Source organism: Vitis vinifera, chromosome 13, assembly GCF_030704535.1.
Source record: "Vitis vinifera cultivar Pinot Noir 40024 chromosome 13, ASM3070453v1".
Taxonomy (NCBI): domain Eukaryota; kingdom Viridiplantae; phylum Streptophyta; class Magnoliopsida; order Vitales; family Vitaceae; genus Vitis; species Vitis vinifera.
The window spans coordinates 14584140-14655529 of NC_081817.1; the positions used below are offsets into that span (position 1 = coordinate 14584140).

General features: G+C 35.5%; 4 protein-coding genes across 5 annotated transcripts; 1 reads left to right on the forward strand and 3 right to left on the reverse strand.

The window, feature by feature from the left end:
• Positions 1-14769: 14769 nt before the first annotated feature.
• On the forward strand, positions 14770-21022 carry LOC109123642 (disease resistance-like protein DSC1). 2 transcript variants are annotated; one of them, XR_009467437.1, is made up of 4 exons: positions 14770-15659; positions 15808-16137; positions 16228-18992; positions 19272-21022. XR_009467437.1 is itself a non-coding variant. In XM_059742146.1 (3 exons), exons 1-3 carry the CDS (start codon positions 15537-15539, stop codon positions 17236-17238), a joined length of 1464 nt encoding a protein of 487 aa, XP_059598129.1. In that variant the 5' UTR covers positions 14770-15536; the 3' UTR covers positions 17239-21022. The 2 variants fall into 2 exon arrangements, 1 of the variants encoding a protein (XP_059598129.1); XM_059742146.1 differs by having other exon boundaries at positions 16228-21022.
• Positions 21023-24347: 3325 nt separating this feature from the next.
• Positions 24348-25826, reverse strand: LOC132254893 (TMV resistance protein N-like). Its single transcript, XM_059741910.1, has one exon. The coding sequence runs from the start codon at positions 25824-25826 to the stop codon at positions 24348-24350; it is 1479 nt and encodes a 492-aa protein (XP_059597893.1).
• Positions 25827-26325: 499 nt separating this feature from the next.
• On the reverse strand, positions 26326-27978 carry LOC132254965 (disease resistance protein RPV1-like). Its single transcript, XM_059742147.1, has 2 exons — positions 26887-27978; positions 26326-26740 (listed from the first exon to the last, which is right to left on the reverse strand). The coding sequence occupies exons 1-2, from the start codon at positions 27946-27948 to the stop codon at positions 26423-26425; spliced, it is 1380 nt and encodes a 459-aa protein (XP_059598130.1). The 5' UTR covers positions 27949-27978; the 3' UTR covers positions 26326-26422.
• A 1762-nt stretch (positions 27979-29740) lies between these two features.
• On the reverse strand, positions 29741-31104 carry LOC100244619 (disease resistance protein RUN1). The gene is made up of 2 exons (XM_019224066.2): positions 30441-31104; positions 29741-30326 (listed from the first exon to the last, which is right to left on the reverse strand). The coding sequence occupies exons 1-2, from the start codon at positions 30959-30961 to the stop codon at positions 29741-29743; spliced, it is 1107 nt and encodes a 368-aa protein (XP_019079611.2). The 5' UTR covers positions 30962-31104.
• Between the last annotated feature and the right edge of the window lie 40286 nt (positions 31105-71390).

The window sequence follows — 71390 nt, forward strand, 5'->3', positions numbered from 1 at the left end:
AGGTGGCTTTTGAAACAATAATTGATATGGTGTTTGATTATTTAGAATGGATGATGGAGTACGATTTATTAGATGTGTGGCTGTTAATACACAATCTGTCCAATAGGATAAGGGTAATTTTGATTGAAACATGAGAGATCTAGCTACATTCAATAGGTGTTGATGTTTTCTTTCAACCCTTCCATTTTGTTCAGGTGTTTCAACACATGATAATTGATGAATAATGCCATGTTCTTGATAGAAAGTAGGCATATTAAATTCTTGACCATTATCCGATATAAGAGTTTGAATATTAGTGTTGAAATGAGTGTGAACATAAGTTAGAAAGTTGGTAAATATAGCTCGAGTTTCTGTTTTGGTTTTCATTAAGAATAACCAAGTGAATCTTGTGAAATCATCAACAACAGTTAGAAAGAATTTGTAACTAGAATATGAAGGAATGGAAAAAGGCCCCCAAATGTCAGTGTGAACCAATTGAAAGGCTTTATTTGATTTACTATTTGATATAGGAAATGGTAGCTTTTTCTGCTTAGCTAATGGATAGATCTTACAAACTTTGTTATGAATAGCTTTTACAGAAGAATCAGAACTATTTATGAGTTGTATTTTTGCATTTGGAATATGGCCTAAACGAAAATGCCATAGATTAGAATTAACAGTATAAGACTCAACTAAAGAACTAAAAGGTAAACCAATTGAACTAGAAAACATTTCTTTATTTGTTTGAGCAGATGATTACTACCAAAAAGTGCTATTTTGTAGACCTAATTATAATGGTTTTAAGCACCTTTGAGTAGTAATCATATTCATTTAACCCAATTAATTCATTAAGGTCCTTAGTAATTGGTTTTAACCTTTTTGTGGCAAAGTTGACATGTTTTTATCAGCTTATGAATCAATTCAAGCATGCCAATTGATGGAGGAGCTACTTGGGCGAGTTAAGCAAGGATTTTGTACGTTTATAGGCTTGAATTTCAAGTGGAAACACGAGCACAAGCAATGGAGAAGAGGAAAACAGAGTGAAGAAAACAGAGTGAAGAAAACAGCTGCAGTCTTCCTTTGAACTTTTGGAGCACTTCCCGAAGTCCATTTTTTTCATGCTATATACCATTTGAAAGCTTAGGAAGTCAAGAATCCAACGCTTCAAACCGTGTATGATTTGGATCTGAAATGAGGAAGATATGGCCTTTGGAAGGAAACTGCATCATGTCAAATGACCAATTTCGCAAGGAGATTTTCTTCATGGTGCGAAATTTTGCCACTTCGCACCATGAAGAAACACCTTGCGAAAATTTCGCAAGGAGGATTTAGGCACATTGCGAAATTCCTTTGAATCCCCTGTTTTGAGACGTTGTTGATGTTATTCCACTACCGGTTCTCCAAGATATTTTGCTTGATTTTTAGCTTTGTAAATACCTATTTTACCCTTGTAATCAACCAATGAATAGGTTGCTTTTGTAATAGCTCTTGTAATTTAGCTTGTTATTGTCTTTAAATAGAGGTGAAGAGCCTCAGACAATCATCATCTAATCTTGTAACCTGTAACTTTATAAGTTATAAGATCACTTTTGTTCATACGTTTCTTTTCTCTTTTCTTTCTCATTTTCTTAGTAGCCAAACATCCTTGGAGGATGAAATCCCCAAGGATGAGAGGCTAAAACCTTTTAGTTTCTTGAAGTAATGGATGTCATGTGAAGCTCCCGTGTCAGGATGGAGATTTCCAAGCCATGAATGTAAGTAGCTGAGCGTCATAAATGTTTTCATTCAAAGTAAAGCTTTTAATCCCTCCGACTTGCTTTGAATGACCAATACTTGATAACCTTTTGGTCTCAGTGGATTCTTATTGTTAGATCCACTGATGTTCATTAGTTATCCCCTACGAGCCATTGTATTGCAAGTCGAGGAGATGACCTATATCATTAAAAGAGCATTTATGAGGTTCAACTACCCTTTTTGTAAGTTTTCAAGGACTAAAACTCAGTTGTTAAACTCATACCGGTTCGGGAAGTAAGCATCATCTTAGTTGCTTCCCCAACTCGAGGTGAAAAGTCCCAAAATCTCCATTTTTACATAGTGAGTTAAGCATGGCTATCCAAAGCTTTGAGAAACTTCTTTTTCCATCTTTTAACCTATTTTCATGTTAGTTTAGTTTACACGCCTTCATCTTTATATGTTTTCATCTTAACTTAATTTTTATTAAGAAAAGTTCACTCCATCCTCCGAACTTCACCAGTTAAAGTAAAAACCCTTCCCAGTGTTCGATCCTAGAGCCACTATGCTATAGTAGCTTTGCTACTTTAGTGTAAGGACGTTAGGTATAAATTTTGTTGATACCCTTACATGCCAAGCTACCAAGAGTCGGGTTATCAAATGGCGCCGTTGCCGGGGAGGGTGCTACTTCACTGTGAATAAATCAGCCGGAGGTAACTTGTGAGACTTCTCATGAGTAAGGTGAATTCTATCTCCTTTTTCATTTACTAACTTTTTATTTTAGTTTTAGAACATTTTTAACTTAGTTTAGATAAGTTTCTTTTAGCTTTTAACTTTCATTTTTAGTTTATTTTTCATACTCTGTTTTTCCTTCCGCATGCTCTGTTTTTTCTTCTTTTTCTTTGTTTTGTTTATTTGTTTTGTTCCAGCTGAATCCGTGCATGCCCTATTGGATTAGAGACCAAGAGGGAAGGTTAGTGCGGATAGAGACTCCACGAGCTATTGAATTAGAGATTATTTTAGAAGTCATGGAGAATCAGCCAGAGGATCAACATTCACAACACGGGCAGGGGAATGATCCGAACTTGTATAGGTCCATGAGGGACAGGATGCACCCTCCAAGGATGAGTGCACCATCTTGCATCATTCCTCCTACAGAGCAATTGATTATCAGGCCACACATCGTGCCTCTGCTTCCTACTTTCCATGGGATGGAAAGTGAAAATCCATATGCGCACATAAAGGAATTCGAAGATGTGTGCAATACTTTTCAAGAAGGGGGAACAGCTATTGAGCTTATGAGGTTGAAGCTCTTTCCATTCACATTAAAGGACAAAGCCAAGATATGGCTCAATTCCTTGAGGCCGAGAAGCATAAGAACATGGACAGAACTTCAAGCTGATTTTTTGAAGAAGTTTTTCCCTACTCACAGAACAAATGGATTGAAGAGACAAATCTCCAACTTCTCAGCACGTGAAAATGAAAAATTTTATGAATGCTGGGAGAGGTATATGGAGGCCATCAATGCATGTCCTCACCACAACTTTGATACATGGCTTTTGGTGAGCTATTTTTATGATGGCATGTCATCTTCAATGAAGCAGATATTGGAGACAATGTGTGGGGGTGATTTCATGAGCAAGAACCCTGAGGAGGCTATGGACTTCCTAAGTTATGTCTCAGAGGTTTCCCGTGGATGGGATGAGCCCAATAGTAGAGAAATGGGGAAGAGGCCAGTTCAGCAAATGTCAAGAGGGGGGATGTATAGTTTGAGTGAAGACATGGAGATGAAAGCCAAGGTAGCTGCCATGGCTAGAAAAATAGAGGAAATGGAGTTGAGAAAAGTTCACGAAGTCCAAGCTATTTCAGAACCTCAACAACAAGCCAATCCTTGCTCCATATGTCAGTCATTTGAACATATGGTGGAAGAATGTCCCACCATTCCGGCAGCAAGAGAAATGTTCGGGGAACAAGCTAACCTGATTGGCCAATGGAAGCCAAATCCAAATGCTCCCTATGGCAACACGTACAACTCTAGCTGGAGGAACCACCCAAACTTTGCATGGAAGCCAAGGCCAAACCCATATCAGTCACCAGCCCAATCAAGCCAACAGAGTCAAGGTCAATCCTCAGTTGAGCAAGCACTCGTAAGCCTTAGCAAGGTTATGGGTGACTTTGTGAGTGAGCAAAAATCCATCAACTCTCAACTAAATCAGAAGATTGACAACGTAGAGAGTACATTGAACAAGAAGATAGATGGGATGCATAATGAGTTGTCTCAGAAAATTGACAACATCCAATATTCCATCTCAAGGCTCACAAATTTGAATACTGTCAATGAGAAAGGGAAGTTTCCCTCTCAGCCTCACCAAAATCCTAAGGGGATACATGAAGTGGAATCCAAAGATGAGGATTCTTCAAAGGTGAGGGACGTGCAAGCTATTATCACTTTGAGAAGTGGTAAGGAAGTGCATCAGCCGGAGCATGATCAGAGGAAAGCCAAAGAAGATAAGGCTGATAGAAAAGAAGAAATGAAGAATGAACAAAAGGGAAAGGAAGTTCAGATGAAAGAAAGCATCATTCCTAGCATGGATGAGGAACCTCAAATTCTTTTAAAGGAAGGCATGATGAAGAAGCACATGCCTCCTCCATTTCCTCAAGCCTTGCGTGGGAAGAAACCGATCAAGAATGCTTCTGAGATTCTTGATGTGCTAAGACAAGTGAAGGTGAATATTCCTTTACTTGATATGATCAAGCAAGTACCCACATATGCAAAGTTTTTGAAGGACTTGTGCACTGTGAAAAGAGGACTCAATGTTACAAAGCAAGCCTTCCTAACCGAGCAAGTGAGTGCTATAATCCAATGCAAGTCTCCAATCAAATACAAAGATCCGGGGTGTTCTACAATCTCAGTCAATATTGGAGGAACCCAAGTGGAGAAAGCATTGCTTGATTTGGGGGCAAGTGTTAACTTGCTTCCATACTCTGTATACAAGGAGCTGGGGTTGGGAGAACTCAAGCCAACATCAATCACCCTATCCTTAGCTGACCGATCAGTGAAAATCCCTAGGGGGGTAATAGAGGATGTATTGGTTCAAGTTGACAAATTCTACTATCCAGTAGATTTTGTGGTGCTTGATACGGATCCCATTGTCAAAGGGATCAACTATGTTCCAATCATCCTTGGAAGACCATTCCTTGCAACATCCAATGCAATCATCAATTGTAGGAATGGGGTCATGCAACTCACTTTTGGGAATATGACATTGGAACTCAACATCTTCCATCTATGTCAAAAGCACATCCATCCTGAAGAAGATGAGGGCCCGGAAGAAGTGTGTATGATAGATACCCTGGTGGAGGAGCATTGTAATCAGAGTATCCTTGATCAGTTTGAAGAGAATTCAGATGAAAGCCATGAAGATCTTGATGATGGGTTAGCTGAACCCATGGGAATGAATGTCGTTATGTCAAACTGGAGACAAAAGCCAGTGATCCTCCCTTTGTTCAAGGATGAGGAAGAGATGAAAGAAGCTAAGGATGCAATCCTTAAGCTTGAATTGAAGACCCTTCCTGCCGAGTTGAAGTATGCTTACTTGGAGGAAGGCAATAAAGCCCCGGTGGTAATTTCTTCTTCTTTAACCGTTTCACAAGAGGACAATCTTCTAAGAATCCTTAGAAAGCACAAGAAGGCCATCGGATGGCAAATTTCTGATTTGAAGGGGATAAGCCCATTGATTTGCACGCACCATATTTATATGGAGGAGGGAGCTAAGCCAACTCGTCAGCCACAGAGAAGATTGAATCCTCATATGCAAGAGGTAGTAAGGGCTGAAGTGTTGAAGCTTCTTCAAGCGGGCATCATTTACCCCATTTCGGATAGCACTTGGGTGAGTCCAACCCAAGTTGTTCCAAAGAAGTCCGGGATAACCGTAGTCAAGGGGGAAAATGGAGATGAAGTGTCCACACACCTCACAACTGGTTGGAGGGTGTGCATTGACTACAGGAAGCTGAACGCAGTAACGAGAAAGGATCACTTCCCTTTACCTTTCATGGATCAAGTCCTTGAAAGAGTATCTGGGCATCCTTTTTATTGCTTCTTGGATGGGTATTCCGGGTATTTTCAAATAGAGATTGCTGTGGAGGACCAGGAGAAGACTACCTTCACTTGTCCATTCGACACCTATGCTTATAGGCGGATGCCTTTTGGATTATGCAACGCTCCTGCTACCTTCCAAAGATGCATGCTTAGCATCTTCAGTGACATGGTTGAACGAATCATGGAAGTCTTCATGGATGACATAACTGTGTATGGGACTTCTTTTGAGGATTGTTTGTCACATCTTGAAGATGTTTTGAAAAGATGCATAGAGAAAGACCTCGTACTCAATTGGGAGAAGTGCCATTTTATGGTAAATCAAGGTATTGTTCTTGGGCACGTAATCTCAAAGAAGGGTATAGAGGTAGATAGAGCTAAGGTGGAACTAATTGTGAAGTTGCCACCTCCCACCAATGTAAAAGGAATAAGGCAATTCCTTGGGCATGCCGGGTTCTATAGGAGGTTTATAAAGGATTTTTCCAAGATTGCCAAACCTCTTTGTGAATTATTGGTGAAGGATGCCAAGTTTGAGTGGGATGATAAATGTCAAAGGAGTTTTGAGCTTCTTAAGCAATTCTTGACATCAGCGCCCATTGTGAGAGCACCAAATTGGGAGTTGCCATTTGAAGTGATGTGTGACTCAAGTGATTATGCTATTGGGGCTGTTTTGGGACAAAGAGAAGATGGAAAACCTTATGTGATCTACTATGCAAGCAAGTCTTTGAATGATGCTCAAAAGAATTACACCACCACTGAGAAGGAATTACTTGCTGTGGTGTATGCTTTGGATAAGTTCAGAGCTTATTTGATAGGGTCTTCCATTGTGGTATTCACGGATCATTCAGCTTTGAAATATTTGCTAACCAAGCAAGATGCCAAGGCTAGGTTGATTAGGTGGATACTTTTGCTTCAAGAGTTCAACCTCCAGATCAGAGATAAGAAAGGTGTTGAGAATGTGGTAGCTGACCACTTGTCAAGGCTCAACATTGCTCATGACACCCATGGACTTCCCATAAATGATGATTTCCCTGAGGAATCCTTGATGCTTGTGGAGGAAGTGCCATGGTTTGCACACATTGCCAATTACTTGGTCACGGGAGAAATACCAAGTGAATGGAGCTCTCAGGACAAGAAGAATTTCTTTGCCAAGGTCCATGCATATTATTGGGAGGAGCCTTTTCTCTTCAAGTATTGTGCGGATCAAATTATAAGGAAGTGTGTGCCTGAACAAGAGAAGCATGGGATCCTATCTCATTGCCATGAGAATGCATGTGGAGGCCACTTTGCCTCACAAAAGACAGCAATGAGAGTTCTTCAATCGGGCTTTTGGTGGCCCTCACTTTTTAAGGATGCCCATGAGGTAAGTAAAGGATGTGATAAGTGCCAAAGACTAGGCAAGCTTTCAAGGAGAAACATGATGCCTTTGAACCCCATCTTGATAGTGGATCTTTTTGATGTTTGGGGAATAGACTTCATGGGACCTTTCCCTATGTCTTTTGGTCACTCCTACATTTTGGTAGGAGTTGATTATGTTTCAAAGTGGGTTGAAGCTATACCCTATAGAACCAATGATCACAAAGTGGTTCTCAAATTCCTAAAAGAAAACATCTTCTCGAGGTTTGGAGTGCCTAAAGCAATCATCAGTGATGGAGGCACTCACTTTTGCAACAAGCCCTTTGAAGCTCTTTTGGCCAAGTACGGAGTTAAGCATAAGGTAGCTACACCTTATCATCCTCAGACGAGTGGCCAAGTAGAGCTAGCCAACCGGGAAATTAAGAACATCTTGATGAAGGTGGTGAACACCAATAGGAAAGATTGGTCTGTTAGGCTCCTTGATTCCCTATGGGCGTATAGGACGGCTTATAAGACTATCCTTGGGATGTCACCATACCGTCTTGTTTATGGCAAAGCTTGCCATTTTCCCGTTGAGATCGAGTTCAAGGCATGGTGGGCCATTAAAAAGCTCAACATGGATTTAACTAAGGTTGGGCTAAAGAGGAGTTTGGATTTAAATGAGCTTGAGGAATTGAGAAATGATGCCTATCTCAACTCAAAAATAGCTAGGGAAAAGCTAAAGAGATGGCATGATCAGTTGGTGACCAAGAAAGAATTTTTCAAGGGACAAAGAGTCTTGCTATATGACTCTAAGCTTCACCTATTTCCGGGAAAGCTCAAATCAAGGTGGGTAGGGCCTTTTGTCATCCACCAAGTACACTCACATGGAGTAATTGAGTTACTCAACTCAAATAGTGCAAAGACCTTCAAGGTAAATGGGCAAAGACTCAAGCCCTACATCGAGCCATTTTCCCGTGACAAGGAGGTACTCATCCTCCATGACCCATCACATCCTTGAGAAAGTGTGGTAAGTTGATGAGCTTAGCATGAAAAGCTAAGTGCTCATCTCTTTTTGTTTTAATTTTAGTATTACATTCTTGTTTACTTTGCATTTTTAATACTTTTGCACATATTTTGTTTAGGTTTCTTAGTTTTGATTTTGTTTTTTTATGTTTTTAATGGAGCTTTGATGTCCAATAGCAGGTACGAAAGCTCACAAGCTCACAAATGTGGAAAGAAAGGTGAAATAGGGGAGAAATATACCTAAGTCCAAGCTTAAAAGCCCATTTCGCAACTCTAAAAGTGAGTTGCGAAATGCACATTTTGGCAAGATGCAAAATGCAACCTCTCGGGATTGTGCACTTTCGCAAGGAGTAACCAGTGCGAAAATTTTCGCAAGTCATTTTTCACCTTGCGAAATTGTTTTCAAAGCAAATATCAAAGTGCAACCTCTCGGGATTGGTTTTTAAGGGGAGTAGCCAGTGCGAAAATTTGGCAAGGTGAATTTTCACCTTGCGAAATTTTTTCTTCATGCTTACCAAGGTTTTGATTCTTTTTAAATTCATTTTCACAGCTATCCTGGACCAGCACTCCGCCATGCTATCTCAGATCCACCATCACCTGGGCATATCACCTCCTCCACCTCAGGAGCCACATCCATGATTGGATATTTCTATCTCCATTTTGTATATGTTTTTTTTCTTTTTTGTATATGTACATGTTTTATATTCTGAGATTGTATGTACCTCATGCTTATATCTTGTACTCAACTCTCTCAGTTTATATAAGCATCATTTTTTGTATCTTATTTCCTCTCTCACGTTTCTTATGGTTTTTGAATCATGTGGATGCACTCACACGCTTTGAATACCACATCACCATAAGGTATATCATTCCTTCCTCGTATTTTTCGATAGAAACATTGGGGACAATGTTCATCTCGGTTGGGGGGAGAGTTGAGGAAGTAAGTATTTCCTATTCTAGTTAGTTATTTTGTTGATTTAGTAGTTTTTGCCCTTTTTCAAAATTTTTTGTTTCATTCTCTATGGTTGTTAAAGATAATTTCTCAAAATAAAATAGGATAAGTCGAGTTTTAACTTAATTACTTAAGTCTTAGAGTTTGTTTTATGCTTTCAAAGTTGATAATCTATTGAAGCCCTCTTTGATTTCGAACTTATTTCTTCCATTTCAAGCTTTACACACACCATGCACATTAGATCCCGGATTTATGATGTAAAACTTTCTCACCCTCTAAGCTTAGGAAAATTTTGACTTGGTTTATTACTTAACCTCTTTTTAATAGTGTTGGGACACCTCAAAAAGACCAATGAGTCTTAGAAAAAGAAAAAGAGAAAAAGAAAAAGGAAAAGAGAAAAAGAAAAAGAAAAAGAGAATAAGCTTCTATTCTTTCCTTGAAACCTAAGCATGATCCGAAGGGGTGGCGAAAGCCTTTAAAACCCGATGCCCTAAACCTTGATTGGTTGGGAGTCGTCGATCCTCTGCTTGCTACATAGGTGAATTGGTTAAGTTTAGTGAGTAAAAAGAATTGTGAATAAGAAGGTGCGTTCCTAACCTATTAAGAGTTGGTTAATTTTGCCAATGTCCGAGAAAAGCTTAGGTTGGGGGGAGAGGATAGTTGTGCATACTATATCCGGAAGCTAATCTCATTAACACTTAGCTCATTATGGAAGAGTTTGATCCGGAACCTTGAGAGTAGAGATTCTTTTGATACTTAATTGCATAATCTCCACTCTTTGTACTTTTTGTTTAAGTTTTAGCTTTGACAACTCCTATTGCATTTTGAATCTTCGTATCTTTAGTTCACCATGTGAGATGTGTTTTGATATCAGTTATGCCACTCAATTATTTTTTGGAGTGATTTGCATGATCCCTTTTATGTATATTATTATAGTTTACTTAGTTTTTATCTCCTCCATTGCTAAGGGACTAGCAATGAGTCGGTTGGGGGGTGTGATTACTACCAAAAAGTGCTATTTTGTAGACCTAATTATAATGGTTTTAAGCACCTTTGAGTAGTAATCATATTCATTTAACCCAATTAATTCATTAAGGTCCTTAGTAATTGGTTTTAACCTTTTTGTGGCAAAGTTGACATGTTTTTATCAGCTTATGAATCGATTCAAGCATGCCAATTGATGGAGGAGCTACTTGGGCGAGTTAAGCAAGGATTTTGTACGTTTATAGGCTTGAATTTCAAGTGGAAACACGAGCACAAGCAATGGAGAAGAGGAAAACAGAGTGAAGAAAACAGAGTGAAGAAAACAGCTGCAGTCTTCCTTTGAACTTTTGGAGCACTTCCCGAAGTCCATTTTTTTCATGCTATATACCATTTGAAAGCTTAGGAAGTCAAGAATCCAACGCTTCAAACCGTGTATGATTTGGATCTGAAATGAGGAAGATATGGCCTTTGGAAGGAAACTGCATCATGTCAAATGACCAATTTCGCAAGGAGATTTTCTTCATGGTGCGAAATTTTGCCACTTCGCACCATGAAGAAACACCTTGCGAAAATTTCGCAAGGAGGATTTAGGCACATTGCGAAATTCCTTTGAATCCCCTGTTTTGAGACGTTGTTGATGTTATTCCACTACCGGTTCTCCAAGATATTTTGCTTGATTTTTAGCTTTGTAAATACCTATTTTACCCTTGTAATCAACCAATGAATAGGTTGCTTTTGTAATAGCTCTTGTAATTTAGCTTGTTATTGTCTTTAAATAGAGGTGAAGAGCCTCAGACAATCATCATCTAATCTTGTAACCTGTAACTTTATAAGTTATAAGATCACTTTTGTTCATACGTTTCTTTTCTCTTTTCTTTCTCATTTTCTTAGTAGCCAAACATCCTTGGAGGATGAAATCCCCAAGGATGAGAGGCTAAAACCTTTTAGTTTCTTGAAGTAATGGATGTCATGTGAAGCTCCCGTGTCAGGATGGAGATTTCCAAGCCATGAATGTAAGTAGCTGAGCGTCATAAATGTTTTCATTCAAAGTAAAGCTTTTAATCCCTCCGACTTGCTTTGAATGACCAATACTTGATAACCTTTTGGTCTCAGTGGATTCTTATTGTTAGATCCACTGATGTTCATTAGTTATCCCCTACGAGCCATTGTATTGCAAGTCGAGGAGATGACCTATATCATTAAAAGAGCATTTATGAGGTTCAACTACCCTTTTTGTAAGTTTTCAAGGACTAAAACTCAGTTGTTAAACTCATACCGGTTCGGGAAGTAAGCATCATCTTAGTTGCTTCCCCAACTCGAGGTGAAAAGTCCCAAAATCTCCATTTTTACATAGTGAGTTAAGCATGGCTATCCAAAGCTTTGAGAAACTTCTTTTTCCATCTTTTAACCTATTTTCATGTTAGTTTAGTTTACACGCCTTCATCTTTATATGTTTTCATCTTAACTTAATTTTTATTAAGAAAAGTTCACTCCATCCTCCGAACTTCACCAGTTAAAGTAAAAACCCTTCCCAGTGTTCGATCCTAGAGCCACTATGCTATAGTAGCTTTGCTACTTTAGTGTAAGGACGTTAGGTATAAATTTTGTTGATACCCTTACATGCCAAGCTACCAAGAGTCGGGTTATCAGCAGATAATTGTTGAAGATGGTATAAACCAGATTGAACTTCAGCAAGCCCAATCATCCTCCATTTATTGAGGTCCTGCAAGATACATTTGGATTGAAGAAAAAATAATCCAATTGAATTATCTTTAGTTAATCTTGATGCAGAAACAAGATTGATATTGAAAGATGGAACATAAAAAGCATTGTGTAAAGTAATATCAGGTGAGAATTTTACAGATCCAGTGAAGATAATTGGAACTGTTTGTCCATTTGGTAAATGAACTTTGGAAGATGTTTTAGGTAAAACAATCGAGTCAAATAGAAGGGGAGAACAGATCATATGATCTGTTGCTCTTGTATCAAGAATCCAAGTAAATTGGTTCTTTGATGAAGAAACTGTATTGCAGAAGAAGGAATTACTTGAGGTGGATGCAACATTGGCAATTGCATTAGAATTTGTGTTTGAGCTGGAAAGGCTGTTTGCTAGAGTAAGCAGATTTTGGATTTGTTCTTGAGAAAAAATCATGTTGGAATTACTTGAATTTTGCTCCAAAACATTAGTATTATTTGTAGTGGGCAATCTTTGAAAATTTTTGGCTACAGTTGGTGTAGAGTTGAATCTTTTTCCTCTTGGTCTTTTCCATCCAGGAGGATATCCAATTAGCTGAAAACATTTATCAACTAAGTGACCCAAATAACCACAATGAGAGAAAATTGCATCAGAATTTCCTTTCTGCTTTGTGAATTGAGTATTACTTGTTGAAACGGTTCTTGATGATTGTTCAGCAACCATTGCTTGTGAATCAATGGAAATGCCAACTGCATTAGTTAATGATCTTTGACTCTCTTCTTGTAAAAGTAGGGAGAAAACTCTGCTCATAGATGGTAAAGGAGATTGTAGTAGCAATTGACTTCTAATTGCTGAATAAAAATCGTGAAGCCTCACAAGAAATTTCATTACATAGTCTGATTGCTGTCTATCAGTCAAGTCCTTCAAAATATTACAAGAACAATGATTAAGGTTCCCACATCTGCAACTGGGAATAGGACGGTAGCTAATGTATTCATCCCATAAAGCCTTGAATTCACTGAAATATTTAGTGATAGATTTCGAATTTTGAGAAATGGAACTTAAGGATTTTTCTAGGGAGAAAACCCTTGGTCCATCACTTCTGAGATATCTGATTTTCAGCTCCTCCCAGATATCAAAAGCATTTGTGAAATAGAGAAGACTACCACGGATTTCTTTGGCAATTGAATTCATTAGCCAAGACAGGACAAGATTATTGGCTCTTAGCCAAGCAACACGAAGATGAGGATCATTAGTGATCGATTGAACCAGAGAACCATTAACAAATGCAATTTTATTTTTCATTGTTAGAGCAATTGACATAGATCGACTCTATGCAATATAATTCTCACCAGTGAATATCTCGGAAACCAGAAGTGCACCAGGATTATCAGATGGATGTAAGTAATAGCAGTTGGATGAATCATCTGAAAGATTCTGTATAGGTCCATTTGATGAATGAGAGTTAGCCATAGAAGCATTTTCTTCCTTAGTCATTGTGAAGTAACAATCGACCAGGAAAGATGAAGAAGAATCAAGAAAGATCAAGAGCAACGGAAAATATCAAGCTCTGATACCATGTGAAGATATGCAAAATTGCAAAGGAAAATAGAGGAGAAAACAGAGGAGCACTTAAACGTGTATTGAAACAAAAATTCTCCTTACATTCAGATGAAATAAAAATGTACAGGTGAGGTCTATTTATACACTTGAAATGGATCAATAAAGCTGTTAAGTATTGACAATTGGCAAAACTAATTTAACTGACATTAGTTAGATGAATTCTGTTTGGCTACTTGTGATTTTAACTCTAATTCATCTATCAGATTTTGGATATTCCAACAAAAGGCATCAACACTTTCATTGATGATGACAAACTTGAGAGAGGCCAAGTCATATCCCCGGCGCTTGTTGCAGCTATTGAAAACTCCAAGTTTTCTATCATTGTTTTGTCAGAAAACTACGCATCTTCTAGATGGTGCTTGGAGGAGCTGGTGAAAATACTAGAGTGCAAAGAATCCATGGGACAAAGGGTTCTCCCTATTTTCTATAACGTGGATCCCTCATATGTGAGAAAACACATGGGAAATTTGGAGAAACATTGGCTAAACATGAAGAGAATTTCAAGGAGAATATGGAAAGGGTGCAGATTTGGAGGGATGCTCTCACTCAAGTTGCCAATTTATCGGGATGGGATTCGTAGAATAAGTAATTTTCTAAGCTTAGCCCCTTTTTTATTTCCCCCCTTATTTTTTTAAACATTATTCTTATCATTAAAATTTCTCAAGGAAATACTATGATTGTTGATAGCATGTTAATATTCTCCATTGAAATTTAGATTTTCATTGCTGAATTGTTAAACAAGACCTTTTGGGTTAAGTTTTTTCTGTTGAACTCATTGTAAAATATTTTTAAATTAGAATTCTAAGATTTAGATACTTAAGAGCTGACATGGGAGAAGCTCATTTTTATTTTTTTACTTTTTTTTTTTTACTTTTTTTCATGTAAAATTAATCAAAATGACCATGATAAGATAACCATGAAAGCATTAATTACAACACCAAACATATAAATAATCACCCTGCTAGTGCTAGTTCATGTATGATTACCTTTTCATAATTTTATTTTCCATATATATAATATGGTGATTAGGACTAACACTAATTTGTTTTGCCTTCCAATATCATTCATTCAATAGTTGCAAGGTTTGGGAATGGGTATGTGGTAATTAGTGAATCACATATCTAAAATAATGCATTATCAAACTTACTACTCTTTGTTCTTAATCATGGCAGGAAGAGGTTATGCTTATTGAGGAAATTGTCTCCAGCATTTTGAATGATATAATTCATATACCATCAAGTGATGTTGAGGACCTAGTGGGGATAGATTCTTCCATACGTGAAATGGAATCACTATTATGTATGGAGTCAACTGTTGTTCGAATGATAGGAATTTGGGGAAAAGACAACCCTTGCAAGAGCAATTTATGATAGAATTTTCAATCAATTTGAAGGTTGCATATTTTTTGAAAATGTTGGAGAAGATTTGAAAAGACAAGGTATTGATGGCTTACAAGAGAAATTTCTTTCAAAAATATTAGGATGTAAAAATCTAAGTTTAACTGGACGCACTTTAACAAAGGCAAGATTCTACTCCCGAAAAGTCCTCCTTGTCCTTGATGATGTAAATGATTCAATAATATTAGAAAAGTTAGTTCCACAATGTGATTGGTTTAGTCTTGGAAGTAGAATCATTATAACAAGTAGGAATAAAGACTTGTTAAGCATGCATGGAGTAAAGGAAACATACAAGGTCCAGAAATTAGAGGGCAATAAAGCTATGAAGCTCTTCAGTCGTTATGCATTTAAACGAGACCATCCCATAGAGGATTTTATGGAGCTATCTAAAGACGTACTAGTGTATACTCAAGGTCTTCCATTAGCTCTTAAAGTTTTAGGCTCTCTTTTGTTTGGTAGGAGCAAGCATGAATGGGAAGGTGAATTGGATAAACTGAAAAGAATTCCTAATATAGAGATTCAGAGAGTGCTTCAAATAAGCTATGATTTTCTAAATGACAATGAAAAGGATATATTCCTAGATATTGCTTATTTCTTTTTGTGGGAGGACAATGATTATGTTACAAAAATCTTAGATAGTTGCAACTTTTTCCCAATTAGTGGAATAAAAGCCCTCATAAATAAGTCTCTCACAACTATTTCTGATAACAAGCTAAGATGCATGATTTACTACAAGAAATGGGTAGAGAGGTTGTTCGCAAAAAGTCCCCTAAAATGCTTGGCAAATGGAGTAGGTTGTGGAATCATGAGGACATTTCTTATGTGTTGAAAAAAAATATGGTAAGAGCAAAACACATAAATTTTCCTTTTTCACATACAAATTTAAGATGAAAAACTATCACTTCTGTTAAAGCAGTACTTGTGGATCATATAAAATTTTTTATGCATTTTATATGCTTTTCAATTAATCTCTATACTTGGTTTTTAGGGAACAAAAGAAGTTGAAGGCATATTCCTCAACTTGTCTCATTTGGAAGAGAAACTAGAATTCACAACTCAAGCCTTTGTGAGGATGAATAGACTTCAATTACTTAAAGTCTATAAAGATGACATTTCAAGAACCTTCCAAGACACCTCCAAAAAGGCAAATTGTGAAGTGCACTTTTCCCAAGACATTAAATTTCATTATGATGACTTAAGATTACTATATTTCCATGGATACCCATTAAATTCATTGCCCATTGATTTAAATCCAAAGAATCTTTTTGACCTCAGCATGCCTTATAGCCACGTTAAACAATTGTGGGACGGAATCAAGGTATTATTATAATTTATCAATGTTATTATCTTTATATAGTATGCAAACATTCATGAAAGTTAATTTTTGAATCACTTTTCTTTTTGGCAGGTTCTAAAAAAATTAAAATTCATGAATCTCAGTCACTCTAGATATCTACGAGAAACCCCGGATTTCTCTGGGGTCATCAACCTTGAACAGTTAGTTCTTGAAGGTTGTATATCTTTGCGTGAGGTTCATCCTTCTCTTGTAGTTCTGAACAAACTCAAATTCCTGAGTTTGAAGAACTGCATAATGCTGAAGAGTCTTCCAAGCAACATTTATAATCTAAAATCTCTCGAAACCTTTGATGTTTCTGGTTGCTCAGATTGTGTGAACTTAAAGTGGCTAAAGGAGCTCTATGCAGACAAAGGAACACCATCTGCCTCACACTTGATGCCAAGGAGTTCAAATTCCATTTGTTTCATGTTGCCTCCTTTCCCAGTTTTGTGTTCCTTAACAAAACTAAACCTAACAAACTGCTTTATATCAGATGGCGCAAATCTCGGTAATCTTGGCTTCTTATCTTCGCTGAAATCCTTAAATTTGAGCGGAAACCTCTTTGTTACTTTGCCTTCAAGCATCAACCAACTTTCTCAACTGAAATGGCTGGGGTTGGAAAATTGCAAAAGACTTAAAACACTGCGGGAGCTTCCATCAAGCATAGAAGAGATCAATGCACATAATTGCACATCATTAACCACACTTAGCTCTGGCTTCAAACTGAAGGGGGATCCCTTGTTGCCCCCTCTTGAGCCTGCTTCCCCAGAGCTAGAAACCAGTATTCCAGAGTTGTTAAAAGCTGCATTCAGCCTTGTTATTCCTGGGAGAAGAATACCAGATTGGATCAGGAATCAGGACTGCAGTAGTGAAATAGAATTAGAGCTACCTCCAAGTTGGTTTAATTCCAATGTCCTGGCTTTTGCTTTTGCTGTAGTCTATAATTTCCCTCTTCCTCTCAGTCCCAGGAGTAGTGGTTGGGTTAGTGCAGACTGCAACTTCTATTCCCATCACAGTTCTTGGCACTATGCTGTCTATCCTCAGACTACTCTAAGGGGAGGATTGGAGTCAGATCATTTGTGACTGCTTTGTGTACCATTTCCCTCTTCTATCAATTTTGATGAAGTGATTCGAATTAAGGCTTCATTTGACATTTTACTCCGAATAGGAGTTTGTGCAATTAAGAAGTGTGGGATTGATCTAGTGTACAGGAATGAAGAGGTGAATGGCAACAATATAACAATGATCCAATACATCTCTCCTCCTCCTAATTCAACTCTTCTCCTTGAAGAAATCCATGAGGGGGATTCCAGTGGAAATGGGTGGTCTTATGATGGCTCAGAATCAGAGAATTCTGACTACTATAGTTGTGATGGGGAAACCAGTGAAAGTGGGTGGTGGTGTGATGATTTAGAATGAGAGATGCAGCCAGAGAAACGCTTGAAATGGAGCTCTAATCAGGACAATGAGGATTCAAGTGGTGAATGACAATAATCTAACACTAACCTAATTCAACTTTTATCTGTCCTCACAATTCAACTCTCCTCCTTGAAGCCCTAACACATTTGGAGGACCCACACATACAATGATAGAGGCAAAGGCCAAATCAATTCAATTATGGTATTGCTTCTTGCCTCTCCGTTTTGGATCACACCATATCTTGGTATGTAACATTGTTTCTCAGCACGTACGAGTCTGTAGTATGAATAAAAGAATATGCCATACCACTGCTTGATATAGGTTTTGCTTTTAATATTTAATTAAATTGTATATGTGATTAATTAATATATATAAAGGATCTAATTGATGATGTAGGTCTGCAGCCAATTAATCTCATGTTTGTGGTTTCTTCATTGGTGATTTAAGTTAGCATATTCTTGGAGAGTACATATCATCAATCCTAAAGGAGCCCAATGGGATTTACTTCTGTTTGGGTAATTAGTTAAAGACTAGCTATTACTGGTTCATTTAAGAATGGGCTGGCTCAAAATGAATTTATGTAAAACCAATCAAGTAGCAAAATGGATAGTTTGGAACAGTTTACTTAGTGTCTAAGACATGTTTATGATTAATTTGAGGGATACTCGAGCTTTTGGTGAGAGTCAAATCTGAGCTTTATTAATTAAGTTCTTTGTCTTGGTTTAATTCAAATTTAATTTTTAGGTCTTGATAGATCTGGCCATTCCATTCTAGGTTTAGCATTTGATTAATGTTTGATTTTATTGAGCATTCCTGGAGCTTGCATCATCTGTAAAAGGAATAGATGCATACAAGTTGCGCATAATCAGAAACATTTTCAAGTTCATCAATGAATACATCTCAGTTTGTATTCAGATTTGCTAACTGCTCAAACTGAATTGATGCAGCAAAATAGTGGATGCTACAGTAATACAAGGGAGTCCTGGTAATCTATTTTGTGAATTCAAGTCGATATGATGAGATCTTCATTCCCTGAAGCCAGTTACTTCATCATATTTGTTAAGCTGATGGTCACTTGTCGTTGGAGGATGAACCTGGTGACAGTTGTAATAGATGTCTTTAAGTGGCTGAGTAAGTTGAGAAGCACTGAAGCCTCGTTGAATATAGATGGCATACCTGACCAAGTAACCAAACAGAGGGAACAAATTCATTCAAGAATGGCATTAGCGTCTCCACCCTTTATTCTGTTGGTATCCATTGTGAATCTCTCAACTTCGTGGTAAGTTACTAATTGGAAATATTAATTCGTCATTCCATACACTTTTGATAAAACTATGGAGGATTTGAACTCAAATGGAGTTTGCTTTTGGTGTGACAAGTGGAGTAGCTGCCACAAGTTCATATGGACTAAACCTATGGTATGTACTTTGGCTAGGATTTTCAGTAGGAATAGGTACCATGACACAGTTGCTTGGCCTGAGATAATTCAAACCAAGCTCTCTTTGGGCTTGAATTTGTGTTGGTTTTGGTTAAAGTTCTTAGCTTAGATGTTGTATGGCTTGATTTCCAAAAAATAGCCTGACATATAATTATATCTGCAGACATCCTATGAATACTTATACATTTGTGCTGCGCGTTGAATTCATTAATTTAGTATGAACTACATAGCTTCTAAAAAGGATTTTAACCCTGTTCAGCCATCCGTGTCCTTTTTGAAGATCTCAACCAATCAGTCTGAGAAGATACCATATTCCAGAAAAGGCTTGATGATTTCTACCATGGATAACCCAGCGTAAGTTGTTTCTCTAGTAATGACTCAGACACTTGCAACCTTGAGATGTAGCCAAAGTTTACGATTTCTAACTGTTTCAATGCTGCATACTGAGTTTCTTCATTCTGGTCATGACTGAAGCCGTAACACATTCAAAGGACCCACTGATACCATGATAGACCTAAAGGGCATGCAAATCAATTCAAGAATAACATTAGCTTCTTGGTTCCTGTTCATTTATACCATTTGGTTTCTTGGGATGTCATTATTTTTCTTACTTAATGATATGTTGTTTGTTGCTTATTGTAAGTGTTTAGCTAGGTTGGAAATTTTGGACAGAATTCCTAAATATCTCCTAACTCGATTTTTCCAATCCTTCTTCGAACTACTTGCCTAATGAAGATTAAGTTATTGAATTTGTCAAAAAACCAAAGTATGTAGTTGAGGTTGAAGTTGGATGGAATTGAATCAACCATATTATTTAAATATTGTTTTTCTTAAAATATTTTTGAAGGAGAATTTTTTTAAGTTAGGAAGGCTTGCAAAGCTTTTTTTTTTACTAAGTGTTCAAAATACCCTATTCTAGGATTGATCCAACTTCAGGTCGGATCGATCCAGGTTGCACTTTCTTGATGAAATCTCATCAATTGGATTAAGGGTTTCCTTCATTTAAAAGCCTAAAATTGCTTCTTGTGCTATAGAGAAAGACACAGCAACAACCATCTTTTTTGGTTCTCTTCTCCTTTCCTAATTTAGGGTGTTTGGTTGCCAAGACAATCCAACTTTCCTATTGTTTTCCAAATTGTTTTCAATGAATTTTTTTGAGAAAAAGATGGGTTGATTCTTCATTCGTTCATCTCTCAATTTTGAAACTATTGGGTTTGGGTAAAAACCCATTTTCTTCTTGTGTAGATTCAAGAAGAGGCCGCGATTGAGCTTGGTGTGGACTCCAGGTGTGTTCCAAAAGAAGAAGGTAAGAAGCTAAAATTGAAAGGTGTTAGTCAAGTGGCTTGAAAAGGATTGGTAGGTTTGAACTAGGTAAAACCTTGTATTCAGTTTTTGTTTTTCATAGTGGACATTTTCGATCAGGGTGTAAAAATCAAAGTAAAAAATTCCGCACTTCTATAAAGGCAAGACTTCTGGGTTTAACATGGAGCACTACGATAAAGGCAAGACTTCGTGCTGAACAAGTCCTTATTGTTCTTCATTACGGGAATGATTCAATAGTCAGCAGCAATACCAATGCCTCCATGTTGATTTTAGTAGTAGGTTCTTGGAATCTCCTGTATGTGCTGTTTTTGAAGTCCTGTGAGGATGTGTTCCATGACAGCCCTGTTACTATATTTTGTGAATTGAAGTTGAGTGATCTTCGTTCCTGTGAAGTTGGCTGCTTCGGCAATCCCCTGAACTGGGGTGATGGAGTGGTGAGGGTGATCATTCCAGCGGAAGTTGAAGGAGAAGAAGCAGGAAAGGGAAAACCCTAAGAATGGAAGATTTTGAAGATAGGAGGTGATCGATAAGGACTGACTCTCACCGCCTGCCAAGGAGCTGAAGCTTTTGAATTAAAAGGTGTTTTCTTGTAATATAATAGTATATTCTTGGACTGATTTAAATGCTCTATTTTGATTTCATCTGCACGGTTCTAATCAATGTTAAAAACTTGAATATTGTTTTATTCTATAATTAGCTTCTTTTATTTATGATCATATTCACTTAAGTACTACTTTATTCGTTTATTCATGATCACATATTAGTATTCATAAGATTGAAAGGATCCACTTCATAGTTTTATTAGTATAATGAAAGTCACATTGTTCTCCCATGTCTTGAAAAATCATTTGTAGTACTTCCTAAAAAAGCACTTGATAGATGATTATCTGAAAAATACTTCCACTAAAAGCGCTTCAAATAAAAATACTATTAACCGAACTTCACATGAATTTGTGGTTCTTTGGGAAAATATATCCATGTATATCGGAACAAACATAATTATGTTGCATATTAAAAGAAAGACATGTTTCCACAATAGTGGAGAAGAAAGGAAAAGTAGTTTATATTTTCCTAAAGGATTCATGTGAGCAAGTTGTCCACCAAACCTTATAAAAAATGGTTAAAATAAAAGTCACCTAAGAAAAATAGTTTATTTCTAAATATGTTTTCATGAGTAAAAGTAGCTTGTATTTTCCTAAAAGATGCATATGTGAGCAAGTTGTCCATTCAACCTTATAAAAAATTGTTAAAATAGAAGTAGCTTATTTCAAAAGATGCCTTCACGAGGAAAAGTAGTTTGTTTTTACCTAAAAGATCCTTAAAATAAAAAATCCTCCACGAAGTTGCTTCTCACCTATCGGGCAACCTCCTCTTGTCTTGTTTTAGTTGTTTCAAGCTCTTGTTAGAAGATTATTAAAATTATCTTTCTTTTATATTGTTGCTCATGAATGGAACCTACCAAAAGACTTGTACGTGGATGATATATTTGTTGTTTTAGTATTTCTTTTTAATGACAAAGCATTTTCGCAAACCTTGGAATTGATCGAGCTAGCCTAAGGCTATCCTAGTATGAAGTCTAAAAAATTTGAAACAAGCACAAATTCTACTTTAACCCAAGGTTGGTTAGGGAATGCTTGGGTCCTTGTTTTGACCATTTACGACCTTCAAAAAACAAATTTGATATCATTCATTTCAATTCCTCATGTCCTTGTTTTTACTCTCACTATTTTTTACCAACCCTACTATATATATACCCAAGTTGAAAAAGTCCAAACTAACCTGCTATTGACCTAGGTATCTTTTCAAAATATTGGTCTTTATTGTTCATTCTATAATTATTAAGGAAAATAATTAAAAATATGTACAAAATCAAAATCAATCATGACAGAATAGAAATTATAAAGAAGATGTACACAATCAAATGCATAATGAAAAAAAAAACTCACTCCAATTTGCATTTTCAAAAATAGGTTAATTCCATTCACCTCATCCAAAGTTTTCACTAAATACACCTAACCTCTATTGATTTGAAATTTCATCAAGTTTTCATAAATTGGCACCCTCTCCACGTTCCTCAAGTTTCTTCATGTTTAGCCAATGCTTCTCCAAAATTTCCTTTTGTGATATCTTATATGTGAGGGATCCACATTGTAGAAAATTGGGAGAACCCTCTGGCCCTTGGTTCTTATGCACTCTAGAATCTTCACCAGCTCCTCCAAACACCACCTGGAAGAAGCATAATTTTCTGACAAAACAATGACAGAAAACTTGGAGTTTTCAATAGCCGCAACAAGCGTAGAAGCTATGACATCGCCCCTCTCAAGCTTGTCATTGTCGATGAAAGTGTTGATTCCTTTGGTGCATAGCTCCTTATAGAGATGGGTAGTGAAGCTATTGCAGGTGTCTTCTCCTCTAAAGCTCCGGAAACATATCATGACTATCGGAATTTTTGAGTTGTGTATTAATGGTGTTACTGACAAGTTAATTTTTGAAGTTTGATGGATGTTGGGTTATTGTTGCTGGTTTATGCTTTCAATTTGCCATGGATATCTATACCTACATACTTACATTCAGTTCATAAATGCAGTTTCTTCTTTTATTCTACTGAAAGGTTGCAATCTTATATGTAGTTCTAAGTGTGGTTGTGAGTTTAGACCAGCCATGATTCAAATTATTTGTTACTTTCTTTTCAGGGAACACACTATCCAAACTATTTTCGTAACTTCAAAAATATGAGTAAAATTGGGCTACAGCCAATAAAACTGAATGAATTTCTCAAATTAAATTAGTAAACAAGCTTATAAAGTCATCTTCATAGAGAGTAGATGACAATTGGAGACTCTTCATTCTCAAAGTTTTTGAACATCATGAAAAATTATTCTTGGAAAATCACTAGTGGAATGCGATGACCAGGTCAAATGCTCACTACCAATCAAATAAAAAATTCAGGAACCAAAAATACAAATTCTACTTTGATAATTATTTTATCAAAAGCATTAAAATCAATACCAGCAGGGTTCGAATCATTGTAACAATATGTTAAAGAAGGATATACTCAGATAAATGGTGACAAATAGTTTAATGATATATGCATTGTATAAAAGTCTTAATAAGTTTCTACCTTAATCACATAAAAGAAACCAACTAGCTTCATAAATAACATCAGACAAGTATATAAAATAATTCATAAGAAAGCAAGATTCCAAGCTCCTGGAATCGCTGCATTTGCAAAGGAGTTGCTCTGCAGAAAGCAAGAAAATTATCTCCCTCCATGGAAATTCTGATTCTGGCCTCTGCAAAAGAGGAACAGCTTGTCACATAGTGTAACTCAAGATTCTTATCATTCCCACCCAAAGAAAGTTTTGAATGTTACAATTTGCCATGATTATCAAACGCATGTTAAACAAAATGTAGAAGAACCGGATTTTATGACTCAAACATCATAAATGTTAGCAAATGTTCCTGCAGTTTTTATCCTAGTACTTAACATCATAAGTTTCTAATACTCGTAACACAACCAAAACTATTACTATTAAAACTTGAAGGTTATAATGCAAAGAACCATTCATACTCAGAAAAGAAGTATGCTGGGTGTTTCATCAGGCAACTTGCATTCATCACCCAACACCAACTTTGCTTCATTTTCTTAATCAAACTCCCCATATTCGCCAAGTGCTAAATAAAATTCAACACTGTCAACAACTAATTATGAAGGCTTAATAACAAATTTCAGCATAATCAAAGCTCAGATTCAAACAAAAATATCTGCCTAAAATATCAAAGAGTACAAGAAAAAATGACTAAGAGAATTTCAGTTGCTTCAATCAATATATCTCAATAAGAGAAAAGATGATGACTCACCGAAAAGTCAGACAGAGATATAACATATAGACATGATTGGAGGAGTTCGCCGAGAATTATTGACGAAAAATATCATCACTGATTTTGAGAATGCATGACCAAATCAACAGAAAAGAGAATTTTATTGGAAAAAAGACCTGGATGATGGTAGTCATTCTTGAGGACGTTTGCGCTTGAGCTTGAGCGTGGGATCATTGGTGGGTCCATGTCTGCTGCCACTAGAACTAGATTCCATTCCACTACGATTGAGTCCTGCTCTGTCACTGCTTCTCTCGACTACATTACATCCACTACTCTTAAGCTGTTTTCTATTTTGTGGACGGATTCCTTCAAGATCTTCTGCATATATAAGACATACGCCACACTTCTTCACGACATTGGATGCACTTGAGTTGAATCTGTGGGCTGCTTCAAAAGAAATCTCAATGTGATTCCACTCATTGGGGTCATTGAATTGAAACAACCTCAACTGGGAACATGGTTGATAACCCAGCCAGACATGTTCTGACCCAACAATGTTGCCTGTCCAATGGAAATCATGGCCGAAGTCTTTCAGGTCTCCATAATCAAAAACATCAGAATTCAAATGGCATATAATTCTCTCAGGAAGATGTTCAAGAACAGAGCAGAGAGCAAATCCCAAGAAGTCATCACTATACCAATCTGTAGGTAGCTGAATTTTTATAGAAGAGCCCACATTCTGATGCCAGATCCAATCAGGAATCCCAGTGCCAGGAAAAACAATACTAAATGCAATATTTTCAAGCAATTTCTGCATCATAACAGGTGAAGTAGTCACAGAGGACTCAGAAGCAGTGGAAGACACATAAATATGTGGAAATATTTGTAATTCTGTCCTCTTATCATCACTGGATTGGTCCTCAACTGGTTTGGAGCAATTATAGAATAGGAACTGTAGCCCTTGCAATGTGCTTACACTTGATGAACCTGGCAAAAGAGCTGTGCAATTGTGTGCATCTATGTCTCGGACACTTGGTGGAAGCTCCGGAATTCCTGTGAGACTCTGGCATTGCCCCAATCGAAGGTCTTTTAGGTTTGTAAGTTCACTGATGCCAGCAGGTATGCTTAGAAAATTGTTCCGGCTTAGATCTAATTTCTTCAATGAGATTAAGGAGCAAATACCGTTGGGGATTGCTCCTTCTATTAGTTTGCAGTCACTTATGTCTAAATTTGATAAGGACCTGAAACTAGAAAAACTAGAAGGCAGGCGCAAACCAATCCCATTTGAACTGTTTCCATGCAATAACCAGAATGAAAAGAGCGAACCCAATGAGTTAGGTGCTAATATTTTACATCCAGGATAGATCAATACTTGCAGGTTTCTCAAAAGAACAATTGAGTCAGGAGGTTGTGCTATAGCAGTTCCATCTGCATGGAGCTGTGCTAGACGTTGCAGGCTCCCAAGGTTCCTCGGCAAATTGTTTAATTGTGAACAACCAGAGACAATGAGTGTTTCAAGAGATGTCAAATTACACATGCCGTTTGAAAGACTCACAAGGTTTTTGCATTTCCTCAGATTCAATAAAATGAGGCCTTTGAGACGTTCAATTGACAAGGGTAGCACTTCGATAGGTGTCCCATCTAAAAGAAGCTCTTTCAAATTGTCCATATTCTCCGTCACTTCTGGAAAACTTTCAAGTTTTGAACATCCAGAAAGAGAGAGATTTTCAAGGGATTTCAACTTACAAATACTTGTCGGAAGACTCTTAAGATTTTTGCACCATTTCAGATCCAATAAAACAAGTCCAGTGAGATGCCCAATTGAGGAGGGAAGTTCCTCAATAGCAGTTGAAGCTAAATAAAGCTCCAATAAATTTTCCATGTTACCTTGAATATTTGGAAACTTCTTGAGCCCTGAGCAGCTAGAGAAATTGAGAATTTCAAGCGCTTTCATGTCGATGATGCTCGGAAAACAAATAAGCTTTTTGCAATTTTTCAAATTCAATAAAATAAGCTTGTTCAGCTTTCCAATAGATGGGTGAACCTCAAGCAAACTTGAACAACCATCAAGAATTAGTTTCTCCAGATTGGGCGCACTCACTATGATGTCTGGAATTTCAATGAGGTGTTGAGAGCAACTAACTCTTATAGTATTTAACTTTTCAAGAAGCTGTAACAGGAAAAAAAAAAAAATTACTTTGATATATCTGCTTTCATGGACTTTAGAGTTTAGCCAAAGAAGAAATATGAATAAATAATCAATCATCATACCAAGTCACCTTCCCAAAGTCGTTTTAAGCTGCTATAACACATGTCAAGTTCAACAAGGTCCTCTGCATAAAATCCTAATGGCAAAGATTCCAAAGGATATCCATGCCAATGGAGATATCTTAGCTCATAAGAAGGGAATTCAAAGTCTTTGGACAGTTTTACTTTATTATCCTCCCTCATAAAAGCAGATTCTAGATCCCAATAGATTTTGAGCAGTCTAAGATTCTTCATCATTACAAAAGCTTCAGTAGTAATGTGTATCCGCGTCAATCTAGACAAGTTCAGAAGTATGCCTTCAATTGCCTCTGTTCCCTGATAAACAAGATTAGATGATGAGTAGAGCAAAATACATAAAAGTAAAGTAAGACATGTAACTTAAACAAAAATGATATTGTTGAAGCTTAGGTATTCCGAATAACCTTAAGCATGAAAGTAGATTCATTTGCATTTGTTCTTACCATTTTTCTTGTCAATACACGATTTACAACCTCAGGATAGCACAATCTGCTCCATTTTCCAGGGTCTTTAGGACATTCTTGTCGAACAATGTCTCGTCCCATTTGTTGTAACAAATCATGCATCCATATCTTATTGTCTAAGATAGTTATGAAGCACTTATCACCAAGGACTCCTATTCCACTCTTTGCATAGAAGTTGCAAGCATCTAGGATTCTAGTAACAAAATCTTTATCCTCTCCATTAAAGAAGCAAGCAACATCTAAGAATATTTGTTGTTGCGTGTAATCTAATACATCATAACTTCTCTTAAGCACACGTTGGATTTCTTGGTTAGGTTCCCTCTGCAGTTTTTGCAATTCACTTTCCCATTGACATATTGTCTTGCCATATAGGAAACAACCCAAAACCTTAAGACCTAATGGAAGACCATTAACATAATGTACCACCGAGTTTGAAAGTGTTTTATAGTCTTCTTTTGGATGGTTCTGTTTAAATGCATTCCAACAAAATAGTTCAACAGCTTCCTTGTGATCTAATTTCTTAGCCTCATATAATGCATCCATTTCATGCACCTCCAACAAATGCTTATCTCTAGTTGTTACAATAATTCTACTTCCTGGACCAAACCAATTATGATCACCAGCTAAAGCTTCCAGTTGGTTCAAATCATCAACATCATCAAGAACAAGAAGAACCTTTTTAAAGCATAGTCTATCTTTTATCATATGGATCCCTTCATCAACATTCCTTATAAAGTTCTTCCTTTTTGGCAAGATATCATGAAGAAGTTGTTTTTGTAAATAAAGTAGACCTCGACTTTTAGAATCCTCTCTAACATTAGCAATAAAGCTAGTAATCATGAACTGGGCACCAATTCGGTTGTATAAAACTTTAGCCATGGTTGTCTTACCAATTCCTCCAAATCCATAGATCCCAACCATGCGAACATTATTTGATAATGGGTCTATTATTTGTGGAAAAATTTCTTCCATGTCTTCCAAACGATAATCCATCCCAATGAGATTCTTGTCAACTTGTAAGAGTTTTTGACTAAACTTCATCAAAATAACGCGAGTAATATCCTCGATAAAATCTGATTCAAACCTGTTGCCATAAGGCACATACATAGGTGAGCTAACAGAGCAACAAATGGTAGAAAACATGAAGTAAACTTGATTATGCTTAGATTCATATAAAACATGAATTATGGGCAATTAGAATTTGTTAAGGGGATAAGGATGAAATAATTAGATGTTTCAATCAGCATTAGAACACCATAAGAAAAAAATAAAATAAAATAAAATAAAAAAAAAAACTTCTACATGTTGCCCTTTATTTCATCTTTGTTAACCTTTATATCAAAAAATAAAAAATAAAAATAAAAAACCCTTCTAAATTTTGCCCTTTATTTCATCTTTGCTAACCTTTATCCATACTAAAAAGATTACTCAACTCTCTTCTTAGATGATGTTCACCTTTATTTTAAACTTTACACTCTTCCTTTCGTAAGCTTCTTTTTCTTTAGGTCCATCCTAAGATGGCATTTGTATGTATAGTTGTTTGCCCATACTAACATATTAACCATACAAAAGAATGGAAAGAAATAGGAAATCAATTAAATTTTAGAGGGTCTTTGATAGATCAATTTAATGACTTGATAATTTAATTTAAGTCATTAAAAGATTAAGTATGTTTACCTAAATAACTTAATATTATAATTTAAAGTAAAAAATAATTTTAAATAGTAAGTCAAATTAGGTTCTTTATTCTCAATCCCAAATTGCTTTTACCTCATGTCCTCATGTTTAGTGAGAGTATTATACAATCACAACTCCACATTCACAACCCATCTTTTATAGTAAATATTTTTTAACCATTCTAGACATCTACAATATACGTTTAACAAATAGATTTATTATTTAAGATTAGTCAAAGTAAATAGGAGTTAAAATTAGTGAGAGTAAATATGTGTTAATTTGATGATTTAGAATAAATTTTAAATTAACTTTATTAAGTATTAAGTTTTACAAAACACCCTTTAGTAGAAGGGAAAGAAGACACAATGTTGTTTTGGATTTTGAAAAAACTAATTCTAATCAAAATAAAATAATATGGGCAATAACTTAACTCAATAATTGCAATTTAAAAAAAAATAAAAAAATCTATGGTTTTTTTTTTTTTTTGTGTGAACAAGTTAGACAGGGGTTCCTTTAGGTTTTTTTTTTTTTTTTGTGTTAACAAATTAAACAAGGGGTTTCTTTATGGCGTTTCAGGGATAAATATAAAGCTTGAAAGACTTTATTTTGAATAACAAAAGATGGAGTACATTTTAAAAGTATATTATAATTTTTGAAGTCTCATTAAGAAGCTAGGTTTTGCCTTCCACCTTGAGTCATCTGCATGACTTCAAGTCTTAAATGCAATCTACATTTTGAAAGAGTAATGTATTAGCAATAAAATAAAATAAAAATAAAATAAAAACACCCTCCAAATTGGTTCCCATTTATCCCAAGAACCAATTTGAAGACCTACGATTTTTATTTTATTTTTCAATTGATGAGGATGCACTACTTACTATATCAGTTTTCAATACTAGTTTACTAGGTTGCAATACTAATGGGATGTAAATTAAGGTCCTAAATTTGTAGATTAAATGGTCTCCTAATTGGTTGCAATACTAGTTGAACCATTTCTAACTTCACAACTTCAGCTGCATGATGTAACTGATCACTTTATTTTTTAGGATAAGATTCATGTGCTGATTATAAATTCTAGTAGATTTCTGATTTATCATTATGTATAGAAAGATAAAAGGATACTCGCAAAAGATTACGCGGATCGAACAAGCTATATTTACCCATTCTGTATATGCCATCCAGAAAGATTGCCCACCTCCCTCAAAGCTGCTCTCATCCTCTGTGTATTCTCTAGAGGAATTTTTCTTTCATGATTGGCCAACGCTTCTCCATAACTCTCCCCCTGATTTCGCACATCGGAAGGATTCACATGATAGAAAACTGGAAAAACTAGTTTTCCCATTTGACGCCTCGACTCCATGATCTTCTTCAACTCGTCCAAACACCATTTGGAATGGGCATAGTTTTTCGAGAGAATTACGAGAAAGCACCTTGACATCTCAATAGCTCTCAAAGTAGTTGGCAAAATCATTTCTCCCTTGGTATGATCCATTCTAAAGGTTCGAATCCCTTTCTGAGACAAAGCTGCATAGAGATGATCTGTGAAATTTTGTCTGGTATCTTGACCCCTAAAACTCAAGAAAACTTCATATTCCCATGGACCAATACAAGTAGAAGAAGAAGAAGAAGAAGACACCCTTCGACGATCCATCCCAACAAGGTTCTTCTCAACATGTAAGAGTTCCCGGTTTAAACTCTTCCAAATAGTGGAAGTAATCTCCTCAATAACATGTGCCTCAGGCCTGCAAACATCAGCAAAACATGAATTAAGTGCTCTGGATCATATATGCTTATAGCTTTATTTAGAAAACACGATTTACCATCAGATATAATTGCAAAGAAAAAGTTATAGTTACCCATTCTTTAAACACCATCCGCTAATCTTCCCCACATTCCACAACGCTTCCCTCCACCTCTTTATCTTCGACATTCCTTCCTCGTCTGCATTTCTTTCATGATCGGCTAATGCTTCTTCATAACTCCCCTTCTGTTTTCGCACATTGGAGGGGTCCACCTGGTAGAAAATCGGAAGCACTAATTGTCCCATACACTTCTTCCACCCCATGATCTTTACCAGTTCATCCAAACACCACCTAGAACGGGCATAGTTTTTCGACAGAATTACGACACAAATCCTTGACTCTTCAATAGCTTTTAAAAGTTCTGCTGCAATCTCTTCTCCTCTTCGTAGCTCTTCATGATCCCTAAAGGTACGAATCCCTTTCTGATCCAAAGCTCTGTAGAGATGATCTGTAAAATTATGGCGAGTATCTTCACCCATAAAGCTCAAGAAAACATCGTAATTCCATCCACGAGTAGAAATAGAAGAGGACGAAGAAGAAGGAGCTCGTTGACTTTGAGGGTCTGCAAAAGCCATCCACTCTTTACTGTGAGAGCTCACTCAACTTAGCTTAATGGCAGGCAATTTCTTCATAAAAGGCGGAAAGAAATTGCAGGAAAACACTGGCAGGTAGAAAGACAGCGATGAACTCTGCCTTGGAAGGTGGGGATGCAGTGTGCTAAAATTGTTGTGAAGGTCTCCACTGGATCCCGAATCTTTTCTATTGTTTACAAATTATTCTCCATGTATCAAATATAAAAATGGATTACAATATTTTTAATTTTTATTTTATTTTAAATGCAAGAAAGAAGTTTGATTCCAGCTACCATCCATCCACATACGATGCCTACAAAAAAATAAAAAAGAAAAAGACTGGGTTTAGCTTGACACATGGGTCGGACCAAACTGGCTTTAGCATTCAGGTTCTCATGCCATATATCCATCATGTCTCCGAGGAAGAAAGAAAGCCATGAAATCTAGTTACATCAAATCTCGAGGATCTAAATGAAATTAACCTTAAAGTAAGTGTTTAGTTTAGATGTTTGCTAAAAAATTAATTTAAAACTTCATCTGGTGATATGAAATTTAAATTTTAGAGTTTATTTACAAATTATAATTTAAGACCAATTTCTTTTTAAATAATTCAGTTGTCTTGTGTTTGTTTTATAAATTCAATTTATATGAGATTAATTTAATTTATATTATCATTGATTCAATCATGGCAGGTGGGGATGGAGGACGAAATTTCCTTCCATTGACCTAATAAAGATTCAAGTCTTTTCCTTCCAATATTTAAAGACCCATGGGATATGTAGATAACAATGAGAAGGGAGTTGATTGACTCATTTTCTAAAAGGAGACACCATAAAAGTCCAAAAGTTAAAATAAAGTAGTCTTTATGCTGCCCAAACAATTCAAGACCTATGACTGCCTCTTTCCACTACTACCACTATATGTTTTTATCATAAATTAATTTGTGGTTGAAAAAGTATTTTATGGTAAAAGAATTTTTTTATTAAAAAATATCATGGTTAAAAAAATATTTTGCGGTAAAAGAGTCTTTCATTAAAAATTATTTGTGGGGATCCTTGCTATAAGCTGGTGAGTAATTATTCTTAGGGTTTTGCTTTGAAAAAAGTCGTGTATAAAATGATTATCTAGGAATTATATTAAGTGATTATCTATCTTTGTAACTTTTAAACTTTAGTAAAAGAATAGTTATAATTTATTTAATGTTACTAAGTTATAACTCTAAGACTATGTAAAAAATATTTTTGAAATACATTTGTGAAAGTGTTCATTGGTAAATTAGAATATAGTATCTACTCTTAATTTAAAATAGTATTATTAATTTCTTTGATTATAATTATATTGTTAGTATTTAATTTATAGTTGAATTTTTATATGAAAAGGATTGGGTTAAACATTGATAGTATTTTTTTAATTCATAAATTATTACAATGTTAAAATAAATTTAAAAATAAAAAAATTATGTAAATTTTGAGGAGGGTATGAAAAATGTGATGAAAGTACAAAGAATGTAAAAATAGTACATGAAATGTGGAGAAAGTACAAAGAATCTAAGGAACGTATAATGAATGTAACGAGCGTAAGAAGAATATGAAGAATTGATTCGTTTGATCCAGTCGGGTCTTTTAATCAAAAACATTTATAAAACCTATGACCTCATACTAGCGTAGCAAAGCTACTATAGTATAGTGATTCTAGGGTCGAACTCTGGGATGGGTTTTCACTCTACCAGTGATATTAATTCAAAGCTAAATTGGTGCCTTTTCGTTTCAAGGTTAGCTTTAAAAGAAAACATAATCTTTGAATGAAAACGGATGGTATTAAGCTAACCTAACATAAAGTAACTAAAATTAACTAGAAAGAAATTAGAAAGAAAGGTGTTTCTTGGGATTTCAGGTTACTAGGATCAAGTGCCAACTACAAAGTGGGAAATTCCGGATTTTTCTCCTCGCATTGGGGATTTAACCTATAGTTATTTCCCGAACCGGTGTAGGTTTAACAATGAAGATTTAATTCATAAAAAGTCAATAGAAATGGTAGTCAAGTTCCATTAATGGCTTTAGACACTATTGTAGACCCTCAATTTTGTCCCTTTAGCACATGTCTTTAAATTCACTTCCAGTGCTCCACGATAGTTCCTTGGTGGCCCATTACTACTCGTATAACTTACCTTTTTCTAGGTCACTTCGGAGACTTTGGTTGAGAGATTATTTGATCCCTTATTGTGACCCTTGGCAGCCCTAATTTAGACTTAGGCTTTTCTTGTTTTTTTAGGATAGCTTTTAGATACACTTGGCCCTTTAGGCACCACCTTAGGCCCACTTAGTCTCACCTTAGGCCCGTTTAGGCATACTGGGTCTATTAAGATTTTTTTTAGCGTGACTTATATGACTTGCGTGTTTGCATGGCTCATAGGGCCTATTTTTTTGTTAATTTGTTTATTTTTATTTTATTTTATTTTATTTTCCTCTTTATATTATTTTCCTTAACTTATTTATTTATTTATTATTTTTACCATTTTCTAATTTATTTACTTATTTATCTATTCATGCAATTATTTAACTTCTAAAATTTCATGTTTTTACAAGGAAACTTACCATTAGAGTTTAAGGAAAGTGGGACTCTCCTTGGAAGGTTTTGGAGGGGAATTCGAAATTGGGAAGATTGCTTTTGAAGGAGAAGGCTAAAAAAAAATAAGGAAACAAAATATTCCGGAAGAAGGGGCTGCCACATAAAAAAAAAAGGAGAGGGAGCTTTTTGGAGGGGAGGAGATTCTTTTTTTGAGAGGACGCATTGGAGAAGTAGGCGTTGGAGGATTGGGAGCAGATTTGAGGATTTTTCTTGGGGGCAGAGCACGTATTGGATTTCAGAGGAAAGAAGGAAGAAAGAACAAGCAAAAGAGGATTCGGTGGAATTGTCCTAGGAGGTTGGATTCTTGGATGGTCTTTACGGAGAAGCACATAAGAACGAGAAAAGGGTGATTGCAGTCAAGGCTCTTCCAGGTACGTTTATAGTTATCCTCGGATTTTTTGCCTATGTTCGATTTCTCCATATATTCGATTCTGAATATTTAATATATCGTTGTTTGGTGTGGACGTTAAGGGCCACAAATTGCTCTATTGAGATTGGTAGATCTTTTGTTTGTCCTATTTTGGTTCTGATTCTGGTTCTTTTACATGTCGTTGATGTCTTCTAAAATTCATGAATTTGAGCATGCTCTGTTTTCTTTCAAATCCCATTCTGCATCGTCCCTCCTGTTTTTAGCCCACGGTTTAATGTTTGAAGTGAGGCTATTTATGTTTACTGATCAACATCTCCCGCTATTTCCTTATCCGAGTTTTGCTTCGCTTTTGTTTTATTTTATTTCCTTTCTATCCCTTTCCGGAATGCTTTCCGAACCCTTATCATTGCATTTGGGTATACACTGAGGAATAATGGAAGTGTCAATGTGAGGGATGAAGTGCGCAGCAACCTCACTCAAATATCGGATAGTTGATTCCAAGGCATGGTAGTGAACTGCAGAGATCTAGAACGCGGATCATTAAAATTCGGACCTATCACACGTCACCAATCTTGGAAAAATGGGAGGAATTCTGGAAGTTTGATTTTCGTTTCTGATTGGAAAAGGGAAGTTCATGATACGACTGGTGATTTTCATGGAAGCAACCTTGTTGCCATTCTCTCTGATCTTATCATCATATGGAGAGGGATCACCGACCTTGAGGAGAAGTTTTGGTTTCTCTGCAACGGAAAAATAAAAATTCTGGTTTCATCTTATTAGAAGATTTAGTACCACGCATGGTTCCTGTGGTCATTTATGAGATTCAATATGTTCAGTATTTGGCAAGCAAGATTCTCGTGGGACATGAAGATCAACTTGGGAAAATATGTTTGGATTCTATCAGTTCTTGCTTGTCGAATGTGCCCGGGATTCATTGGATGACGTTTGTGCTAGTCAGAATGGTGACACTTAGAGATGCTCAGGCGCTTTTAGTCTAAGGAATGTTCAGTTACTATAAGCAAAAGTTGTATTTCTGAGAAATCTGGTTCAGTTCTTCTGTTCATTGGTGGAGTAAAGTGGTCCTCTGAGAGTCCCAGTCTGAGAGAAGAAATCAGATAACAATGTGGATGAGTTACTCAATCTAAATGTTAAAATGGAGACTGGACGAGTTGCAACATACTTACCTGGACCTAGTGCAGCACCTACGACAGTCGATGGACATCCATCAGCAGTCTAATCTTCTCAATCATTGGTGCCGAATTTTTCTGGTGCTTATGAATCCAATTCGAAGCCTTACCAAGGTCAGAAAATGCGTCACGGAGAAACTAAACAATATTAGGAGAAAATCTGGTTTGTATGCCTCCCCATGGGCATGTGACATGACAGTGGATCCGGCTGAAGATCAGATGCACAATGATGTCCATGTTCATGTGAAGGATCTAGAGATGTCAGCAAAAGAAGATAAATCGGAAAGAGATAATCCATCCCAGAAAACGAATGAACCTGAAAAGAATCGATCGAATCAGAAGTCATTTGTCAAGAAGAGCGTGGAGGTTTTGAAGTCACTGGCAGTACAAAGGATTCCCATAACTTTGTTATGGAAAATCTGCTAATAAGGGACATAGGTTGGTTCAATCAATTTTGACCTCCTTTATAGCTACCAGAAAATTGCATTACAATAATAAGAATCCTACTTCACCTAAGGAAACTGATGATGGGAATACTATGCCCTGCGTATCGAAATCTAAGAGAGTCATTCAGATTCTTCAATTACCCTACTGCCATGTTTTTAAATCTGCACATCTTTGCACCATGCAAGGCGGTTATTTCAGTCTCAGTTTCAAGAGTGAACGGATGTAGTATTTCCAGTACCTCCAATAGTGATTCAAGCTCTTCATCAAGCGATTCAGGCTCAGGCACCTTCCTCAAACGGTAAATCAGAAGGTGTTTTCTCAATTTCGATAATAGCCCTGCTGAAGATAGTTAATGTGGTCTTATAAATGAGAACTCCTTGCTCCGTATAAGAGGAAGGTCTGGATTCAAGGTAGAAGGATGCATGGTTCAATCAGCGACTAAGAGATACTTGGTTTTCGAAACGGCTAGGTCCAGGCTTTGCAGCTGTTAATAGAGATGTTCTGGCCAGAATTGCATATTCTAAATTATTTGATTGGATTGTTGGGCAAGACAATTTATTCACCTTATGACAGATAGATTGCATTAGAAGATAGAAGATCCTTTATAGACTGTGAATTCTGCCATTAACCACCATAAGAAGATGATTAAAAATGTGTTCCTGATATTAAAACAGAATGGATATCAGAAGAACTGTCACTAAGGCATTTGGCTTTATCATTTGTTGGTGAATCTATCATATTATCCAGAGATAAACTTACTCATAGACGAACTATGTTATAAGGCAGACTCGTACCCTTTCAATGACAAGTGCACAGTTTCCTAAGAAGATTAGAGAACTACAATCTGTTACTCAGTCTTACGTTAGTATAGATGCTACAACAAAGGACAAAGTTGCCGCCTTGGCTGCTGTTCGCGGTCTTAGACGCAATGCAAAGATTGGTTCTGGGAGGGGTCTCAGTGCTGTAGCTATGGCAACATCTGCGCAAAGAAGGAACACAAACCAACATGGAACGTGTGAGGAGATGGAATGTTTCTGATGCGACGGGAACTGCCTGGATGGAATGCTTGCAGTCAGCTGATACAAGATCAGTATATGGAAAAGATTTCAATAATCTATCCCATAGATTTACTGTAGTCGTTGCAAGTTTTGCTTTAGCAAGAAACATGTAACGGTCATATATTGACAGACGCACACAGGTTGTTGTAGTTCCTCGACATCATCTATGCTCTGGAATTCGGGCATGGCAGAAACTCATTCATAATTTGATTGAGATGAAGTGTCTTTTGGGCCATTTGGGGACCATCTATGCAACCTTGACCATGCTTTCTGGAAACTTGATTTCATGGAAAGTTCTGCAAGGATGCGACAATGTTTAAGGATGAATTACAAAGGGTCTGATCACTTTGGTGCTGCAGCTAATTATGAAGATCATATGGATATGAAGCACGATAAGGAAAATGTCATAGATCCATCTAATGCTCCGATTCTTGCAGCAGAAGCAATCTTAATGGAAGGAATAAATGAAGAGGATGAACGAGAAAATATTGATAATTTGGCAGAGAGTGAGGCAATTGATATGGAGCAGAATGATTACTACTCAAAAAGTGCTATTTGATAGCTTGTAATTAACTCTTTTAAACACTTTTGAGTAGTAGTTATTGCCTTTTAACCCAATTAACATGTTAAGGACCCTTGCAATCATTTCTAATCAAATTGTGTAAGTTTTGGTGTTTTTGTTAGCTTTTTGATCACCAAAGCAATCCAAGAATGAGGGAGAGCTGTATATAGTTCATGGCAAAGCTTTTGGAAGCTCAAATTCATGAAGAACCAAGCTTTGGAGCTTCATAGCCCTTTGCCAAAGTCGTTCAAAGTATGCAAGGAGAGAAGCAAGGAGAGAGGAAAAACAGAGTGAAGAAAACAGAGGACAGCAGCTGCAGTCTTCTTGCGCACTTTTGGAGCACTTCCCGAAGTCCATTTTCTACATTCTATATACCATTTCAAAGCTCAGGAAGTCAAGAATCCAATGCTTCAAACGGTGTACGATTTGGAGCTGAAATGAGAAAGTTACAACCTTTGGAAGATAACTGCTCCAAGCTGAAGGAAGGATTCAGCAAAGTGTTGCGGAATCAGCCTTTTGTTGCGAGAATTTCGCAGCCTTTTTGCACAGTGCTTTGGATTTCCCTTGAAGTTTCACGCCGCGATGGAAGCCAAACACCACAAGATGAAAGCCAATTTCGCAGCGGTGCGGAACCAGCTTGTTGATGCGAAAATATTTCGCAGCCCTCTTGAGTGTCTGCGAAATCTCGCAGACACCATTTTTCACCTGCGAAATGTTCCTGGAGCTTCCCGATATTTTTGCACCGACTCTTTTAGATCTTTTCTTCAGATATTTTTGTATAATTTCCATTTTCTCCTTGTATTCAGCCACTCATGTAATTCCTTAGCTAGGAAGTATCCAAGGAAGGGTAAATTACCTTCCTATATAAACTCCCTTGCATCCACTGTAAGAGAGGCAGATTATGTAATGTAATCCAATATATAGAATCAATGAACAGAGCACTTGCTCTGTTTTTCATATATATTCTTGTTTTCTCGTTAGTTTTCTTTCTAGCCAACCAAACTCTGAGGATTTTTCCTCAGAGGATGAGAGGCTAAGCTTTTTGTCTCTTGGAGTGAGGAAATCCGGGTAAGTTTCCACATGCATAAATTGGAAGTTTTGTTGTTTTAGTTTTTAATGAAGAGAAAGTGTGACCCGTTAATGGTTTTTATCTTTTTAGTTAACTTAAAACGCCTTTAAATCACCTGGGCCAACACTTGGTAAGGCAAGTGATCTCCGTCCATGGAGATGCACTAGTTTACCCTTTGCGAGCCTTTGGGAGGTGCCTTGAAGGTAGGATTTTCTAGAATAGCCAACACTTGGTAAGCTTTTGGACTCCAAGGAGACATCCATTAGTTATCTCTTGCGAGATTTTGACGGGTAATCCAAGGTTAAAGATCACCTTGAATGGCAAGTGCTAGGTGAGAGGTATGAGCCATTGCAAGGTGCATCAGTGAGAGGGATTTAGTGTTTGAACCCATTAATGAGAAGCGTTTGTACAACACCGGTTGGAGAAGGAACTATATGTTAATTCTCTAATGCGAGGAAAAGAAACAAGTGACCGGAATCTCCTTTTTGTATGAGGAATCTGAGCCTAGTGATCTGAAACTCCAAGAAACACTTTTCTTTGTAAGTAAAATCAGTTACTATTTTTGGTTAGTTTAAAACCAAACGTTTTTCATTCAAACATCTTTATGTTTTCTTTTAAAGCTAACCTTGAAATGAAAAGGCACCAATTCAACTTTGAATTAACATCATTTGTGAAGTGAAAACCCATCCCAGTGAACGATCCTAGAGCCACTATGCTATAGTAGCTTTGTCTTTGCTACCCTAGTATATGGTGTAATAGGTTATAAATTTTGTTGATTAATCCCTCAATCAAGGAGCACCAGCTGGACACGAATCAATTGAGACACCAATTGGGCACGAATCAAATGGCGCCGTTGCCGGGGATCGAACCTCGAATCAAATGGTACCATTGCCACTGCCACTGCTAGGGACGAATCACAGAATAGGAAGAATCAACCAAAGTCATCTGGAATGACTGATTAGTCCCCGCAAGCATCAACAGAATAAATAGATACTCCAATTGCTAATAACCAAGATGTGGTCCAAGGTCCATCAGTAGTCGCCCCTAGATATGTTCTAAGTGAACTTGATGAAAGAATTGTTCTTAAGCTTCCTTCATGAATGGTCCGACCACTGAGGGTTGTACGAGGAATCTCTCAAATAACAACAAGACGAATCAATTTCATGGTTGATAATACTGAGTGCAATGGGGATGGGTTGGATTGCAATTCATAAATTAGAGATCAAAGAAAAGGATGGAAGCTGGCTGACGTCTTCCCTTCACCAAATATTTAGCAGAAGATATTTCCTGAGCAGAAGTGCACTAAAATTATTCATGATTGACCGGTCAAACTTCTTCTTTGATTTTAGAGGCACTTGTCAGAGAGATGGGGATGTATTTGCCCACTACAGATAATTTAATCCATGCAAGAGATGGATTGGCAGATTGGAGAGCTTTGTGAGGCACACTCATTGGTTGCCTGGCATTAATGAAGGAGGAAAGAGCTGCTTGGAAGACTGTGCAGTCGTTGTTTATCCTTGAATCTGGAGAGCAGAAATGCCATCATAATCCGTAGGTAGAAAAGATGAAATCAGAGATGCTCAACCTATAATTCCAGCTTCAGAGTATGAGCACCAATTCAAACCGTGGTAAAACTTCTCCCATGAATGAAAATCTAGAAGAGGAAGAATCTGGACAAGTGGATGGAAATTCTGAGAGGGGTGATATGGGAAGAGCAATGAAGAGAAAGCTGACATGGATTTAGAGGCACCAAGGGAAGATGTCTTGAGATCCGGAAATTTTGACTTCACTAGTGATCATGTGCTCAATGCAGAATTTGTGACACAACTAAAGGATGACATGCAGGCTGCAGATTTAAGAAACAACGGCACCAGAACTCTAATAGCAGTAATATTCACAATAACCTTGCACCTGTAAATGGCTTACCTCCCAAATGATACTTCTGAGATGGAGATATTGGTGGCTGACTCATCTATGGACGGGAAACTCATCAATGATCAATCCAAAACTCAATTGCCTCAGCAAGATTCTTCATCCATCCAGAAAACCCAAGTCAACCTTTACCATAATGTTGAGGATGCGATTGAAGAGTGGAGAGAAGGAGCCGGAGTTGTCTTCTGATCTGCAGGAAGATAACACAGAGTCTCTGGATAATGTGGACGATGAGAATGCAGATGAATATGGATATTTTTCGGAGTTTGAGAAAGGAACTGCCTAGGCATTAGGACTTGCAACATTTGACCAGATTGACAAGAACATCACTCAAAATGAACCTGATGTTGATGGAGTTATGGCACAAAAAGAACACCTCACTAAGGAGAATGATAAACAAAATTCTGAAACAGAGAAAAGAATAAAGGAGCAGATGCAAGTTTCAAATTCAGAGGTTTCACTTAAAGGCTCATCCCCATAAACCCTTTCTGCCCCCTCAGTTTTCATGTTGGTTGCAGTTTCAAAGAGTATTGCTACTTTTTTTTACATATTCAGCGATTAGGTGTAAGATCATGATTCGAACAGCAGTTTCAAATGATGATGAAGACAAGAAAGCTCTACAGAAACCCCATAAAACAGTACATGGTGCTCTCTATGTTATTTGGAGAAGAGAAAGGGGACCGAGGTTCTTTAAGGAATTGCAAGCTTAGATCCTGAAAGTCGTACTAAGCCCAACATTGCTTTTGATGATCAAGGAGAAAATTGCAGCAGGCACTTGAGTACTAATACTTGCAGCCGCCCCAAATTAAGCAAGAGCTGGAATTGTCATTTCCTGTCAGTTCCCACTGTTGCCTATGATTAAATGAAGTCCTCAAGCTCTCTTCCAGCAATATCTTTGACATCAAATGCCCACCAGAATCTCCATTCAATAACTGCTTCAATTTGAGCTCATGGATCCAAGGAAAACATGGATAGGGAAAGTTGGTTGCTCCAAGAAGCCCTAGAAAGTGCCAAGAGAGAGAGAGGACAGAATGTATTTGGGGATTCAACACCAGCAAGATTGTCTCAAATCTCATTCCTAGGCTCCAGTCCATTATGGCTACCTTGCCACACACACTTTCCCCTTTTCTTGCTTCTTTGCTCGGGAATTTACTGTTTTAAATTGAATTTTTGAACCATTGTTCAACTAAACATTCCCGGCTTTGAAAAATTCATCTTAGGTCCTTTCTAGGTATAAAATCCATATTCTAACACACTCTTGCTGCCATTTTCCTTCCGGCATGCATTTTCACTATCTTATTTGATTTTCAACCGATTTTCTTGATTTTTCTCGATTTTCATAAGCATGAACAAACTTCATGATTCCAAACAATGGAATTCATTGAATCAATTCGTGCAAAAGTAATATGGACTTCGGTGGGGGGTCCTACATTCTTGATATCTTTTTTGATATTGACTCTAAAGGTGATTGTTTGGTATTTGATTGATTTTGGTTCTTCTTGGAGATATGTTTAAATTTGTTTTATATTTATTGTTGAGCTAACCTTACTTCCCAATAAAGTGCTCAAGTTACTATCCAGGTATGCTCTCCATCATCCTATTTTCAAAATTCCATGAATATCTATGTCCTCACGTACTATGTCCATGTTAGATGCATGCTTGACTTGCTTGGATTAAATACATGTTGTGTGCTATACTTCTATACTAACTCTGATGTTTTGAGATAGCGCTTGAGAAGCCGTTCAGGTACGCACTTCGACTCTCTCTTATGGTTGGTTTTTCTTGTTAGGCATGCAATATTTGAAATCACCTAGCCTACTTAGGTATCCATAATTAACCGATTAATTGCCATATTCCCCTTAACTTAGTTAATAGAGACCTTTATAGGGCTTAGAGGGGTGCTACCTTTTAAAGGTACCTTCCCAATAGGTAACCTGATCCCCGGACTTAGACTCGAGTTTTTCAAAGACACGCTTTTCCAAAAATTATGGAGTCACATTTTAGGGTTTTTCTTTCTTGTTTTATTTTTCCTTTCAAATAAAAATAAAATAAGTGGCGACTCCAACTTTTTTTTAAAAAAATCAAAATTTCACAAATAAAAAGTGAGTCTCACCGATCGAGTGGGGACGCACGTGAAAAATGCGGGTCCACAACTATGGGTCTTCACCTTGAACCACTTTCCAATGGCTCGTATATGATAACTAATGGACTGATATGGATCTAGCAATAAGCATCCACAGAGACCTGAAGCTTACCATATATTGGTCATTCAAAGTGATTTTAAGGGATTTAAAGCAAACTTTAGATTTAGAAGCCATTTATGAACTCCAACTACCTGTATTTAACGCACGAGAGTTTTCCACCTTTGCATCTGGACTTTTCACCTAGCTTCCTTCACTCCAAGAAGCCAAAGGTTTAGCCTCTCATCCTCTGGGAAAACATCCTCAGAGGATGTTTGGCTAGCAAGAAAATGAAAATGAAAGAGAAGGAAAAACAGAGCAAGGCTCTGTAAATTCTATATATTGATTTATTTTACATACTTCTATATCTATATCTCTATATTACAACGGATGCAAGGGAATATATATAGATAAGTTTTTCCAACCTTCCTAGCTAAGAAATCTTATGATTGGTGGATTACAAGGAGAAGAATGGAAATTTATACAAAAATATCTAAAAGAAAATATCTCGTGTGGAGTCGGAAAAACAGAGGAGATTTCGCACCACGCATGGGCTGGTGCGAAATTGGAAGGTGTTGTGCGAATTTCGCACAACCTGAAGGTGTTGTGCGAATTTCAAGGTGTTGTGCGAATTTCGCACAAGCCTAGAGCAGTTGTCTTCCGAAGGCCATATCTTCCTCATTTCAACTCCAAATCGTACACGGTTTGAAGCGTTAGATTCTTGACTTCCTGAGATTTGAAATGGTATATAGCATGTAGAAAATGGACTTCGGGAAGTGCTCCAAAAGTGTGAAGGAAGACTGCAGCTGCTGTCCTCTATTTTCTTCACTTTGTTTGTTTTTCCTCTTTGCTTCCCTCCTTTACTTGGCTTGTCTTAATGATCCAAAAAGCTGTTAAAACACTAAAACTAGCCACCAATATGATTAGAAGTCATTGCTAGGTCCTTAACATGCCAATTGGGATAAAGATGGAGAACTACTACACAAAAGTGCTTAAAACATAATGAATTAAAGGCGCAAAATAGCACTTTTTGGGTAGTAATCAAGAATATAAAAAAAATTCTAGAAAAGAACGAAAAATGTGAGGAATTGATAAAATAATGTGAAGATGGTACAAAAAATGTGAGGAATATATAAAAAAAGAATGTAAAAATAGTACAGGAAATGTGAAGAAAGTACGAAGAATCTAAGGAACATACAATGAATGTAACGAGTGTAAGAAGAATATGAAGAATATACAAAAAATTCTAGAAAAGAACGAAAAATGTGAGGAATTGATAAAATAATGTGAAGATGGTACGAAAAATGTGAGGAATGTATAAAAAAAATGTAAGAATGGTATAAAAAATGTGAAAAAGGTAGGAAAGAATATGAAGTGAGTACGAAAAATGGGAGAAATATACCAAAAATGTGAGGAGTGTAAAGAAAATATGAGAATGTACAACATGTTTTTTCTTCAATGCAATGTTGGAGTTATATTTTTATTTAATTAAAATGTTTAAAAATCTTATATTTGTTCTTATCTTTTAAAAAAATATTTTAATAAGAAAAAGGATCTAGTTCAAAGCAAGCTTGAAAATGGCATGTACAAATTTCAAGTCTCCGAATCAACTAATTCTCATTCAAATTGTCATTCTCATGAGCCTTTTAATCATCCTAATGTAATAGCTAATAATGCTCTCTCTAAGACTTATGATATTTGGTATTCTTGTTTAGGTCACCCTTATGTTGAGATTGTAAAGAAGGTGCTCTCACTCTCTATTTTCTTAGTTGTATCATTTGCGTACAAAGGGTCAAGCTTTGTCTATATTTGTTCACTTCAAAAATCTTGTAGAAAACCAATTTAACATTAAGATAAAATTATACCCAATTGATGGTAGGGGTGAGTTTAAGCCTTCTCATTCTTAGCTAATCATGGCATTAAACATTGATTGTCTTGTCCCAAAACTCCATAGTAGAAGGCTCGGGTTGTATGTAAGAATCATTATGTTGTAGGTTAGCCTTGTTTGCTCAAGCATTTATGCCTTTCAAAATTTGGGTGTATGCATTTCATGTTGCTATTTTTCTCATAAGCAAAATGGCTTCTTATATGTTAAACTTTCAATCTCCCTATCAGGTTCTTTTTAGATCAATTCTTGATTATTCTTCCTTTAAATCCTTTTGGTGTCTTTGTAATTGCTTTATTCGTCCTTTTAATAAATAAAAACTACAATATTGGTCTACTAAATGTCTTTTTGTTAGTTATCACACTCCTCACAAAGTGTATCTTTGTCTTGATTAAACCTTCGATAGAGTTTACATCACTCATCATGTTGTCTTTGATGAATCTTGTTTTCTTGTGGATGTAGGCACTCTTCTTAGTGTTTCTACTGACTCATCTTCTTCTCCTTACTTTTCCACTTGCTTTTGTTCCTGTCTTTTTCTTCTCCTTCTCATGGTTCCTTCAATACTTTACATTCTACTCATCATTCTTCTTTTGTTTCCCCTATGACATCCCCTATTCAAATTATGCTTTTAGACTCTAAGATGCATCCATTACCTCCAACTATTAATACTCATCATATGCTCACTCATGTCAAAGCTGGTGTTTTTAAACCAAAGACCTATCAAGCTAATGTTTCCATTGAGTTATCTAATTTTTATCAATTTATCAAGGATCTTCATTGGTAAAAAACTGGAAACTAATTATGATGCCTTAATGAAGAATGATACCCATACACTAGTTTTTCTACCTTCAAAAGCTAATATTGTTGGTTGTAATTAGGTTTATATGTTCAAGTATAATCCTGATGGCAACATTGAACATTTTAAGTCATGCTTGGTTGCCAAGGGATTTCATCAAACACCTGGCATTGACTGCTTTTAGTCCAGTGGTCAAAGTGGCTACTATTTGAATTATTCTCATGATTACTCTCTCATTTAGTTGGATGGTTTGCCAGTTAGATGTGCATAATGCCTCTTTAAATGGTGATTTACATGAGCAAGTATTTATATCCTAGCCATAAGGATTTTTTCATCCCAATATCCTGACTATGTTTGCAAGCTTAACAAAGCTCTCTATGACCTGAAATAGGCTCATCGTGCCTGGTTCACCAAATTAAGATTGGCCCTAAGCAACTTGGGTTTTAGATGTGTAAGGGATGATAATTTAATGTTTGTTTATTATTTAGCCTCATATCTTATCATTATCCTGGTCCATGTTAATGGTATATTAGTTATTGGTAGTAGCTTTACTCAAGACCCTCAATTGATTTTTTTCTTTATTGCTTCATTTCCTTATATGATCTTGGTGTTATCAATTACTTTTTTGGTGTTGAGGTCACTCATAAATTTGGAACCCTTCTGCTTAGTCAACATAAGTACACTAAGGACTTGCTTACTTGCACAAAGATTCTCACTTATGAACCAACTGCTACTCCTAGTTGTGTTAGTCCAACCTTGCCTCAATTTGATAGGGAACCATTTTCTCATGTCTTTCTTCATCACAGTATTGTTAGTGCTCTACAATATGTCTTCATTATCCAAATAAACCTATCTTTTATTGTTAATAAGTTTGCCAATTCATGTCTCAGCATACTTCTACCTATTGTTTAGCTATGAAACATACTTTGCATTATTTGATATGATCTTTATATTAGTATTCTTTTGCAAGAAGTTGATCATCTTCATTTTCAAACTTATTCAGATGCAGTCTAGGTCTCTTATCCCGATGACAAGAAAAACACCAATGATTATTGTATCTTCCTTAGGTTGAATTTGGCTTCTTAGTTCTCTACTAAGCAATGGGTTATTTCAAGGAGTAGTGTTGAATTAGAATATTGTGGTTTAACTACTACAATTACTAAGCTCACTTGGATCTACTCTATGCTTTAGGAATTGTGTATAGCATAGGTTACCCCTCCAATTCTGTGGTGTGATAATCAGAGTACTGCTTCTCTTGCTACAAATCCTATCTTTCATGCTCACCTAAAACATATTGAACTCGATATCTGACAAAATGTTACATAATGAACTTGTTATACAATATATTCTCTCTTCTGATCAACTTACTGATGTGCTTGTTAACCGATTGTAGTAAACTTTGTGTTGTTCCCAAATTGATTAACTTGTGACGGGATGATAAAGAGTAGATTGCCACCTCAACCTAACTTCTAGAATAATCTATTAGCTGCAACAACTATTTTTTATAGATACATACTACACACCTATGTTTTGCTCTTGTTAGATCTAGTGAATTAGACATTAAAGTTGATATAAATATTTAACATCACAAGCCATGAGTTGGGCAATTTTTTAGTTCATTCTCTAGAATTTTCAATTTACTTCCAAAGCCTATAAATGACAAATTGTTGAAACATTGTACTAACATTTTTTTTCCTCAAAGCCTAAAAATCACAAATTGTTCAAATATTGGATTGACTTTTTTTTTTCCCTTATACTTTCATAGTTGAATTCATAATTTTAGAAATAAAAAGGGACTGATTACTTCCATTATTGATATTGATGAAACAATTCCACTGAATTCTAATATATATATATATATATTGACTAGAGTTAATTCAGTTAATTGAGATTGGGGATGATTTTATATGAATTTAATGCATTTTCAAGATGTTTCGATCAAGAATTAATAGATAGCAATGAGTATGATTGTCAAATTTGGTGGAAGAAAAAATGATTGATGCCATTGAATGATGAGTTATTCTCTTCCATTCAATAAAGGTTATGCTTTTTATATTATATATTTCTTGATGCAATTTTTTTTTCTTTTTTTCTTTTTCATTCTTCTAAGATAACTCAGAGTTTATTATTATTATTTGGAATATAAGATTTTGCTCAGAGAATTAGAAAATACAATGAAATTGAAAATATATAATTAAAACTTGAATTTTAATTTAAATTTGGGGCCAAAATAATTGGCCCTAATATTCCAGGATCTACCACTAATAACTTTCTCTTGTAGATTCCAACCATTCCAATATCATTTGACCAATTACATCACTATGTTTATCATTCAATCTCTTGAAGATGTTTTCCACAATTTCATTGATGTATTTGGACTCATACCAACCAATTATATATCATAATAAAACATATGGTGAGTCAAATGAGCTACAAATTAATGATAAAAGCAACATCAGGAAAATTTTATAGTATTTTTTACAAGCAAATGGTATTAAATTTTATGCTTAAATCGCATCATTACTACATGATTAGTATCCATGTAAATGAAGCAATATCTTAGTGAGGGCTCCCAAGCTCCTAATTAAGTATTATTATCATGTAAAAGATGATATAAGGGTGGTAATTCTTGATGAAATCAACCTATAAATAGGATTGAAAATGACATGAAACTAGTGAGTTCCATTAATTGATGTTGATCATATTTTAGGCTGAAGTTTTCAACCCGAATGTAGACTTTCTTTTTGTCCTCTTAGCACATGTTATCCTATGATTGTCTTCCCTCATCCATGTTCCTTCAGTGCATACATACTTAGGATCCTTTTCTGAGTCATTTATTGTGTCCTTATTAGTTGTTCATTGTTACTCACCTTATCATTGTTTTTGGACCTCTTTTGGGGATATGTATTAGAGGAATTTCGTCTCTCTAATGTGATTTTACTATCCTTTAGTTTTATCTTAAGAGTTTGTTTTCATTCGTAAGTTTTCTTTTGATTTTGGTTTTTTAACTTGTTTTTAGCTTTATCTTTGTTCTTAGGTAAATTCATTTAGTTGCATTTTAGGAAAATTCACTTAGTAGCACTTTAGGTAAATTCATTTTAGTTTCATTTTAAGAAAATTCATTTAGTTGCATTTTTAGAAAATTCATTTAGTTGCATTCTAAGTAAATTCATTTAGTTGCATTTTAGGTAAATTCACTGAGTTGCATTTTAAGTAAATTCACTTAGTTGCATTTCAGGAAAATTTACTTAGTTGTTTGTAGTTTAGGTAAATTCACTTAGTTGCATTTTAGTAAATTGACTTAGTTGTGTTTTAGGCAAATTTACTCAATTGCATTTTAGGAAACTTCACTTAGTTGCATTTGAGGAGAATCCATTTTATGTATTTTTAGGTGAGTCTCATTTTTTCATTTTAGTGAATTTCATTGGTGCATTTTTGTAAATTAAATTATTGCATTTTTAGAGATTTTTCATAACATACTTTGAAAGGCTCTCCATCTTCTATAAGAGGATAGTATGCAACATCAGTTGGCATAACAAACTCTGAGTGCTAAGAAAGTTATCTTCTTTCTTGGATTGACCACCGCACTTTAGGTATCTTATACTCAACTGGTACTTGTTCATTGTGCTGTAGAATTACTTTAAAAGATTTTAGTTATTCGTGTTTTGACTGTTTGTTTTCAATGAAACTTATAGTATCCGTCTTTTTCATTAGTGTGTTATCTTCTTCTTCACTCTATAGCATGTCTTCTACAAAGATGACATTTCTATTGATGATAACCTTGCAGACAATGGGATTTCACAAGCAATAGCCTTTTACTCCATTAGTATACCCCAAGAATATGCATTTTCTGGATTTTGGATCCAACTTTATTCTTTCTTGGTCATTATACCTCACATAAACAGGACACCCAAATATATGCAAGGAGGAAAAGTTCACTGGCTTACTAATCCACATCTCCATAGGTGTTTTCATCTCAATTGTTGTTGATGTAGACCAATTAATTATATAGCAGGTAGTTTTGGCTGCTTTAGCCCAATATGTTTTGGGCAGTCTTGCAGTCTTCAATATAGCTCTCATTCATTTTGTAAGAGTTCTATTCATCCATTTTGTTATAAAGTATAAGCAATAGTTTTTTGTCTTTGTATGTCTTCTTGACTATAAAATGCATCAAGCTCTTGGCTACAAAATTCTCCTCAATTGTTTGTCCTCAAACATTTAATCTTTTTTCTCATTTCAAGCTCCTTGTACGCTTTAAACGCTTTGAATACTGGAAAACATTTGACTTTCTCTTAATGGGATACACCCAACATCTTCTAGAATAATCATTTATAAACAACACCAAATAGTTTGTGCTCCTAAGAGATGTGACCGGTGATTCCCAAACATCATAATGAACCAAGTCTATAATGCCCTTACTTCTTATAGTAGATCTACTGAATCTTAATCTATGTTGCTTATTGATAACACATGTTGCTTACTAATAACACAATGCTCACAGAATGGGAGACTTGTAGTTTTGAGTTCAGGAAACAATTTTTGATCAAAAAGAATTTTCAATCATTTTTCTTACATGTGACCAAGTTTGCAATGCTACCGCCTCATTGTTAATTCTTCTCCAGAGTTTGCAACAGAAGCCTCTACTTGTTGATATGTCCTCCCATGCAACATGTATAGATTTGTAGTAATCTTTTCTGCCTTCATCACCACAAACACACCTCTAATAACATTAATGATTCCCTTTATAGCATGAAATTCATATCTAAGGTCATCTAGTTGTCCTATTGATAGCATATTCTTCTTTAAGCCTTTTTACATGTTGTATCTCTAGAATAATGTGACTCACACCATCATTCATCTTTACTTTGATGAAGCCAACACCAACAATCTCCAAGGCATGATCATTACCCATGTACACTAATCCTCATGAGATAAGTTCATATTGGTGAAACCATTTTCTATGAAAAGTCATATGTCATGTTGTTGTTGAGTCAATTAACTAAACTTCAAATCATTTTCTAACTTCTGCAATTGTTGTTGCCTCACTGTACAAGATTTTGTCTTCAATTAAAGTACTTACTACACAACTCTGAGTATTTGATGGCTCAAGTTCTTTCCCTTTCATGTTTTTATCTACCTCTCCTTTGTAGTGCCAACACTATTTTTTTACTTGTCCTTGCTTTCCATAATGATAACATTTAACTTTCTTCTTACCTTGGGACTTTGATCTATTATGTTTACTCCCACTAGAACCACGTTTTGTTAATCTCCTTTTAGAGATAATTAGAGGCTCGATTTGCTAAGAAGATATTATGTCTTCCTTGTTTTTACGCCTACTTTCTTCCTTAAGTACAATAGTCGCAACATCATTAAAGACCAGCATTGTTCTCAATGCACCATTGGCCACATTTATGATGAGATGATCATATGAATCAGGTAGACTTTGGAGTAGAAGTTCAACACATTCCTTCTTTTCTATACTATGTTTTATTGCTGATAGTTGAGAAAACAGAGTTTTTAGGGTGTTGATGTGTTCAGTCACCGAAGTTGATTTTGACATCCGAAGAGTGTAGAGTTTTCTTTTCAAGAAGATTTTGTTGTACAACGACTTGGCTTCATATAATTTTGTAAAAGTATCCCAAATTTCTTTTGCTGATTTTAATTTTAAGATGTTTGATAGTATATTATCTGCTATTGCTAAATGCAAGCTTGCAATGACATCCCCATCCATTTGCTCTCACTTTTTATCTTCATCATTTTTTGGCCTTTCACCAAATGCTTCTAGGTAATTTTCTTTCCTCAAGATGGCTTTCATTTTCATTTTCCACAACCCAAAATTGCTCCCATTGAATTTTTCTATTTCAAATTTTGTCGTCATTTGTTACACTTTTACAGTAAATAGTAACCCAGAATAGTAGTTAAGTGGTTGTGTTAAATAAACCAAAAAAGTCTCAAGGAAAGAAAAGGAGTCATAGTGGTCCCACTTTCCTTAGGCTCTTATCGCCCTTTTGATAGAACTTTCCTAGACATGTACTAACCACACAAGTAACCACCTATTGTCCTAAACTTAGGCTTTGATACAATTGTAATGCAATGATACCTAGAGCGATAATTTGAAAATAGAATAATAAAAAAGAAAAATAGGACAATAAATAAAATAATGGGAAAAAAATACTTATATGATAAAACCTTCTTAATTAAAAAGGAAACTTCCACATGACAAGATCGAAAAAATATCCATTATATGAAGATAAAATTACAACCTTTCTCTCAATTATGATGAGAGAACATAAAAGCTTACAAAAGAATGAAAGCCTTTTTTGGGATGAATAGTATAAGGGGTGGAAGCCTCTTTTTATAGGACAAGGAAGTTCCCCCCTTTTTGTTTTCTTCCTATGTGGAATGACTTCAACCTTAACAAAATACTGGAAAAACTGCTTGTCCTCTTTCTTTCATGCACTTATCTTGGTCAGTTCATCTAAACACCATTTCAATTGAACATAATATTTTTTTTAAATGATCACACCCTTGATTCTTCAATTGTTTTCAAGAGTTGTGATCCGATCATTTCTCCTCTTTGAAGTTTGTCATATTTAAAGGTGTGAACGTGTTTTTGACACAATGCCTTGAAAAAATGATGGGTGAAACCATCATGAGTGTTTTCCATCTCTAAAACTCAAAAGCATATCATATCTCCAATATTCGATAGTATGAGAAGAAGGGGAAACTCTTTTTCATGCTCATGAAAGACATTGTTAGGTTGTTTATGGCCAAATTATAGGGTAAATGATATTTAAGATCCTTTCTAAGGGGGAAAATAAAGTGATATAGGAAGCTAGGCTACTTCTTATGATTTTCTAAGAAGTTTTAATCTTGGGAGATATCAAGAAGGTATGAAATTTATGTGCATGAAATTTATGTGAAGAATGAAAGGCTCTTTTGAGGCTCATGGAAGCCATGTAAGAATTTTATGTGGCCTAGTGTATATTATTATGTGATATTCATTTAAATATCAAATTAAACATTATGGTCTAATAAATAATAAAGCTAAAATCTTATTTGTTAGTTTTCAGGAAGTTAGTTTTCTAAATTAAAGGCACTTTGATGGAAAGTGTACTCCTTATTCTATAAGGAAATTGATCTTCTCTCCACCTTGTAAAATAAATGTTCTATTCGATCAATAATACATATGAGAGAAAACCTAAGGATAAAAGGGTTACTATCATAAGTTAATTCTCAATCAGAATATTCACTTAAACTTAATCATAATAGGTTTGATTTATAAAGAACTTAACTAATTAATTTGTATTAATGAAGAACTTAATTGAGGTTAAGTTCTCAATTATAACATCTATCTAAACTTAACTATGATCATGTTTCATTTAAAAAAAATAGCTAGAGTTAAGTTCTCAATATGCAAAGTTAAGTTCTCAAAATTTTGAAAGAGTTACATAGTTAATTTCTTAAAATCAAAATATTAACTCGGACTTAACTAAAATTTTGATTCTAAAATTTCACATGAACTTAGCCATCGTTATGATTCATTTATAAATAACTATGGAGGTAAGTTTTATAAATCAAAATTATTCACTTGACTTTGATTATGTATCAATCAACACCATATAAAGCATTAATTGAAAACATGTAACAGCGTCCGCGGATTTTTATTTTTTTTTTTCAAATTTCAAATAATTAAAAAAAGAGTTTTGAGAATTTTTTTTAAACAAGTTAGGAAGAAGTTTCCTTAAATAGTGATAAAAACTCCTTTACTCGGCTTAGTTATCGAGTCATAGGCGGACTTTATTATTGAGGCATAAGTGATGCATAAAATGTGCAATAAAAAGTAAATTATTAATTATTAGTAGCATTATTAGTACTTATTATTGAGACTTAATAAAGAATTATTTGATTAAAGTGGATAAAATAATATTTCAATTCGTAAAATTAATTCTTTTTAAGAAAATCCATCAAAATGATCATTTTAGGAAAAAAAAAATATACTTTTTCTTTTGTTTCCCTCAACAATGAATTTGCTTTATTTTCACCTTACCTTTTTTTGTAATTTTTTCTCTTATCTTTTCCCATCTTCATTGATGAACATGAAAAATGATTAAAAAAAAATGTAAACAACTAATATTATTTTTTTTAATATTCTTTAATATTAAAAAAAATCTAAATTCTTACTTCACCATTATAATTATAATTAAAAAAAAAACTCTCTATTGTTAGATATAACAAAAGGAATTAAAAGAGATAATTAGTCCAAAAATAGTTGAAAATCTTTTTTTTTTTTTTCATATGGTAAGTTCAAAAGATGGTAAGTAATGATTCCGGTTTGTAAAATTTTGTTGTAGTTTTACTATTATAAATTAATTCTCAATCAAAATATTCACTTAAACTTAATCATAATAGGTTTGATTTATAAAGAACTTAACTAATTAATTTGTATTAATGAAGAACTTAATCGAGGTTAAGTTCTCAATTATAACATCTATTTAAACTTAACTATGATCATGTTTCATTAAAAAATATAAATATATATAGCTAGAGTTAAGTTCTCAATATGCAGAGTTAAGTTCTCAAAATTTTGAAAGAGTTACAGATTTAAGTTCTTAAAATCAAAATCTTCACTTGGACTTAAACATATTAAATTTTGATTCTAAAATTTCACATGAACTTAACCATCTTTATGATTCATTTATAAATAACTATGGAGTTAAGTTTTGTAAACCAAAATTATTCACTTGACTTTGATTATGTATCAATCAACACCATATAAAGCATTAATAAAAAATATATATATAATATTTTAATCACCATGTTCACTTTAATATTTTCTGAACATATCAAACTAAATTTTAAACTTTAAACTTCAAACACCTAGTAAAATTCCTCCAAACTAGGAGTCAACTCTCAACACTACATAAACAAATTTTTGAAGTAAAATAATTTTGTTGTCATTTTCTCTCGAAATTAGTCCATAAAGGTTTTAATTAGTGGTTTGAATGGTTGGTCATGCATCAATTATTCTACATATTCATTTAAAAACATTACACAATCACCATTGTATAAAATATTAATAATCAAAATTAAATTGTTATAAAAAATTGATCATATAAGACATGATGATAAAATGATAAGATAAATGTTTGAATGATTGTTTACTTGCACATATTCTTATTGAGGGATATCATACAACCAGTTTATGTCTCATTGTTGATCATCCTTAGGGGTCACCATCCTCCCCATAATATTGAATATATATTGAGATCGAGCCCCTCACATAACAAAGTCAGATTTGACTATCCTATTGCTATCTTTTTTATGCATTGACATTGATTTGGGCATTCACCTCATATCTCTTATATTTTACATGACTTGGGTGCACTAAGAATTGCATAGAAGATACAAGTCATGACGTCCTTGTAAGTAGATAAGTTTTCCACATTTAGTTTATGAATTTGGATAATCTAGTAAAGACTGTAGTGCACCACCTCCTAATTGAAGGGATGACTTGTTTTGGGCGTCAGGATAGGCTTCCCATGGTGAGTGCACTAGTGTATTGGACACACATTGGATAGCACCTATGGTGAATCATGATGTAAGGTTATCTATTGTCGTGATTCACCAAGCTACGATACTATATGGACAAATGGACTTTCAACCTTGAGATGATATTTAGTTTGTTCTAAAATCAATAGGAGGCTTTAACCTACGAGTAAGACCCTAAAGTGGTCATATATCCTTATGATTGTGTCATTATTGATAGAGGTTTGTGGCAACAGGTATTCTCAATAGAGGCACCATGATATCTCATAGGATTGAGACAATGTGTCATCTTAGGTGATCCAAAGGACCTGTGATCTTGAAATCTACGGTCACTATAATTCCTTTAATGGACTTTGACATATGCTTCTTGCAAGTAGAGTATGTCAGTTGATCATTTAATAAGTAGGATTTGTAATTCAAGGATTGGAAAGGTAATCTTGATAGTTGATAGCACTACCTTGTTAAAGTATGAACACCAATTCATGGGAGTCTGCATGTAGTGGATAGTAAGTCATGGATTCGAGCTCCATTTCACTATTATTTACATGGAGTATTGGAGTGTAGTTGATTCTCTTAATGGAATATTGAATTAGCTTCCGAATTAGATTATGAGGGAGACAATAATCCTATAAGTCCCAATGGTCTCCACTTTGAGATCGTATATCATGATGACAGGGTTTATGAGGGTTGGATTAACTCTAGGTTCATTCTTGTATATAAGGGTATTTTGGTAATTATGTAAAATTGCATAGTGGATAGTGAACAAGGTCTCTATACTAGGTCAATTGATTAATTAGATGACCTTATATAGTAATATTCAATTAGGACTCGTTTTAGGCTAAATTAAGTGACCCAAGCCTTCGTGGGCTCAAATCATTTAAGCCTAATATGGGAACTTGATAAATACCCCTTAGAGGTTAGAGTTTCCATCAATTTTTGGTGTAAGAGTCATCTTCCACCTCTAGATAGAGAGAAAGCCTAGGATTCCTCTTTTTCAAAGCCCACACTTTAGACTGTCAAGATTGTAGTTCGAGTCATTAGTAGAAAGACCTTGGGTGTATGAAACCTCAAGACTTATATGTTTCATCTTTGTCGGATGGATTTTGATCCAGGAACATCTAGATTCAAGTATTAGTTTAAAATCTCTAAATTTTTATTCTAAAATGGTTTTGAAGGCATCATTTTTTATTTTGTTAGATAGGGATCCCTAGGGATAGATATATGCATCCAACGAGATCCAGGGCATGGGAACAAAGTAATTCAGGGTTCTCAACTACTGGTATCAGAGCCTTAGAGTATTTTCTAGCATGTTAGATCCCTTATAGGGTGTGCTAACTTTGTTTTGTAGGATATTTTTTTATATCACGACCCCTAGGGATAAAATTAAATTTGTGAATGAATGAGTGATTTTTGTGATTGATTGTTATTTGTTCAATTGAATAAATAAATATGGAAAGATGTGATATCTGTTAGGATAAAGCCCTTAAAAGTATGACATGATGTAATAAATTTGGAATTCATTATTTATTTAATGATGTTTCAGTTTCACTTTTATCTATCCTTATTTCATGTGTAATACTTTATAAGCATTCTTGTTTGCATATTTTGCATTATACCTGACTTAGGTGCATTAAGAGTTGCACATAAGATCTAAAAGTGTGTTTGTTTTTTTTTGAATTTTTGCTTAAAACAATTTGCTTTTAGAATTTAGATTGTTTGTTTTTCTAGTTTTTGATGACTTATTACCGAATTTTAAAAAACAAGCTTTTAAAACCTTCTCAAATCACGACTCCAACCCCGACCCCCAATCCTAGCCCATCCCATCGTTGTGTAGCTCATTGGTTCCATGACCATTACCAAGCTTTCTCAAGGTAATTTCTTTCCCATTTTCTCTCTCTATTTAGGTTTCAGATTTCCTTCTTGCTTTTTCTCAACAATGGGGTTAAACCATAGGTAGAATGGTTGTTTTTTTCTTGGAAATGGTTTATTAGTTAAATAATTATCTTCTCTAGTATGATTCTCATGCCAATGGTTTATTTTGGGGTTTTGTGGGGAATTTTGATTTTGTGGGAGCGGGTTTGGTGGGTTTAGAGGTTCAAGGAATTTTGTAGAGATGCTCAATTGTATGTTTGGATGTATTTGTGTGATTCGGTTTTAGCTTTGAGGAATTATTGATGTTTAGAAATTTTGCTCCTTTATAGTTCCCATTACTCTGGAATTTTGTAAAGATGTTCAATTGTATGTTTGAATGCATATGTGTGTTTCTGTTATGGCTTTGAGGAACCATTGATGTTTACAAATTTTACTCCTCTACAGTTCCCATTACTTTGATATGCACTCTCTGTCTTGCATCTCCATGTGTTGTTATGATTGAATTTTGATTATAAGGAACTGGGTTTTGAGGGGTTTAACTGTTTAGGACCCTTTTATACACTTATTGCATCTCTATCTGTTGTTATGGTTTGCTTTTGAATTGAATTAAGAGCATGTTGAACAGCAAGACTGTTAGACATTTTTGTGGGCTGGTTTTTACCTTGATTATTGTTGAATTGTGTTTGTGAGGCTTCCTTCACATTTTATAACTAGTTTTCCCTGTGAAGAGTGATGGTGTGAGGTTAGTTGGAAAATGTAGATGGTCATTTAAATCTATGTTTGATTAGGGAACAATAAGAAATATGGGATAGTGTATTAGAGTATATTCTATCAGCATGGACTTATATAAGAAAGGATATGTCATAGTAAGATGTGCATGTATAGAATTTCTAGTGAATTGTGAGTAAGCTTATGGCATGATTTCTCAACCCATGAGACAAAGGTTGATTGACAACATGGCTTATATATGAAAATGATCAAAGTCAAGATATCTTCCTTGAAAGCTACTAAAGGACATTTACATAAATTAGATTAAATAATTATATCATTTAGCCATTAATGTATGTTTAGTTTTACCCGATGACCATAAAAATTTAAGGGAAAAATAAATGATATAGAAGAACATCATGTTTGGTTATCATGGAAATCTCAAAATTATTTAGTTTTAATTGTCTCATAATATTTCTTACATTTGAGTTAGATTTTATTAGGGATCTTTTTTGGTAGTTGGTTCAAACTTTGTGTCATTTTCATATGGGGAAGGTGGAATCATTAGGGTCCTTTTCATATATTGCAACCCTAAATTTGACAGTTGTTGTTTTGGTTCACAATTTTCTATTGAAGTTATTTTTTGGCATTGTCTGGTTAATCTCTTTGACAAAGCTGTTATTAATTTTGGATTTGTCTTTGGTAACAAATAAAGTACTTCGGTTTTACATCAACCCATTAACTTAAAAAGGGTTTTGGTAGACTCTTTTAGGCGGTTCTTTCAAAATTCGTGGATATGTGTTGTACTTTGGTTAGGTCTTTGCTTTTTACATTTCAGAAGTTTTTTGGTAGACTCTTTAGGTGACTTTCTATATTCATTGGTTGCCTTATATATGATTGAATATTTATATTAATTCCTAGGTATCACACTTTGATTTATGATGAGGGGAAAATTTAAATTTTTAGTTTAAAAATGATCAAGACTATCCAACTATCTATTTAGGTTTAATTATATCATGGGTAAACATGATTAACCTGAAATGTTTTTAACCTGTTTTAAATGTTTTTAAATATATTTTAAAAATAATTTTTATGTCTAATTCTTTATTTGTCTTTTGTTTTGATTTTTCCATCTTATCAAATGAATTTTGAATTCAATTTAGACATTTTTTTTTGTTTTTTTAATGCATTCAATATTTGTTTTTGGCATGTGGCTGCAATAGAATAAATACTAAAAAAAAATACTCAACAAGTTGTCAAATACTAACCATACTGACAATTATCTCTAAGTAAAAGAAAAAAATGAAGAAAGCAGGATGCAGGACAATTTGGAAACTCATGGACAAATTGTCTTATTTAGAAAGTAGTAACAGTTTCCTTTGTGCATTCATGAACACATTCAATTTTCTAAAAGTCATCCTTGCAACATGACAAAGTAAAGGTGATCTAAAACAATAGAATGCTTCATATAAAAATACATACAACACATTATTGGCTCCACTAATTTGCTCTGTTTCTCTACCTTGGTTTCTATCTTTCATCCTCTCTTGGTTTGAAGTTATTAAAAGGTTTATAGACCAAAGACAAGTAAATATAATCACGTAATAAAGTCTCATTCATTTTTTCTTCTTTATATTGGAAAAACATATAACAAGATCAAGGGTTTTTAATTCTCTGAAAAGTTTCTTGTTTCCAATTCAACCTGCCCATCACTTATTAAAGAAAGAAACCTTCAAATTAACAGTCTCTTATGTTTCTGTTTTATCCCAAAGATCATTTTGCCAATAGCTATCTAAGAAAATAAAGGTTATGCTTAAATGAGAAAAACACCCAAGAGGGGGGTGAATTGGGTTTTTCAAAAACTTTTTCAACACAACAAATTCAAGCACAATATAATAAAAAAAATAAAGAGATAGAGTTAGAGAATTCAAACTCGGATTTTATAGTGGTTCGGCACTTCCTTGCCTATGTCCACTATCCTCAATCTCCTAACCGAGTGAGGGTTCCACTAGCTTGAAGCTTCAACCAAGCTTCCAATCCTTTACACTTGGATTCTGGATCCAATGGGCTCTTACACAATCTCTTCAAGATTCAAACCTTTTGAAGGCTTTAACACTCAAGTTTTACAAGAAATAATCCCTCAAGCTAGCTCAAAGATAGCTCAAATACAAAACAAAGCTAGGATGACTCACAAGGGTGCACTAAAAGATATATGCAAGTGACGATTTAATGCATTAAGGAAGAAATGAGAGCTTTTAAGCCAAGATCAGGTGGGTAGACAATTGATTGCAAATGTTCTCTGTGTCATAAATGAAGTGGAGCTCTCAATTTATAGGTTTCTAAGCTCCGGAGCCAAGAAAAGCAAAAGGCAGCCTCGATCGGTCGAACTGGGGGTTGACCAGTTCACTAGCCATTGGAGCATTTAATGCTTTGGCAGGTTACCGTTGCCCCGATCGGACCTTGATTGGGAAGAAGGAAACCTCAACTGAGAAGAGGAAGCTACTGGATGAGAGAGAGTGTGTTTTTGGCATTCCTCGACCGGACCTTGATTGGACTAGGGCAACCGGTTGACTGGTTCCCTAACCGGTTGAGTTGGTAGGCCAGAGTCTCGACTGGTTCAACCTTTTGGCCCTGAAAACCTATCTTTTTCAATTCCTTTATTTTCTAACACTTAGGTCAGGTCTTTAGGTAAATTAATATGCCAATTTTGAAATGTTTTGCCTAAGGTACGTTTGATAAAACTAGGGTTTTAATGAAATCGAAATTTTAAAGAATAAAACGAGTTTTCAAAGATGCATGAAAAGGTATGAAAAACCTAAGTGCACCCATGAATTCATCTTACATTCGTTTCCTATGATCAAAAGTCTTGATCTTGTATCCATTTGGCCCTTTGATGAATTTTCGAATTTATACCTGAGATTCTTTACCATTCAAACCAATTATTCACTTAACCATGATTTGTTATCATCAAAACCTAATTAAGAGAACCCTTGGGCTAACAATCTCCCCCTTTTTTATGATGACAAACCTTGGTTATCTAAGAGAGAAAGAAATCTCCCCCTCAAACCAATCATGGATCAATCAATTTAAAATTTACCAAAATAATCAGGACATGCGGATTTTCAATAGGAAACAATGTAAATCATGAAAATAGCATATCATATATATATATATATATAGTAAAGTCAAATGTACACGAAACATAAAAATATGAAACAAATATGACAATGATATGCATGTAGGTCTCCCAAATCCTAAATATCTCTCCCCCTTTGGCAACATAAAAAAGAAACAACGGGGGTCTCGATGAAATCAAGGCTGATGAGGTGGAGGTGGAAACACGGAGTGGAGGTAAGCCATCATCTCCTCATGCTGACTCTCCTGACGACTCTTAATGCGCTCAATCCTCTATTGGAGATGATCAAATGCAGCTTGCTACTGATCCATGTGATCCTCCATATGCTCAAATCTCTGCTGTAGATACTTAAACTGAGAAGTGAAGCCAGTCTGATACTGATCCATGCAATCCTCCATGGAGTAGAATCAAGTATCACAGACTACTACAAGCTCCTCCATACGAGAGCCAAGTGAGTTGATCTGAGCTGATAAATCCATCCAAGGCGCATGATCAGGAGCGTGAGGTACTTGATGAGGTGATGTCTCCGTGTGAGGAGGCTTAATGAATGATGGTTGAGAAGATGATCCCGTTGTGTATGTCGACTTAGACATCATCAACTCTGAAAATGTGGTCTCAAACTAAACACCCTCATATTGGAGTGGAGGGATGTCAAACTTGGGCTCTCTCTGCTCAAAAACTCTTTGAGGATCTAACCTACCCTCCATCTCGCAAATCTCGGCCTTCTCCTCTACTCTGGGATGCACCTATCCCTGTCTCCGGGCCCGTGCTGGTGGTCGCTCAATTCTCCTAATCTAGGAGCCATCAAGAGCCTTCTCAAACTTCATCCGCCCCAAGGACTGCTCATCATAAGTATCATAAATACTAGGGGCCTCAAAGTCTGTCTCTCTGCTCAAATCAACCCCGACATCCTTGAATAATCTAGTTAGGAAACAGCCATAGGGGAGTACGCGGGTCGTGCTCTTGTAGCATGATATCATGTGCATCATCATCAGATACCCCACGTGAATCCGCCTCCTTGTCAGAATCAAGTCTATGAGGAATGCCTCAAAGTAGGAGACCTTGTCTCGGTGTCCACCTCGTGGCAATAGGATGGAGTAGATCATGTAGTGAAGGACTTGGCTACTCATGGTCAGGCTATGTGCCGATGGTTTGCCCATCCCTTAGGCATCTACAAGGTTTCACATCCTCTAAATAGTCTCTCTAGGCTAGAAACCCGGCACAGTGGGCCAAGGCTTGGACTCATATACCTAGAGTCCAAATGGAGCAATGTCGAAAATGCGGTAGATGCTTTCTAGGTCCAACTGGATCTCAACATCTCTAACAGTGGAAATAATCGGTCCACCAAGTCCATATGTCACTCGCGAATAGAATGCCCTCACTAATGTCGAAAAAATCGGCTCCGATATAGTCATTAAGGGCAACTACCCCATCCATTTGAAAAGTCCCTCAAACTTGAAATGTTGTAGTTGGGATAAATTAATACTTCTCCCTAGAACCACCTTCCTCTGAGTGAACTTCTGCTTGTACCTCTGATAATCTTCCACGATGCTGAAGAGGTTTGTGTTAAACCTCTCATTTCGACGAGCCTCCGTCTAAGCAGGCTGAGACGGCTCAATAGGGCAAATGCCCTGTGCCCTAGAGGAACCCGTCTCTCTCCTAGAAGCCATCAGAAAAGAAAAAGATGAAGGAGATGAGGCTGATGGAGAGAAAAGCACAACCTGAAACCCTAGGTACGCGAGAAAATACCTAAAATTGATTGTGACATGTGCTGAAAGAGGGGAAACTGTTCCAAAACCGAAGCCCAAGGTCCCAAAAATCAACCCAAACCCCTCAAATTGTCCCAATGGCGTCAAAAATCTCTTCTGTGTAGTTGAATCGGCAGAACACTTGAAGAACCAGAGGAAACGAGAAAGAGCATGAGACGAGTATTTAAAAACTATAACCCGATGAACCGGCCGATCGGTTCTAATCCGGTCGACCGCCTGGTCAACGGTTAACGCATTTTGACTTTTCTCCTTTTGTATGTTTTCTCATCTTGTGATCCTTCCTCTACCCTTTTTAGTTGAAATCCCCAATTTTTTATGCCTAATGCTAAGGGAATTTTGATTTTTGGTAAAAAAATTGACCATTTAACTAAGTGTATGTCTATATGATGCATATGACATGAAATTCATGCAATCAGAGGGTATATTCATCAAGAATTCGTTAAACAATCATTAGATCATAAAGAAATCACCCCTATTTGTCTTCTAATATCAACAAATTGTTCTTCACTTAGATGTTTTATAAATATATCGGCAAGTTGATCTTTTGTGCTTACAAAATCAAGTGTAATGTCACCCTTTTGTGCATGGTCTCTAAGAAAATGATGTCTAATCTCTATATGCTTAGTCCTAGAGTGTTGCACGGGATTTTTTGAAATATTTATGGCACTAGTGTTATCACATTTAATAGGAACATGTTCAAAAGACAAATTAAAATCACTAAGTGTTTGTTTCATCCAAAGAATTTATGCACAACATAAATCGGCAGCTATGTATTCGGCTTCCGCCGTTGACAAGACTACCGAATTTTGCTTCTTACTATGCCATGAAACAAATGACTGTCCTAGGAAATGACCAATGCCACTTGTACTTTTTCTTTCAACCTTACAACCGGCAAAATGGGCATCCAAAAATCCAATTAATTCAAAATTATCACTCTTAGGATACCATAAGCCTATGTCTATTATCCTTTTCAAATATCTAAGAATTCGTTTTACGACACTTAAGTGAAATTCTTTGGGAGGAGATTGAAATCTAACACACAAGCATACACTATACATGATGTCGGGTCTACTAGTGGTCAAATATAACAAAGAGCCTATCATGCCTTTATACATAGTTGAGTCAATGGATTTACCTTTCTCATCCTTATCAAGCTTGATGGATGAGCTCATTGGAGTCTTCATTGTTTTGGCTTCTTCCATGTTGAACCTTTTGATAAGATCTCATATATATTTTGCTTGATTGATGAAGGTTCCTTTCTTTAGTTGCTTGATTTGAAGTCCAAAGAAGAAGTTAAGTTCTCCCATCATGCTCATTTCAAACTCACTATGCATGCACTTAAAAATTCTTCACAAAGAGAGACATTAGTGGCTCCAAAAATAATATCATCAATATATATTTGAACTAAGAGCATGTCATTTTCTTTGGTCTTTATGAAAAGAGTTGTGTCAATTTTTCCCATTTTAAAACCCTTTTTCAAAAGAAATTTACTCAATCTTTCATACCATGCTCTAGTTTCAAACCATAAAGTGCCTTTTTAAGTTTAAAAACGTGGTTAGGAAAGTTAAAACTTTGAAAACCGGGTGGTTATTCAACATATACTCCTTCATTTATAAAGCCATTTAAGAAAGCAGTTTTCACATCCATTTGATATAAAAAAAAAGTCTTTAAAACATGTAAAGGCAAGTAGCATCCTAATGGCTTTCAATCTAGCTATGGGAGTAAAGGTTTCTTCATAATCTATCCATTCTTCTTGATTATAACCTGGGCTACCAATCTTGCTTTATTTCTAACAATTATGTCATTTTCATCCATTTTATTTCTAAAGACCCATTTAGTTCCAATAACACTTTGATTTGAAGGTCTTGGCACTAATTCTCATACTTCACTTCTTTCAAATTGATTCAACTCTTCTTGCATAGCAATCATCTAATTTTTATCAACTATAGCATCATTTATATTTTTATGCTCAATTTGAGAGATAAAAGCAAGATTATTGTAAATATTTCTAAAAGATGATCTAGTTCTTATCCTACTAGATGGATTACCTATAATTTGATCTTGTGGGTGGTTAATGACAAACTTCCAATCTTTAGGAAGATCTTGGCTTGATTCACCTTGCACTTGTTGATGAGGGGGTAGTGCCAATGGTGATTCTTCTTTCTTGGGATCCTCTCCAATTTCTTATTGTTGCCTTTTATCTTCAATTTGCAATTTTCCCATAGATGTCTACAAACCTAAATCATCATCAAAACTCTCTCTTTCTTGGAGAGAATTGTTAGATCCATAAAAAATAACATGGATGGACTTCTCTACAACCATGGTTCTTTTATTGAAAACTCTAAAGGCTTTACTTGAAGTTGAGTAACCAAGGAAAATTCCAACATCCGATTTTGCATCAAATTTTCCAAGATTGTCTTTGGTGTTTAATATAAAACATTTGCACCCAAAGACTTTGAAATAGCTAATGTTGGGTTTCTTCTTTTTCCAAAGCTCATAGGGAGTTTTCTTAAGAATGGGCCTCAATATTATTCTATTTAAAACATAACAAGAAGTGTTGACCGCTTCGGCCCAAAAATATTTTGGCAAATTGTTTTCATTTAGCATGGTTCTAGCCATTTCTTGAAGAGTTCTATTTTTCCTTTCAACTACCCCATTTTGTTGAGGAGTTCTAGGAGTAGAAAAATTATGGTTAATACCATGCTCATTGCAATATTCTTCAAAATCAATATTTTCAAATTCTCTCCCATGATCACTTCTTATACAAGTAATTGTAAAACCTTTTTCATTTTGAATCTTATTGCAAAACTTTGAAAACTCATAAAATGCTTCATTCTTTTGACTTAAAAACAAAACCCATGTGTATCTAGAGAAGTCATCCACAATAATATACGCATAAGATTTTCCTCCAAGACTTGGTGTCCTAGATAGACCAAATAAGTCCATATGCAATAATTCAAGAGGCCTAGATGTTGAAATGAAGTTTTTGTTTTTGAAAGAGTTTTTTATTTGCTTTCCCATTTGACAAGCTTCACAAATTGTCTTTTGAAAATTTATTTTGGGAAGGCCTCTAACAAGTTCATCTTTGTTGAGTTGGGAAATGAGGTCCATGTTAGCATGTCCCAACCTCCTATGCCATAACCAACTTTGATCATGCATGCTTGAAAAACATCTATCATGGTCATCATATTTTGAAATATTTATAGCGTAATCATTATCACATCTATGGCCCATGAAGATGGTTTTATCATTTTGAATATCCTTGATGATGCAATGAGATGCTTCAAAAATCACTTTAAAACCTTTGTCACAAAGTTGACTAATGCTTAAAAGGTTATGTTTTAAACCATCCACTAATAAAACACTTTCAATAAGAGAGGATGTACCATTACCAATGTTGCCTTGGCCAATGATTCTTCCTTTTACATTGTCTTCAAATGTGACATATCCTCCATTTCTCTTTGTAAGGAAAGCAAACTTGGATTCATCCCCGGTTATGTGTCTTGAGCATCCACTATCCAAGAACCACTTATCCTTCTTTGAACCCTACAAAATAAAGTTCAAGTTGATTTAGGTACCCATATCTTTTTGGGTCCTTGAGGGTTAGTGACCTTAGATTTTTCAATCCAAATCTTTTTAACTTTTGCATTTGAATTCTTTTGAGAACCATTTCTTAAGGGACATGTACTACTAATGTGTCCGCCCCTTCCATAAAAGTTGCAAGTGGTAGAAGGACTTGCACTTGAGAATTCTTTTACAAAGTAGTTTTTAAAATACTTTTGATTTTTTGAATATTTGAATCCTAGCCCTTGTTTTTTTTAAAAACATATTTTTGGGTAACTAAAATCATTTCAAAAGATTTTTGTCCACAAGAAAAAATTGAAAGAGATGAGGTCAACCATTCATTTTTCTTTTTCAAAATCTCATTTTCATTTATCAAAATCTCATTTTCTTTTTCAATATAAGTTTTAGAAATTTAAACAATTGAAAATTTTTCTTTCACTTTTTCAAGTTCTTGAATTTTATTTTTTTTTGAGAGAATTATTTTTCAAACTAAGTTTTTCAAAATCCTCATATAATTCTTCAAAAACATCATGCATAGCTTCATCACTAAAGTTAGAGTTTACCTCATCTAGTTCATCTATTGCCATGAAGCACATATTTGCCACTTCTTTATCATTTTCTTCTTCAGAGGATTCTTCACTTTCACTCAAAGTGGCCATCATTACCTTTTTCATTCTTCTCTTGGCTTCACTTTTGTGGAGAGGACAATCATATTTAATGTGTCTTGTGTTAGAAAAATAGGGCTACTCCAAACTATGGTAATCACCCTAAAGGGGGGGGGGGGGGGGGGGGGGGGGGGGGGATAAATAAGGTGATGGTCTATTTTTCACAAATTTAAACTATGCAAAAATAAGAGACAATTATATGCAAGTATATAATAAACAAAATAAAGATAATTGCATATAATTTAAAAGAGTTAGGGAAGAGAGAGTGCAAACACGAGAGTTTATAGTGCTTCGACACTTTCTTGCCTACGTCCACTCTCCTCAACCTCCTAATCGAGTGAGGGTTCCACTATCTTGAAGCTTCAACCAAGCTTCCAATCTCTTTACAATTGGATTATGGTTCCAATTCACCCTCTTGGACTTTTGGCTCCAAGCACCCTTTACACTTCTCAAGAGATATCTCACTCTTGAACAACCCCTCAAGTGATACCCCTCACTTGAGAAAATTCCCCACAAAGATATACAAATAATGATCTCTCAAAATCCTAGTAATAGAACTTTAGGCTCAAAGATATAAGAAAAATTAGGATTGAATGGTGCACTAAAGATATGCAAGTTATGAAACAATGGTGCACTCAAAAACACTCTTCTAAGGCTCAAATATAATCAAGAATGATTTGGGAAGGTTAAGTTTATGAAACAATGAAGATTGGAGCCTTTTTATAGAAGAAAAAAGCCAAACTAGTCGTTGGGGGTTCGACCGGTTGACTAGCCGTTAGGGAAAGTGACCGTTGGGCCTCAACCGGACCTCAACCGGACCTCGACCAGACCTCAACTGGTTGAGGTTCAACCTTGACCGGGAAGAGAAGGCCACTGGGAGAGAGAGAAACTTTTTGGCCTAACTCAACCAGTCCTCGACCGGATGAGCACAACCGATCGACTGGTTGAGCCTTTTTTGGCTCAACACCCATCCTTTTTCAACTTAAAACCTTTTAACACAAGTTTGAAAATCATTTAACACAAGGTTTTATTTGAAAACATGAAATCATCCAATTCTTAAGATATTTAAAACAATATTACTATTGGATTATTTTGGTGCATAAATAAAGAATGAAATGCATAAAAGTCCTAGTGCACCAACAACCTTATAAAGAGATCTTATGAAGCTTTGGTCTTGAAGAACTCTTCTCTTTGAGGTGGTCTTCTTCTTCATGATTTCTCCTTTGGCTTGATTTGTCTTTGTGATTTCCATTTTGGAAATCGTCTTGCCTAATCACACTTGAAATATGATCATTAGTTCTAAACCTTGTTTTGTTATCATCAAAACCAAGATTAACCAAACCTTGGTTTCACATCTTGGTTTTTTGCATTTGAAACACACCAAATCTCTTTTCTCTTCCCATTTGTCCTTATCACCATGAGATGAAGATTCCTTTTTACAAAGGTCTCTTCTAGAGGTGAACTTTCTTCTTTTAAACCTTTCATCCCTCATGTATTTGTTGAGCTTTCTTGTGATGAGGGCTAAATCATCATCTTTTTCACTTGGTTTTTCTTCTTCAACATCTTCTTCTTCCTTAGTTGTAGCTTTGAGAGCTATGCTATTCTTCTTTTTGTCTTCACCCTCTTGTAGCCTCTGCCAAATTGACTTCATATGTCATTAATGACCCTATGAGCTCTTCCAAAGGTAACTTGGTCAAGTCTTTTGCTTCTTGAATTGCGGTGACCTTTGTATGCCACTTTGATGGGAGTGACCTTAATATCTTCATCACCTTTTCGGATTCCTTGTAGGTCTTTCCCAATGCTTCAAGACCATTAACAATGTCGGTGAACCTACTAATCATCTCAATGATAGTCTCATTTTCTTTCATCACAAACAATTCATAGTTATGAACAAGTATATTTATTTTTTACTCTTTCACTTGATTTGTTATTTCATGAGTTATTTCAAGCAATCTCCAAATTTCTTTAGCCGATTTACATTGACATATTCTATTATATTTATTTCTATTCATAGCACATTGCAAAGTAAAAACGACCTTAGCATTTAATTGAAAATTTCTTCTATCAAGCTCATTCTATTCTTGCTTGGGTTTTGGAACCAAGACCCCATCAACTAGTTTTGTAGGAAAAGTTAGACCATCTTCAATGACATCCCATACGTCTAAATCGGTTGATTGTAGATATCAAGTCATTCTAGTTTTCCAATAGGGATAGTTGGTTCTTGTAAAAAATGAAGCTCTTTGTTTTGTAAAATTTTCAGTTTGAGATGAGCTTGATGGAATAACTATTTCCTCTTAGATGATTAAGTCTTAAACAAGAGGCCTTGCTCTGTTACCAATTGAGAAAATAAAGGTTATGTTTAAATGAGAAAAACACCCAAGATGGGGGTAAATTAGGTTTTTCAATACAAAAAATTCAAGCATAATATAATAAAAAATAAAGAGATAGAGTTAGAGAATTCAAACTCGAATTTTTTAGTGATTCAACACTTCCTTGTCTACGTCCACTCTCCTTAATCTCCTAACCGAGTGAGGGTTCCACTAGCTTGAAATTTCAACCAAGCTTTCAATCCTTTTACACTTGGATTCCGGCTCCAATGGGATCTTACACAATCTCTTCAAGATTGAAACCTCTTGAAGGCTTTAACACTCAAGTTTTACAAGAAAGAATCCCTCAACCTAACTCAAAGATAGCTCAAATACAAAACAAAGCTAGGATGACTCACAAAGGTGCACTAAAATATATGCAAGTGATGATTTAATGCACTAAGAAAGAAATGAGAGATTTTAAGTCAAGAACAAGTAGGTAGACAATTGATTACAAGTGTTCTTTGTGTCATAAATGAAGTTGAGCTCTCAATTTATAGGTTTTTAAGCTCGGGAGCCAAGAAAAGAAAAAGGCAGCCTCGACCGATCGAGCTGGGGGTCGACCTGTTCACTAGTCGTTGGAGCATTTAATGCTTTGGCAGGTTACCGTTGCCTCAACTGGACCTCGACTGGAGGTCGACCGGGAAGGAGGAAACCTTGACCGGGAAGAGGAAGTTACTAGATGAGAGAGAGTGTTTTTGGTACTCTTCGACCAGACCTCGACTGGACAAGGGCAACCGGTCGATCGGTTCCCCAACCGATTGAGCCAGTTGGCTAGAGCCTCGACCAATTCAGTCTTTTGGCCTCGAAAACCTATCTTTTTCAATTCCTTTCTTTTCTAACACTTAGGCAAGGTCTTTAGGTAAATTAATATTCCAATTTTAAAATGTTTTGCCTAAGGTACATTTGAAAAAACTCAGGTTTTAATGAAATCGAAATTTTAAAGAATAAATCGAGTTTTCAAAGATGCATGAAAAGGTATGAAAAACCTAAGTGCACTCATGCATTCATCTTACATTCATTTCCTATGATCAAAAGTCTCGATCTTGTATCAATTTGATTATTTGATGAATTTCCAAATTTATACCTGAGATTCTTTACCATTCAAACCAATTAGTCACTTAACCATGATTTCGTATCATCAAAACCTGATTAGGAGAATCCTTGGACTAACACTATCATTTTCTTAAATCTAGTTAAGTAACTCCTAGATTTCCACTGGCTATGAATGTCAATTAAATCCAAAACCTGCTATTACCTTTTTGGTGGGTACACCAATTTTAGGATATTAATATCAACATGATGTTTTTGTGACCAAGAATCTATTTTGATGCTTAGGTTTTTTCTTTATTTATTCAAAATCTCTTTTCTAGTTAGAAAAAAAATCTACAATAATTTTTATGTCTAATTCTTTATTTCTTTATGCTTCCCATCTTTCCTACATTCTTCTTTGTGCATGTCCATATTTGGGTGCTTTAGAAAAAAACCATCTTAAGGGACTTTGGACACTTGATGCGACTCATGGTAGCTTAGCTTTAAAGGCGTATCAACAAAATTTATACCTTGAATACTATTACTAAAGTAGCCAAGCTACTATAGCATAGTGGTTCTAGGATCGTTCACTGGGAAGGGTTTTCGCAAACACAAGTGATATTCAAATTAGGAAAATAGGTGATTTTCTTATGGATGTTAGCTTTGAAAGAAGATGTAAATGTTTTAGAAAGATTTAAACTAATCTAAGCTAACATTAAAGACTAAAATGAAAGGGTGTAAAAACAAGTTTCTCAAAGATAGGATAGCTATGCTCTGGCTCTTATGCAAATTGGAAATCTCAGGATAGGCTCCTCGCGTTGGGGTTGCAACTATGGTGATGCTTGCTTCCCGAACCGGTATGGATTTAGAAAATCAAGTTTTAATCCTTTAAAATGGCAAAACAGATGGTAGTGAATTTCATCAATGGTTATTCACCTTAGACTTCCTTTGAATGGCTCGTAAGAGATAACTAATGGTCTAAAGCCAAAAGCTTACCAAATATTGGCCACTCAAAGTCATTCCAAGTGATAAACTCACCTTTCAATGGCCATTGAAATTGGTTCTAACGGATTAATGCAAAACTTGGAATTGAAAACCTCACCTTCCAATAGCTCGTAGGAGATAACTAATGGATAGAAATCCAAAAGCTTATCAAGTATTGGCTGTTGGAAGTTGTCCAAAGGAAATAAAAACCAAACTTTGCATTAATGAACCATTAATGAAAAACGACTACCTTACCTTCCGGGTGCAAGAAATTTCCATGGGATTGCATCCAAGCCATCACATAACATCCATACTTTGAGAAACTAAAAGTTTTAGCCAATCATCCTCTGAGGAAAAGCCCTCAGAGGCTGTTTGGCTTCCAAGAAAATAAAATCGCAAAGAGAAAAGAGAAACGAGAGAGCTCTGTATATTTCTCTAAGTGTCAAAACGTCACCTATGTTATATATTCTAAGAGGTGATTTCCACCCCTTATATAGTCTTTACAAAAGCAAAAGCTTGTGATTGGTTAGTTACAAGGATAAGAAAGGAAATTACATCAAAAAATACAAAGGAAAATATCTAAAGTGGAGTCGGCAAAAACAGAGGAAAATTCGCACCACGCATGGGTTATGCGAATTTTGAAGGTGTTATGCGAATTTCGCATAACACCTTG

Coding starts and splice junctions, on each gene's coding strand:
- LOC109123642 (XM_059742146.1), top strand. CDS start 15,537: ATGCATGATTTACTACAAGAAATGGGTAGAGAGGTTGTTCGCAAAAAG. Junction 15,660..15,807: donor ATGTGTTGAAAAAAAATATG/GTAAGAGCAAAA, acceptor CTTGGTTTTTAG/GGAACAAAAGAAGTTGAAGG. Junction 16,138..16,227: donor AATTGTGGGACGGAATCAAG/GTATTATTATAA, acceptor TCTTTTTGGCAG/GTTCTAAAAAAATTAAAATT.
- LOC132254893 (XM_059741910.1), bottom strand. CDS start 25,826: ATGGACAATTTGAAAGAGCTTCTTTTAGATGGGACACCTATCGAAGTG.
- LOC100244619 (XM_019224066.2), bottom strand. CDS start 30,961: ATGGCTTTTGCAGACCCTCAAAGTCAACGAGCTCCTTCTTCTTCGTCC. Junction 30,327..30,440: donor GGATGGTGTTTAAAGAATGG/GTAACTATAACT, acceptor TGATGTTTGCAG/GCCTGAGGCACATGTTATTG.
- LOC132254965 (XM_059742147.1), bottom strand. CDS start 27,948: ATGAAGTTTAGTCAAAAACTCTTACAAGTTGACAAGAATCTCATTGGG. Junction 26,741..26,886: donor GTGTATTGACAAGAAAAATG/GTAAGAACAAAT, acceptor CTTGTTTATCAG/GGAACAGAGGCAATTGAAGG.